Below are 62,605 nucleotides of genomic sequence, written 5' to 3' on the forward strand. Positions count from 1 at the left end.
CCCAGCCAGAACCCTCGCCTCTTATTATTAATAGATTAGGACTCTAACCATTTAATAAATAAAAATAATAGCAACAATGCTTATATTTATTGTCTCATTACTAGATGCTAATTGCTGCTAAGTAATTTATATCATTATTATCAGTGAATTCCAACACCAAACTCATGAGGTAGATGTTGTATAATACCCATGTATTATAACTAAGAAAACAGAATCTTGGGGGAATAAGGATGGTTAATGGTCACTCAGCTAGAAAGAGGTAGAACCAGAACCTTAGGGCTTTTTTTGCTTATTTGCTTTTTATTTTAAACACTGTGCTTTAAAGCATGGTGCTACGCAGCTTTTTCTTATTACAGCTGCTTTCAGGCCTTTTCACAGGGACCCCAGCCTTCCTGTAACTTCCACCTTAGGGGTCAAGGTAAACTCTTGGACCGACTCTGCTGTGGGGTGATAAGCATCCTGGAAGGTCTGTAGAACACTCTCATGTCAAAGGAGCCTTCTGAAACCGAAATGTGCTGTTAAACCTAAAAGAAGTGAGTCTGTTTATGGGATCCAAGAAACAGCATGGCATCAGGAAACCTAGTTCCCATCTTAAGGTAGGCACTAAATAGCTATGTTACGCCGGCTCAGTGATGGAGCCTCCCTGGGTCCCAGGTACCACATCTTTTACAGATAGCGCCTGCTCTGTCCACCTCAGTGTGGAGCGATAATGCATGCAAACATGCTCTGTGATTCATGAAATATATGTAAGCATTCTAAGGTTCAGTGGTTTCTCTTCTACCTTGTGCATAAGAGCGTGGATGGATCTCCTCTATACGGGGGGTAATTTGGAACTATCAGGAGCCTCAAAAAATATTGATTACTCTTTTATCTTGAATTCAAGTTTTAGGAAACAATATCGAAGCTGGGCTGAAAAATTCAGAATCAACCTAAATGTCCAATAATTGGTGATGAGATGAACAAATTATACTATTTCCATGAAATGGAATTTGATATAGTTATTTTCAATGTTTTGGAGAATATTTAATCACACAAAACAGTGTCCACAACAAATTAAGGTGTATCAAAGATAAAATAATATTTACGGTAAGTTCCAGGTTTTTGTGAATGAAAGTATACGTGTGTGGCACGTAAATGCTCCAGCAGTGTGGCAATTATAATTATTGCTGTTATTGTTGTTACAAATAGAAGAATGATGTTAATCGTAATGTTGCTGTAAGTTACCTTCGGACTGTAGGATTATGGCTTTAAATTATTTTCATCTTTTGATTATTGACACTCAATATTTTTACAATAAGAGAAACCAGAGAAACAAAAATCATTAGAAAAGTGATTCTGTGGTTTTTAAGCCTATTTTTTGTTTGCCTGCTGTTTCTCCATCTCTCCACCCTCCAAGTGACCTGCCTGCTCAAAACTAAGTGTCCTCACATCACTGAGACCCTATAGGGGAAAATCTGCTTCATGCCAAGTGGTTAGAAACTCCTTATGTTCTTTCCCACAGAGAGGAGCAATCCCCAAGCCTTTCAGAGGAATACCAGGCACTGAGACAGGACTTTCTTGTGGAAGAAGAGGGTCTTCCTGGTGGCCCTGTGAACAGTAACCCCTGGGGGTTCCTTCCTTTGGTCAAAGTGAGAATGGGAATGCGCCACACCAGGCACACTCTCCTGACGGAGGCCGGCAGAACTGGAATCTGCCAGCAGGTGGCATTATCTGACCACTTGCAGCTTTCCCAGAGGGCAACCCCGAGATCTGGAACATTTCTCCTCTGAAATCAGAGAAACTACAGCGCAGATAAAGTCTGGAATCCCAGTCCATTGTTCTGCCCATATCTCCACACCATATTGTCTCTCTTACAAACACTTTAGAAGGGCCACTCTATGTAGGAAGGGGCTTGGAACAGCACCAAAAAGATGAAGTCATCTTAGCGTGTTTCCGTCCCACATTTGCCTCCTTCAGGCTTTGTGTCCACCAGCCAGTGAGGTTATGTGACCTATGTTTACTTGCTATTCCACGGCCCCTGGATGTTTACGTTGTTCCTTTCTGTGGTTAAAAATACCGTGTGGGACCTAAAGAGCTTTCTCTGTATTTCAAATTATTTGCTTAGGGCTGATTCCCAGAAATGAGATGATCAGTCAAAGAAAACGAGCAGTCTATTAGCCTTTCTTCTGCAGCTCAGGGAATAAGGGCCTGGGCTCAGCAGTCAAGGGGACCAGGCTTTTAATCCTGCCTCAGTCGTCAGGGCTGACTGTGGGCAAATGCCATATTTTCTCTGAACTTCAGTCATCTTTACTGCAAATGAAGGATACTAGCAGCCCCTACACTTGTACATTAGATCCCGTTCTCTCTCCAAATATCGCTTCCCTCTCTCTTCATTTCTTCACTCTATCTGATCATTCCCATCAGCTCACAAATATGCTGTGATGTCACCAATCCTAAACAAATAAACCAACCAAAATCCTCCTCTTGATCCCCACCCCCTGCCAAGGATGCCCCATTTTCTTTGCTGGCCTTTGCAGCAAAACTCTTTTTTTTTTTTTTTTAAAGATTTTATTTATTTATTTGACAGAGAGAGACACAGTGAGAGAGGGAACACAAGCAGGGGGAGTGGGAGAGGGAGAAGCAGGTTTCCTGCAGAGCAGGGAGCCTGATGCGGGGCTCAATCCCAGGACCCTGGGATCATGACCTGAGCCAAAGGCAGACGCTTAATGACTGAGCCACCCAGGCGCCCCAGCAAAACTCTTGAAATAAGTAGCTGGTACTTGTTATCCTAAGCCCGTTCCTATAAGGCCGTTGCCCCCAACAGTCCACTGAGACTCCTCTTCATGGGAAATGTTGACCTTCATATTGCTAAACACAATGATGGATTCTTGGATCTTGTCCTACGGGACCTAAGAGCAGCATTGGCACAAATGACCACTCCTTCCTCCTTCAAACACTTTTTTCCACTTGGTTTCCAAAACACCACACTCGGGTTTCCTTGCACCTCACTGCAAGTTCTTTCCCAGTCGCCTGTGCTGGGTTCTTCTCCTCTTTCTGATTCTTTTTCCTTTTTTTAAGTTTTTTATTTATTTAAGTAATTTTTACACCCAACATGGGGCTCAAACTCATCACCCCAAGGTCAAGAGTCGCATGCTCTTCCAACTGAATCAGCCCGGGCACCACTTTTCTCTCTGATTCTTTTTTTTTTTTTTTTAAAGTAGGCTCCTTGCCCAGCACAGAACCCAACGTGGGGCTTGAACTCATGACCCTGAGATCAAGACCTGAGCTGAGACCAAGAGTCGGATGCCTAACTGACTGAGCCACACAGGTGCCCCCTTTCTGATTCTTAATGTAGGAGTGACCCTTGGTTCTCTTCTCCTTTGATGAGCTCATAGCTTTCTTTGGCCTTGAACAGTAGTTCTATGCGTGTGACTTTCAAATCTGTATCCCTAGCCCTGATCTCTTTCTTGAATGCCAGATTTGTCTATACAACTGCCTCTTTAACCTCTCCTCTTGGATATCTAATAGAAATCTTAAACAAACTGATCAAAAACAGAAGTCAGGGGCGCCTGGGTGTCTCAGTTGGTTAAGCGACTGCCTTCGCCTCAGGTCATGATCCTGGAGTCCCGGGATGGAGTCCCGCATCAGGCTCCCTGCTCAGCGAGGAGCCTGCTTCTCCCTCTGACCCTCCCCCCTCTCATGTACTCTCTCTCATTCTCGCTCTCTCAAATAAATAAATAAATCTTTAAAAAAAAAAAAAAAACAGAAGTCAGTTTTTTCCCACTTTCACTCCCCAAATTTGTCCTCCTGCAATTTTGTTCATTGCAGTTCATAGTAACTCCATCCTTCTAGTGGGTCAGGCCAAGATCCTTGAAGTCATTCTTGGCTCCCCTCTCTGTCTCTCATCTTATATCCAATCCTTCCAGAAATCATGTTAATTTTACCTTGAAGTATATCCAGTCTCTAACCACTTCTCACTGACTCCATTTATGCCACTCTGGCTGAGCCACCAGCATCTCTCACCCAGATTACTCCAAAAGCCTCCTACCAGATCTCCAGCTCCTATGCTTGCCCCCCCGTTAGTATTCAGTATTCTTTACACAGAAATATATCATCTCCACAATATATAAAGAGCTCTTACAACTCAACAACAAAAGGACAACCCAATTTAAAGATGAGCACAGGAAAAAAAAAACTACAATGCATAAAGGACTTGAATAACTTGAATGGGTGAAGGACATTTCTTCAGAGAGGATGTATGTACAAATGGCCAATAAGCACATGGAAAGGTGTTCAACATCATTAGTCATTAGAGGAATGCAAATCAAAATCAGGAGATACCAAAAGAAAAGAAAAGATTCAGCTACACTTCAATTATAAAAACAGAACACAAAATCACAAGATAACATTTCACACTGACTAGGATGGCATTAAAAACAAAAAATAAAAAACGGAAAATAACAAGTGTTGGCAAGGACATGGAGAACCCTGTGCATTGCTGGTGGAAACAGCTCAGCAGTTCCTCAAACAGTTAAATATAGAATTACCATACAGACTAGCAATTCCACTCTTAGTAAATATGGAAGAGAATTGAAAACAAGTTCTCGGGGCACCTGGGTGGCTCAGTCGTTAAGCGTCTGCCTTCGGCTCAGGTCATGATCCCAGGGTCCTGGGATCGAGCCCCGCATCAGGCTCTCTGCTCGGCCGAGAGCCTGCTTCTCCCTCTCCCACTCCCCCTGCTTGTGATCCCTCTCTCGCTGTCTCTCTCTCTCTGTGTCAAATAAATAAAATAAAATCTTTAAAAAAAAAAAGTTCTCACACCAGTATTTGTAACAAATGTTGATAGCAGCACTGTTCACAATGGCCAAAAAGAGGAAACAACCTAAATGTCCATCAGCTGATGAATGGATAAGCAAAAGGTGATATATATGTACAATAAAATATTATTCAGCCATAAAAAGAATAAACTACGGACATATGTGTCAACACAGAGGAACTTCAAGACCATTGTCATGATGGTTAATCTTACATGTCATCTTGACTGGGCTAAGGGATGCCCAGAGAGCTGATAAAACATCCTGTCTGGGTGTGTCCATGATGGTTAGCATTTGATTCACTGAGAGATTAGCATTGGGGTCCAGTAGACTAAGGAACTGCCCTCATCAATGTGGTCAGGCATCATGCAATCCATCGAGAGCCAAATGGAACAAATGGCAAAGAAAGGGTGAATTCAGCTCTCTCTCTTCTTGAGCTGGGATGTATATCTTCCTGCCCTCACACCCCCACCTCCCCTATTCTCGGGCCTGCAGATTCCAGCAGAATCACACCACTGGCCCTCCTCGTTCTCCAATTTGCAGACAGCAGATTATGGGACTTCTCAGCCTCCATAAACTGCCTGAGCCAATTCCTATAATAAATCTCCTCCTATATCTATTTCTATATACCCTGTTGGTTTTGTTTCTCTGGAGAACCCTAATACAACTATGTGAAGTGAAAGGAGCCAGACACGAAAGGCCACACATAGTACCATTTCATTTGTATGACACGTTCAGAATAGACAAATCCATGAAGGCAGAAAGCAAATTGGTGGTTTCCAGGGGCTGGGGGAGGGGAGAATGGAGAGTAATTGCTTAACGTGTTCAGGTTTTCTTTTAGGGGAATGAAACCGGTTTGGAACTATGCAGAGGTGGTGGTTAGATAAGAATGTGAATGTACTAAATGTCACAAAATTGTTCACTTTAAAATGGTTAATTTTATGTTGCATGAATTTTACTCCCAAAGAAAGAAGAAAATAAATGTCATGTCCCCCCTCTACTCAGCACTCTGCAACAGCTCCCCAGATGCCTCAGAGTAAAAGACTAAGTCCTTACAAGGACCCACAAGCCCCCTCCCCCACCCCCATTTGATTTGGTCCCTTCTTATCTCTGTTCTCCCTGTACTCTCCCTCCCCCTCACTCCACTCCAGCCACACTGGCCTCCTTGCTGTTCCTGGAACATTCCAGGCCTACTCCTGCCTCCAAGCATTTGCTCCAGCTGTTTCCTCTGGCTGAGAGACTCTTCCTACAGCTCGGCTACCTTCCTTACCTCTTCCACGTTGTTGTTCAAATCTCCCCCTCTCATTGAGCAAGGGGTCTTACCCTGCAAATTATCTCATCTTTCTCTGGAGGGCCCCAATGGCAGATTCACTGGCACTGATTGAAAAATTCCTGATTGACCGGTTAAGACTACATTTCTGGGGGAGGTTGAAACAGATTAGGTATTAATCCCCAGGCCACGGTTTGTGAATTCAGTCTCAATGACACTGTTTTGGGCCAGCGGTTTTATTTTGAACAGATCTCATCATAAGGTAATTATGTTAATTTTTTCTTAGCCTCCTGCTAGATTCCATTCATCCTTCTGGTCACAACTTAACATCACTCTCATTTAGATGCCCAGGTTGGGCTGGGTTCATCTGCTGTGGGCTAGCTTTGCACTTTATAGTTTATAGATTACCACTCTCCAAACTTTATTGTAACAATGACCTAACCATCTGTCTTCTGTGAGAGTGAATGCTCCATGTGGGTAGGTCAGGGCCCCACTTCCTATGTGTTCACTTCAGTCTCCCAGCTCAGTGCCTGGCATGCAGCCAGGACTCAATACATTTTGTTGGGGGAATGAATATGTTGGGGAGGAAAAAATTCCTCAGCCCTTCAAGATCCTTCTAGCTGGATTAAGAATCAAATTGATATGAAACAGATTAACAGGAGAAAATCAAATTTAGTTTCATATGTAAGGGGAATCCATACAGACATGGAAATTCTAGACGTTGAGGCAACATGACACTTATATGAGCTAGGGAGGTGGGTAGGGATCTGAGGAAGACCATTAGCAGGAAGGTGAGAGATGTCTGGAAAATAAAGTTTGCCCTGTTATGAAGATAAGTTTCATAGGTAAATTGGAATGTCTTGTTAAAAGTTCTCTTCTTGGGTGCCTGGGTGGCTCAGTTGGTTGAGCACCCAACTCTTTTTTTTTAAAAAAAATTTTTATTTATTTGACAGAGAGAGAGAGAGAGCACAAGCAGGGGGACCGGCAGAGGGAGAGGGAGAAGCAGGCTCCCCACTGAGGAGGGAGCCCGATGAGGGGCTTGATCCCAGGACCCTGGGTCACGACCTGAGCTGAAGGCAGACACTTAACTGACTGAGCCACCCAGGTGCTTCTGAGCATTCAACTCTTGATTTTGGCTCAAATCATGATCTTGGGGTCCTGGGATTGGCCCCCTGTTGGTCTCCACCTCAGTGGGGGGGGTCTGCTCAAGGATTCTCTCCCTCTCCCTCTGCTCTTCCTCCCACTCTGCAAGCACGCACTCTCTCTCTCTCTCTCTCAAACAAATAAATCTTTTAAAAGGAGTTCTCTTCTTGGTACAGGCTCTTTCCTATGTAAATTTAGGCAGTTGAGGGGGAGGTAAAGAGCTCTTCCTGAATCTGGTTTTAACTCAAAATAATCTTCATGTCAAAGTGGTCTATCTTGGAGCAGCCTGCCTTGGCCCCTACAAATAGATGAAAGGACATACTTTCCAACCAGGTCTCCTTATGGGATGCTTAGAGGACTCTGAACTAGTGACGGATTGAGGACAACCCTTGGAAAAAGCTTTGATTATCGCTATCTTTTGAATGAGCAAGTTGATAATCAAAGCAGTTAAGTGTCTTGCCCATGTAAACTAAGCAGGTGAATGGCAGCCCAGGGCTGCCATAGGTCTATCTTTTCACCAAAGCAGAACTTCTAAGGCAGTGTAGGGGATGGGAGATACTACCCACCTTTGCTGCAGGACTACCTCCTCCAGGAAGTCTTAACAAATACCCTGGGGGACAATCATTCTGTTTCCTCTGGATTCCCAAATAGTTTATCATTTTCTGTGTTCTAGCATTTTCCACACAGCCCTAGATTTTAACTGCTGGTCTCTTTGCCTTTCCTCTGAACTATGCACTCCCCAGAGCCAAGCTCGAATAAGCATCCCTTTGGAGTCACTAGACCAGGTTCGAATCCCAGCTCCACAACTTACTAGCTGTGCCACATTGGTCAAATAACTGGACATCTCTGGGCTCTCCTGCTCCGCAAAGTGGGTGAGTAATGTCACCAGCCTGGTGGGGCTATTGAGGAATGTAATCTGATCAGGCAGATAAAGTGGTTGGCCTCAATTTTGTCAAGCCTCAATGTTCTGTTTCTCAACAAAGCTTCGGCGAGTGGTAGGAATTTGGGGGGAAATGTCCAGATCAGGGACTCAGAAGCCCTGACTTCTGGCTCTGAGTGGCCATGTGTCCTTGGCCAAATCCCCCTGCCTTCTTTAGGTCCCGGCCGGGGTCTGAGCACTGACGTAGGTTCTCCTGGCGGGGCCCTTCTCGGCCGGTGACATTCTAAGATTCCAGGAGCGAATGAACTTGGGGGGTGGGGATGGAGGAGGGAAGGCGGGGCGAGCCCGATTGGCCTCTGCGCGCCACGTGTCCGGCCCCGGAGCCGCCAGCTGTCCTCCAGGTCCGCCCCGCGCTGCGACGGCTGCTTCTGCTCGGCTAACGGGCTCCCACCCCGCGAGCTCCGCGTCCGCGCGTGCGTCTGCCTGGTCGCGACAGGAAGCCTCCGCCGCGCGGTGAGTGCGTTGCGGCCGGAGGGGGGATCGCATCAGCCCCCCCCCCCCCCCGAGGGCTGCAGGGATGCGGGGACGAGCGATAAATGCCCAGTCATCGCTGACCCGTGCCTCCCGCGGGGCTCCGGGGCGGGGCGCGGGCAGGTGGGGGGCCGCGGGGGCGGGAACCCGAGAGGGTCGCGGGCTGAATGTGTCTGAGGGAGCGCAGTGGAACAAATCTAGGGTGGCGGGCGCAGAAGCGAAGGCTGGGGGATGGGAGGGGAACAGGGGAGGGGAGGGGGGCCGGACTCTGCGGCGGGGGTAGTCTAGGGGCCGGGGGCTCTCGGGCGGAGGCAGCGCAGGATGCTGGCGGTGCTTTGGGAGGGGTCGGGGGCTGGAGAGACTGAGAAGACCTGGGGTTGGGGGCAGCAGGACGGGGGTCTAAGGACCCGCAGGGAAGGGTGTGGCTGAGGCCAAAGACTGAGGCTGCAGGAAGAGGCAGACCCTCCAGCCGCCTGTGAAGTGGTTTGTGTGTGTTGTTGCGGGGGAGGGCTCTCGGTGTGCAGACCCGTGGGGAACTGGCAGGTTCACACCCGAGGGACCCTCCCGTCCCCTTTGGACCACCGCTGGCCTGAAGGAGACTTGAAAGCAGCTGGGCCCTAAGGGCAGACGCCCCACCCTTCTTCCTGCTCTCCGGAAGCCCAGTTTAGGCCTTCCCAAAACTTAGGTCTTCAGATAACTCCCAGAATACCAGCATGGGACTGAAATACCCTGAATCCAATCCCAGCTCCACCATCGACTTGCAGTGTGACCTTGAATCAGTAGCTTTCCCTCTCCGAGTCTCAGCTTACTCTTCCAAGTCCAGAGCTGATAAACCCAGCCCCTCTCCGTGGAAATGATGGCTGCCCTTAAAATTGATTTATTTGTCAGCTGCAAGGAATCATTTCAAGTTTGGGAAGTCTTGATTGCAGGCTTGGGAAGCCTGGGCTACCCTTGTAGGCCCTGTGAGGGGAGGGGAGGGGTCCTTTGGGAAGAGAATCCTGCCTTTGCTTTCTTCCTACCCCTCCCTTTCTCTAAACCCTGGCGGGTCTTTCTGACAATCCCAAATTTGGACATATGGCTCCGGGGTTGGTGAAAGGATTCTGGTTTCCTCAGTCTGCCCTTTTCACTCACTTCCCCCTCCTGCCACACCCAAAGCACACCTGAAATTGCTGGCCCCACCGACCCTGAAGGGATATCCTGTCCTGCTTTGCCCTTCCAGGTGAATGACCGTTCCAGCTGCAGCTCCCATAAAAACCCTGCCCTTCTGGCTGGCAGGCCCTGTGCCAGGCAGAGGGCACTGGCCTGGGAGTCTGTGGAAAGCAGGGTTACCGTTCCAGGTCCTGGAGGGGTCCTGGGGCAAGGTCCTTCCCTGCCTGGACCTTCATTAACCATCAGTAGCAAAGGCTGCTAAACCAGCTGCCACTTCCAGCGTTGGTATTCTAGGATTCAACTGTTCAAAAGACTTAGGATTCTGAGAGTTGGGTGGGGCTGGGGAGGGAGGCCCAGGCCTGCATCCCCCTCTGCAGCTGTGACAGTCACTCATCCATCTTCCTTTGCCTTCCACCCTTTGTTCCCAAGGTACTGGCTGCTTGGATTCAGAAAATATTTGCGGTTTCTGGGTTAGGGCCATAGCTCTTGCTGGGGCAGAATGTGGATACCAGTGTGCAGAGAGGGGGCTGTCCTTGGGAAGTGCAGGACCTTGCCTATCGGAGCTGACCCCGGGAAGGGGTGGGGGACGCTCTGCAGTGTTGGGGCGCTGCCAGCGTCTGGAGCATCTGCACTGCAGCACCCAGGAGGAGCCTTGGGCCACCAGGCTCCAGCCCTGGCCCCAGGCTCTGCCCTGCCTCTGAGCAGCCAGGGCCCCTGGGCACACCTACCCCTCTAGGCCTTAGTTCCTTCCTCCCTAGAGGGGCAAGAGATGTGCCCAGGGCACCCAGCTGGTAAAGTGGGTTGGGGCTCCATGACTGTTGATATTGCATTATTCTAGGATTTTCTGGGGAGGCCCAGGGGTATCACTTAGCCTCACCCCACCCAGCTTCACCAAGATACTTCCTGGGTAGGGACAAAGTGCAGGATGTGGTCTGTACCCTGATTTCTGAGTATGCAAGTCCGGGTCTTATCTGCACCCCTGCCGCCCCCGCAACAGAGGAGAGGAAGTCTTGTGGGGGGGGGGATCCTTTATGCTTATAAACTTCTTGGCTTGGAATCCTGGCCACACTGCATTTCCTTTCTTCCTGGAATTGAGAAGCTCCCACAGAGACTGGCTAAGGAGGAAGGACTGTCTTCGGGTTCTTTGAGCCTCAGACTGCGCACCTGTCAAAGGAAGACGAGGCTGGTACTTGTGCACAGAGAGGCCGGTGCTGCTGCTGTAATCGTGGAAAGGGTGTCGTGCCCTGAGCCTCACGTTCCTCATCTGTAAAACGGGTGTCCTGGTACCTCTTAAATAATAATTAAATCATAACCTCCGTTACTTACCGAACCTTCCAACTTGCCAGGCCCTGGCTGAACCCTTGGTAGATTGGATGCTGCTACCATGCCCATTTTGCAGATGTGGAAAGTCAGCCCTTAAAAGTTTAGGGGAGAAATACTATTAAATGCCCATGTGTTTCCTGTGTGTCAAAGCCACGTCTAAGCTCTAGGTGTGTCTTCTTTTCATCCTCACCACGACTCCTCTGAGATAGGCGCTATTTTTATCCTGTTTTACATATGAGGTTAAGTACTTGCCCAAGGCCACACAGCTCCTAAAGAGCAGGTCAGGCTTCAGTCCCAGGCAGGGTGGCTGCAGCCTCTGTCCTGTTAGACACGACCCTTGTCTGCCTCACAAAAGTGACCTGAGCTGGGATTCAAACCCCAGGCCCATCCAGTTCCAAGCCTGGGGCAGCCTGATGATCTCCTGGGGCCTTGCCCAGCCCAGAGATCAATGGTTCTGGGTCAGGAGAGGGAAAGACACTGCTCTCTAAGAAACCCGAGTGTCTGGAGCTGGGGGGAGGGGGGGGTGTGCCCAGGCACAGGGCCAGGAATGGCATTTACCTGGGCTAGCTCCTGGAGGACGGTGGGGCTGGTCCTGGTGTCTTCCTGCGGGCTGGGGGCGGGGAAGGATCATGACCTTATAGGCCAGGGGCCTCTGAAGTCCGGTGCACACATCCTGGGAGGCACTAAGATGATTTTCTGGAAGAAACTATTAGGCCTCTTATTACATATGCTTTTAATCTCATGCTTATAAAATATATTTTTATCATGATGAATACTCAATTTTTTTTCCTTGGTTACTGGTGGTACATAGGATCAAAGCAATGACAGATTACGGCAGTAGATTGCCAGCTTTGTGTGGGTGGGAGACTCGTCTGTCTCATTTTTTATTCCTCCCCTATCTCCTACCAACGGACATGCTCAGTAAATACTTTTTTGAAAAATGAGCTCCTGTTTAATCACTAATTTTCTTTATCACATTGGACAAATTATACTTAACCCCTCAAGTTATTTCCTCTCCTGGCTATATAATGAGGAATAAAACACACTTTGAAGACTCCTAGGCTGGATGTTCTTTTATTATGTGATTTCCCCCCCTCCAGGGGGGGTCACTAAAAAGGCATTAAAACAACTCAGTGCGTTTCACCCAATAATCCTTATAAGCCACCCTGTGGTCATGGGAGCAGCAAAGAAGCAGACACAGTAATTTTTAAGAAAGACAGTAAAGTTATGATTCAAAAGATAGAAAAATGATCATGTGCCAAAGATTTGATTCTACTCACCTACTGATGACTGGACAGGCAGATGTTATGGCCAGCTTGAAAGAGAATAAGTAGACACTTTTATTAAAAGGAATGTACAAATGGAGGCAGACTGGTTTTTCTGGTCAAAGGTGAGGGAGATTAATTGGGCTGTCACCAAATAGAACAGTATGAGCATGTCTGTAAGAATTATTTTACATTACCACCATTTACCTACAAATTACTGAGCTGTAAAATTGCTCAGACAGACTGGAATCATAACCTGGAGAGTTGGAAGTAGAGATTTTTTTTTTCCTAGAATACCTGGAGGCAGGCAGCCTCCATCTACTCGAGGAATGGTAAATCCGCAATGGTTGAATCCAAGCCAGTCAAATGTAAGGTGGTTTCTGAGTACTGTGGGGCTTCAGAGGAGAGAGAAATCCCTTTTGGCTTCCTGGAAGAGTTGGGAGAATCACCTAGAAAAATTTTTAAAAATTACCAAAGCTCAGGCCTCACCCCAGAACTGATGAATCAGAATCTCGGACGGTTGATCTTACGCTTCGGTAAATTGGAAAAACTCCCCACGTGGGATTAATGAAGCCAGAATCAAAAAGCACTGGTTTTGATGCTTGAAGGCTGGATAGAAAATGGTGGTGGAAGAGGTTCTTGGCTTGGGGGTGGGGGTGAAGAGGAAAGAGGGGAAGGCAGATAAATCAGGAAGGATGTCGTGGGCCTTGAAAGCTGAGCTGCAAGGGCCTACATTGAAGGGGGTCACTGGGATCACGTGGGCAAGCAGTGACTCAGCTCAAGTTAGAGTCCCCTGGGCTCTCCTGCAGCACAGAGGTCTGGGTGAATTTTTGCATGACCTTCCACGTTATTTTTTTATTTTTCTCCAATTGCCTTCCCCACACATATCTGGTTTCACCCCCTTACACTCAGCATCTCCTCCCACCCTAAAAGCACGCTCTATTCCTCCAAAGCATGCAAGATAGCTTTAGAGGACAGAAATGCTTTTTCTTAGGTTGGTGTTTCTGTTGCGTCTGATATCCCCTCTCTCCTCCGTCTGCTTCATTCCGTGATGCCAGACTCCTGATTGTGCTCACCTGTCAGCCTGAACCCCTAACATGTGTCTGTAACTTGATACGCATCACACATGCAACAGAAAAGGAAAAGGTAAAAAAAAAAAAAGTTAGAAAGTTGTAATATTTTTGTTCTGCACCCCGATGGCTCATTGTGCCCAGTACCCCACTAACGGTGGCTGGGATGACAGAAGCCACCACTTATTAGACATTTAATGTTTTCTGGCCATGCTGAGTATTTTACCTGCATTAGCCCATTGAATTTTCACAGAAAACCTTAGGATTAGCAATTCCTAGATGAAGACACTGAGTCAGAGAGAAATGACAGAACTTGCCCTAGGTCACGAACTAGGAATTTTCTGGAATGTCTGAATTTGAACTCAGGCCAGGACTGCAAAGCCTGCATTCTTTATTATGATGCCAGGCTGCCTCCCTTGTAAACGTTTGGGTTTATCATAATAAAAGCTTTCATTTCTTGAGCCTTTACTCCGTAATAGGCACTGGGCTTAGGGCTCTTCATCTGCTGTTTCATTTGTTTATCAGTACTTGGAGATAATTTTTATGTGCATTTTGCAGATGTGGAAATTGAGATTCAGTGACGGTAATTTACCTAAATCACAAACGGGGGTGAGGGGGCAGAGCTGTGACTCACAGCTAGGCCCGACCTCAAAGCCCATGCCTCTTACATGAGTTGGACAAGACCCTTCCCCTGTCCAGTTCTTGGTTTCCCCAACTCTTGCACTTGGTCAGCAGCAAGCCACAAGTGGTGGTTCTCTCCCCCAGAGCATTCCTCCTGGAATCAATCTGGAGGTCCCAGAGGGGAAGGAAGGAAACATGATTGCTTGTGGGCTAAAGAACTAAGGCAGGGGCTGGCCACAGTAGCCCAAAGCCACTAGGAGACTCTACCCTAGAATGGATTTCTGGAATGATCAGCCAGGATGAACCCTCATGGATATCCAGGTCAGAAGAGGTTCAGGGTTCCTTGGAGGAGAGAGGCACAGGTTTAGAGTGGCCACACCTGCCAGTCTTGAGAAACTGTTTCAGCCAGGATGATAAAACTTGCATATTGGATAAGGGGAAGATTTGGGGAAGACCCCTCCTGGGACTGATATTCTGAGATTCTGCTGTGAAAATCCATGGTTGGAATCTATAAAAACCTTTCTCATCCACTCTGGATTTTCCCAAAGAGAGAGTGATATTATCCCCATCTTATAGATGAAGAAACTGAGGTCCAGAGAGGGAACCTGACTTGTCTGAGGTTACAGACAGATTGGGAACCAGACCTAGGTCTTTTTCTTTGGCCTCTTCCTAATCTCCTGTTGCAGCCAGAGTCCATGGTTGTGTGGGGGCTTTTGGGGCTCGGAGGCACAGATACTGTCCATGGTCTGGGCCTTGGCAAGTCACTTATCCTCCCTGAGATGTCTTTACCTCACCCAGAAAATGAGGGGCCTGATGTAGTGGATGGTTAAGAGCCCTCTGGGATTCTGAAACATTGTATATAAAACATTTATTCAGCCAATTTGAGAGGTAGGGTCTGGGTTGCTCTGGGAGGGAGCAGAGACCCTTGCAAAGCCAGGTAAACGGCACTGCTGTGATTACCTCCTGAGCTTCCCTGAGCCCACAGAGGAGGGGCTGTTGGAACTGCAGTCTCCAGATCTAGTTCTGGAAGAAGCTTATGTGTACACGAGACCTGCACTCGCATGAAGCACATGTAAACTGCTCTCTGAACTGAGAATATTTTCCCAAAGACTCAGAGGCCCTTCCTCTAAGCCGTCTCTCCTTGGAAAGAGGCTCTTGTCCAGATGGTCCTGGGCTGCAGCCAGCAGCTGAAGTTTCCAGCAACAAGGCCAAAGGAAAACGCTTCCAGACTGGAGGTGCAGGTGACAGGCCTCAGCCCTCCCTGCCTAGGGGACTTCCTGAGCCTCCTTTGGTCCCTGTTGCTGTGCTCGCCTTGGGGGGGTCCCTCATCCCCAGCCCACACCGTGCCCCAGGCCGGGGAAGCCTGAGCCTGGCCAGCCCCTGGGGTAGATGTGATTCCCCGCCCCCTGCGGGGGGAATTTCCACTTTCTGGGAAGAGTTACACATTTGTACAGAGGGGCCCCTGGTTGTCAGGGAAACAGCAGGGTTTCCTCCAGCTCTGCTGGGGTTGCAGGCAGATCTCTGTCCTCTGCCCTTCACCCCCAGCCCCACCTCCTGTCTGTCTGCTGACTGCAGTTTGGGGGACTCATGATCGGGCGCTGGAGCTACGGGCAAACACTACAAAGCCTGGTCAGAACTTGCCACCAGTACAGTGAATGCCTGGCGTCCTGGGCTCTGCCCTTGACGTATGTTAATGTCTCATCCTCCGACAGCCCTACAAGGCAGGAAAGGGAAAGCCCCAGTTTTGTACTTGAGGTGACCTTGAACTCAGAGATGAGCAATGTGCCCGAGGTCATGGAGCTAATAAGTGACAAAATGTATTTGAATCCAGTTCTGTCCATCTGACTCCACACTTGATCTTAGCCAAAAGGCCGAGAAGCGATTGTCCATCTGACTCCAAAACCTGTTCTCCCCGCTGTGTCGCACCGTCTCCAGCAGGGTTATGGGCTGAGGTCAAGAAGGGCCAATTTCCCCTAAGGTGTTGGTTTTGTTTTTGTTTTTTGGTGGTGGGGTATGTGGAGAACTGGAAAGCACTGAGCTTTCCGCCCTGGTTTCTCCTCTTCTAGTTCAGCTCCTTGTAGTTCTTACTGAATAAGCCAGATAGAGTTTATTATTCTTACTTTTAAAAAAGTAATACATAGACATGGCTTAAAAAGATCAAATGGTACAGCCCTGACTGAAATGGAAAGCACTGGCCCTTCTTTCTCCTCTTGTCCTGGGAAAATTGCTTCACTTCCACCTTTGTCTTCCTGCTCTTCCTGCTGAGAGTGCTCACCGGCCCGCGCCCCTTTCTCTTCCATCTTCCCAAGCCAGTGACGGCCCTTTCTCCATTTCTTTTTAGGTGTAAGACATTTTTGTTGATTTCTTCCCTCTAAACCCTGTCTCCTACACCCTCCTTTGATAAGATCCTCTGTCCTGTTTGTCCTCACAGGGAAGAATCCAGAGCCTTTACCGTGGCCTCAGGCACTGGTCCCCAGCCCCCATTTCCTGCTGCCGCATTAGCCCCCCAAGTCCCTTGACCGCACACCCCTAGGTAGCCACGTGGTTCATGATCCTCTGACCACTTGGCCTGGGCTTCTACTGCTTGTCACTCTCCCCTGATGACCAAGCGTTGTCTTTTCTCCTTACTTTTTGCCATATGCATTTGTTATTCTTCCCCGTTATAGAGTAAGCTGCAGAAAAACAAGAGTTTTAAAAAATCTCTTTTACTGATCGCTATACCCTCAGTGCCTAGAGCAGTGCCTAATCAGAGCAGATGCTCAAGAAATGCTCATTGACTTACATGGGAACGCTAGCCCTTCAGATACTTGCAGCAGGTGGCCCAGAGCCCTTTGAGCATTCTCATCTGCAGAACGTTAAGCCCCGGCTTCTGGAACCATTCTTGGTAACTTAGACGTAGAGCATGCTTGGTGCAGATAGCTTGGACTCTGGAATCTGGACTTTGTTGAATTCCGTTTTAAGCTGTGTGCCTTTGGGTAGATGATGCAACCTCCCTGACTCCCCATCCTCCATTTCCTCCCCTGGGGAAAGGGAGAATCTGATGATGGGAAAGATTGCCATGAGGATTCAGTGGGACATGTGGGAAAGTGCCCTGGACGGCCTGGAGGAGTTGTATGGTCAGTGATCATGCCCTGTCTCCCTCTCAGTTCCAGGTCCCTCTCCCGTCCTGGTGTGAGTGGACCCAGGCCAGTCTATCCATTGTCTTCTTTTTTTTTTTTTTTTAAAGATTTTATTTATTTATTTGAGAGAGACAGAACACATGAAAGGGGATAGGGTCAGAGGACCAAGCAGACTCCCCGGCGAGCAGGGAGCCCGATGCGGGACTCGATCCCGGGACTCCAGGATCATGACCTGAGCCGAAGGCAGTCGCCCAACCGACTGAGCCACCCAGGCGCCCCTATCCATTGTCTTCTGAAAATGCGTCTGGCCCTGAGGCAGGTCTGGGTGTAATTTAACCTAAAAGGCTGGGGGCAGCTGGAAAGCAGCAGGGGGAGCATACCTTCCCTTGGGAGGCAAGGAGGGTGAGGAAATTGGGGGAAAGCATGGAAGGGACCGGATCTCATGGGTCTGTCTTCTCCACAGTGTTACCTGCTGCAGAACCTGAGACCATGGCCAAACCAGCACAGGTAAGGAGCCTCTCCCCTCCTGAAGACTGTGCTCTGCCTTACATGGGCTCCTAGAGTCACTAGGCCCACTCTGCTCTTCATCTAGAAGGGAGCAGTAGAGGTTCTCAGGCTTTGCTTGCTCCCGTTACAAGTCACGACCTTTTCCGTTGCACGTGCCCAGTGACAGCACACAACCTTCTAAGCAGAAAAGATGTGTATTGGCTTACGTGACTGAACAGCCCAGAGCTTCAGGTTTGGCTCGTTCCAGGGACCCAGATGGTATTGTCAGGATTCTGCCTCTGTGAGTTGAACTTCCTCTGGGTGGCTTCCTTCGTGGGCAGTTCTTCCCTCATTTGGCACTCTAGCCACCAGCTGCCCCAGGCTTCCATTCTGCTTCCTGGGCAGCCTGGAGGACACAATATACTTTATTCCCGGTGATTCCAGGGCAAGTCCTAGGTTTGGTTCTCATTGGCTGAGCCAATGGTGACTTGGATTCAGGCGGTAGAGTTGGTCCTACCTGAACTGCATGGTCCAGAAGTGGTTCCCCAAGGAGAAGGCTGCCGGACAGGCAAAAGCATGAGAGGATTCTCTCTGCTCTGGACATGGAAGTGTCCCTTGTCACATGCATCTGGGATTAAATTTCCCTGCTTAGGAGACCTCTGTCTTTCATGCTGCAGGACTGTTTGGCTGGGCAGTAGAAATTGAGGTGTGGTGGAGCTTTTTTACTCCTGGGTGTGGTCAGGATCGGGTTCTGTCCTTGGGCAGAGCTAGGTGTCCTTCTCTGCCAGGCTTCACCGGAGACTGACCCCTGTTGGCTAGCATTAGAAAAGGAGATACGGCCACTGCAGTGATAGGATGGGGAAGGGAGAATGAAACCAAGGGACGTCTGACTAGTCCCCTTTTGCTCCTCACTTCAGTCACAGAGCTACTGGCCACAGACATAATATAAATGCTGTGTGATCTTGGGAGAGTTCTTTACCCTCTCTGGGCCTCAGATTTCACAACTTGCCGGTGAACAAGGGCCTTAAGGATATCTATTCACAATTTTTGAAGAGCACAGTGTCTCACATGATATAGGATCAGCCCTCAAAAGAGTCCCAGCTGTGGTCTTCCTATCAGCCTCTGAGGATCGTACTTTGCACAAGTGGCCTCTCTGACCAGGAGGAAAAAGTGCTAGTGGTTATGGGCAAAGGCCAAAGGCAGAACTTGCTGTTCCCCATTTTCTATATGTAGTCATACCGCAGCTACTTCTTGGGAGGCATTCAAATTGCAGGGTTCTACATGACCTGAGTGGACAGAGCAGATCCTGGGAGGTCAGAGCGGCCAGGATTCAGGGCACGGATCTTTGGAATCCTGCTCCAGTGCTCCCGGCCATGCTTCTGCCTGGTTGACCCATGGTTTCTTGTTGCCATGGATGGACCAGGGGCCAGGAGACAGTCTGCAAGCAAGAGTCCCAGAGTGGCAGAGCCTTAGGGGTCCCTCATCCCATGAGATGAGCTGGAACCCCCCCCCCACACACACACGGCACTCATGCTCTGGCGGAGGCAATAAAGGAGCTTTGTGGGCACACAGGTTAAGGAAGCTGGGAAAGGTGCCTGGAGAGAAATACCGGAGGAGAGGAAGGGGACTGATGTGCTCCAGGGGCAGGGGATGCTGGAACAGAAGGCCAGAGAGGAGATGGCGCGGTGTGTGAGGGGCAGCAAAGGTTAATTTGGCATGCTTGGTGGGCAAGGGTTTGGGTAAGGGAGGAGGTTGCAGAAGACAAAATGGGGGAGTTTGAGCAAAGTCTTTCTTCCTTTCTTGAGCTGAAGTTTGTATCTGTTGCTTCCAATTATTAACCCCCAATTCTGCATCTTGTGCACCCCCTTCTCAACCCACACATACCCCCCCACACACATGCACAGAACAAGTCACTCACTCTTTTCTCCGGCGCAGATCACCCCCAGTTATTTCTGCTGTGTTAATTGTGCTGTTCTCCCTGGCTTTCCTTCTAGAAGAGGGGAACTTGGGGCCCAGAGATGTGAAGAAATAGTGTGGTGTCAGAAAGGTCCCAGACGCATGGCTCTGTGGCGTTCAGTTCACAGGGATGTTCTGGATTGGAACTTGCCAACTTGGGGCGTCTGCACTGAGCCCTGAAGCATCTGAGCTGCCTCCCCAAATGTTCTCGCTTGCCCTTGCCTCCAGGACTTGACCGTCTGTTTCCTGTGTGAAGCCTTCCCCATCTCTGCTTTTCTGTCCCCTGCCCCCAGCCCTTGGGGCCCTGCTGTCTCTCATCCTTTAGCACTCAGCGTAGAATTCCCCTCCAGGAAGTCATCTTTGTTCTGCTCAGAATATATTCAGTCATTCATCCATCCATGTGCCTATCCATCCAGGAAACAGATATTCAGTGGGTGCTTGGTTGTGCCAGGCTCTGCTGGGTGCAGGGGTGCGTCGGTGAGAAAGACCAACACTCCTAGGGCTTTCTAAAGCGACTGTCTCTTTCTTTTTTTTTTTTTAGATTTTATTTATTTGACAGAGAGAGACACAGCGAGAGAGGGAACACAAGCAGGGGGAGGGGGAGAGGGAGAAGCAGGCCTCCCGCGGAGCAGGGAGCCTGATGCGGGGCTCGATCCCAGGACCCTGAGATTACGACCTGAGCCGAAGGCAGACGCTTAACGACTGAGCCACCCAGGCGCCCCGGGACTGTCTCTTTCTGGTCTGGGTATTTGACATGTGTTTCTCCTGCTCTGCCCAGGGGTGTGATCAGGTTGCAGGGGACTCACGGATGGCGGGAAGAGGGCCGTGTCCCTTTCTGGTCACCCGCCATGTCAGAACTTTAAATAGCAGCCCTGCACCCACGCATGCATACCTCAGAGGAATAGCAACTGCAAACATAAACCAAGGAGTCAGCCACACGTCTGGCCAGGTCCTTCAGTGTGGGCAGCGGGGGACACAGGAGATGGTTGGAGGCTCATTTTTGCGTTTGCTTCTCACTCCTTTAAGGCACCGTGTATGTGGGCCACCCCCAATCCGTGCACAGAGCCTTTCCTGGTTCCCTCCCCTCGCTGGAATTGGCCTCCCCTGTTTTCCCAAATTACTCTGCCTCTGTCTTAGGGTATTTATGGTGAGTTCTATGCTAATTTGTGTGCTTGTCTCTCTCCTCTGGGTCCGAAGCTCAGGAAAGACAGGGTCAGGTCTTCTTTCTCCCTGAATCTTCAGCCCTTAGCATTGGGCCTGGCCTAGGCTAAGTGCCCTCTCACCATGCTGTGGGCTCAGTGCTTGGGCTCCCGCATCCCCAGCCCTCCCAGCTCTCGGCCACTCTCCTGGCCCCATACTTCTCTGGGGCCACGTAGCTGACCCACATCTGACTTCTCTGTGAACCAGCCCATTGTGCACTCAGATTCAGTGTCTGGGATCCTCTGGCTCTGCCTCTCTTCCCTTTCAGCCTGAGGACCCAGCCAGCTTGTCCTCAGATGCCAGCTGCTAGCTCAGTTTACTGGGCCCAAAGGGCAGCATCTTGTCTTGGCACTGAGTCTGAGGGTGGCTCCGGGCTTCCCTTGGGCCACAACCTCACCCTCAGAAGCTGGCAGCTGCAAGGTTTCTGGAGCTGGAGAGCAGAGGGGAACAGGCCAGAGATCTGCGCTCTGTGGGACCCTCGGCAAGAGGCTTTTCTTCTTTGGGCTCAGTTTCTTTGTTTCTGTGATACAGATCATCTTAAGTGCTTCTGCAAGTTGGAATCACATTAATGGAGGCAAAAGGGCTTTGTAAACTGTAAAGTGCCATAAAGGTATGAGGAGCTCTTGTTACTCTTGCAGGGATCATTTCTACCCCTTGCACTCAGCCTGGCTTTTTCCTCTCTCCCAGGTCCTAGGAAGGTTGTGCAGTGCTGTGGGCTGGACAGAGCCACTGTCCCGCAGGGAAAGGGCACAGTCCTTGGGGCAGGCCGTGGCAGGAAGTACAGGGAGAGTCGTCCCTACCCTTGCCTGGGCTTTCTTTTTCTTTTTTTTTTTTTTTTAAGATTTTATTTATTTATTTGAGACAGAGAGAATGAGAGAGAGAGAGAGCACATGAGAGGGGGGAGGGTCAGAGAGAGAAGCAGACTCCCTGCCGAGCAGGGAGCCCGATGCGGGACTCGATCCTGGGACTCCAGGATCAAGACCTGAGCCGAAGGCAGTCACTTAACCAACTGAGCCACCCAGGCACCCTGCCTGGGCTTTCTGTAGTCAGGGCTTAATTTTCGGGGAAGGGAACGCAGCCTAGACTCTGCCTATGGCCAGGGTTGAGAGTGTGATCTGGGGTTGGGGCTGGGAGCCCCGTTTAAGGCTAAGGTCAGCAGCTTACCTTCTGCTTTGTCTCTCCACAGGGTGCCAAGTACCGTGGCTCCATTCATGACTTCCCAGGCTTTGACCCCAGCCAGGATGCCGAGGCCCTGTATACCGCCATGAAGGGCTTTGGTGGGTGCTCGGCCACCGGCAGTGAGGCCCTAGGAAAGGGAGGAGGACTCACTGGAGCTGGGGGGTGTTCCCACGTGTGGGCTCAGCCCAGAGCCCTTCTGGGGGTGAGGGTGGGGGTGAAGTGTTGAGATGTGCTCATTCATTCTTTTGTCACCTCTTTTTATTATTTTTCATCATTTTATAATGAAATATTCCAGACCAGCCCAAAGGTCTAGGGAATAATAGAAGCTTCCCCCACAGACCTGCCACCCAACTTGAGAAATAGCACTTGCTTCCTCATAGAGTTGAAACCTCCTTGGTGGGTCCCCTCCTGAAGCATCAGGCCCGGCTTTCCTCTTGGGAGTAACCACTACCCCGAACTTGGTGCTGATTATTCTCTTTTATTTTCTTGTTGTTGAAAGAACCCTGACTTGGGTGTTAGGATACCTGGGTTTTTCTAAGCCAGGTCTCATTGTGAAAGCTTGGATGAGTCCTTGCTCCTCTCTGGGCCTCAGTTTCCTTATGTGTCTGATGAGGGGCTGGGTTACAGGCCCTCTGAGCGCAAATACTGTGGATGCTATGATCCTTCTCAGTAGGGGCTTGACAGGTCCCCATAGATCCTCCGCCACCGACACCGCCGCCTGATGAACAGAAGGCTGGTGCTGAGGTCTGCGGGGAGCAGCCCTGGTGGGCTTCCTGGAGGCAGGTTGGGGGGGTCACCGGTGCCCTCCCGTCTTCCAGGCAGTGACAAGGAGGCCATACTGGAGCTCATCACTTCTCGGAGCAACAGGCAGAGGCAGGAGATCTGCCAGAGTTACAAGTCCCTCTACGGAAAGGTAACCGTGGCAACCACAGGGCGGGTGGGCTGGTGCTGGGGGCTGGTCTCACTGGCCTGTGTGTTCGTTGTATTCCAGCTCAGCCTCCGTGCTGACAATCCTGCGCTCCTTCTGCTCTGCTCTTTAGTCAGGCCCCATTCCGCCACAGATAATTCTACAGCACTTGCTCTGTGCTTGGGCGCTGGGCTAGGTGTTGGCGCACGCAGTTGACGAGACCTGTGAGGCGTCAGCGCTGTGGACTCACGACAGTGGGAGAGACACCCAGTAAACAAGCGAACAAACGGTGCTGGGGGAGAGGCACGGTGCCATGGGCTTGGATCCTGCACCGCCATTTGCTCGCTGCGTGACTTTGGGCAAGTCACCTGACGTCTCTACACCCGTTTCTTAGGGTTGATGAGAGCCCATACCTCCCAGAGTGACAGTTCCAGGGGCTTACTTAGCCTGGTGCCTTACAGAGTAGGTGCTCATTAAATGCAGTTCTTATAAGCACTCCTCCCCTCCCTCCTCCATCTCCTCCCTCCCTCCCTCCCCCCCGACCCCTGACCTAGGACCTCCTTGCTGACTTGAAGTATGAGCTGACAGGAAAGTTTGAACGACTGATTGTGGGTCTCATGAGGCCACTTTCCTATTGCGATGCCAAAGAAATTAAAGACGCCATCTCGGTAAGAAGCGTGGATCTGTGTGTGTGTTGGGAGTGGGGATGTGATGAATGGGAAGATTCTGGTCTCTGCAGCAAGTACTCACTGAGCCCTGCGCCCGCCAGCAACGTGCCCTGATGTAAGAGGCAGCTTGCTCAAACCCTGTCCCAGAGGGGTGCCACAGTCTCCAGATGGCCAGATGTGGGACAGATGTTGGTGTGAGACAGACCTCATAAAGGGGGCCCTTGGCCTAGACTCCACCACGGCAGCCTACAGCCCTGAGGAAGCAGGATACAGGGCCATAAAGACAAACTGTGCCCGACACCCCAAGGCCAAGGGCATACTAAAGGAGGGCAGGAGGGTGGCTTAAGAGGGTGTCACAGAAGATGAGAGATCAGGTTGGGCCCAGAAGCTCCAGGGAGGACTTGGTTGATCAGAGTCGGAAGGTCATTCCAGGCTGAGTAAGAGGTCAGGAGAGGTGGTTGAGGTGTGTCCGGACAGAAGTGCGGCTCGGTCTGGTTGAAGGAGAGGGTGGCTCCCTAGCAGGCAGGGAGGGATCAAAGCCCTCAAGTGTACCTGCACTTTACAATGTGTAAAGTGCTGTGAACTTTGCCTCAGATGAGCTATTCAGCATGGATTTACTTGACATATTGGTAAGTTTCGCGATGTGAGAGGTTGCCTTCTCCATGTCCTTGTGAGTTGGGCAGAGCCACCGGCAGCCTTTCCATTTTACAGATGAGAAAACGGGGGCCCAGAAAGACAACGTGTCTTAGTGAGAGGTCACAAAACAAGCTGCTGGCAGAGGCAGGACTAGAACCTATGTCTTTTGATTCTCAGGGCAGTGGCTCCGGTCAGCTGCCTGCAAGCTGTGGTAGGAGCACCCTGAGTGTTGGGGGTGTCATAGCTCTGGCCACTCCAGGAACCCAGCCCATGGCTGGCGGTGGCCTCCCAGCCCAGCCTGACTCCGACGTCTCTTCTGTTCCCTCAGGGCATCGGCACTGATGAGAAGTGTCTCATTGAGATCTTGGCTTCTCGGACCAATGAGCAGATCCACCAGCTCGTGGCAGCATACAAAGATGGTGAGATGGGCAGGGGGTGCCACTCAGGACTTAGATATGAAATGAGGGTAATTGCAAGGGTGGGGACCCTAAGATTATCCATCCACCTTCTTTCCTCTTGTCCTCTGATCTGTCCATCGTTTCTCCATGTCAGAAATAGCAGCTCTGTGCAGCAATGTGCTAGTTTCTCAGGATATGGTGGTGGGCAGAACCCATGTAGTCCCTGCCTCCTAGAACTTACAGATTAATGAGGTAACAAGGGATACAGACGACACACAGGTAAACACGACGATGACACATTGTTATACGATAAAGTAACAAGAATCAGACTTTAATTCGGATGGACCTGCTCCAGACAAGTGGTCAGAGAAAGCGTGTCTTGGGAGGGAATGAGAAGGAGCCAGTTGTGTAAGGAGTGGCGAGAAGATCCTGGCAGCGGGAATGGCAAGCCCAAATGCCCTGGGGCGGAAATGAGCCTGGGAGCTAGTGTGAGGCCAGAGTGGTAGAGGGCAGGGCAGGGTCACACAGGGCCCTGCAGGCCAAGAGAAAGAGGCGATGTTTGATTCCAAGGCCAGCGGGAAGCCAGGGAGCCTGTGATCAGGGAGGGCATTAAGAGTCACCCTTGTTGCTGTGGATTGGAGAGGGAGGGGAGCAGAAGCAGGGGAAACAGTTAGAAGGCTGTAGCCACCATCCAGGTTGTCGACCACGGTATCTGGAGTAGGATGGCACAAGTGGGGATAGAGGAAGTGGACAGATTGCATCTCAGTGTGTCAGGGGTCCATGCAGAAACCTGTGGAGGTACCCCCTGGGTCTTTCCATGACCAGCCCAGAGACTGGGTGCTGGGATCATATAGGGGGCAGCAGGGACCTTTATCCTGGGTCCCCGAGGTCTCACGGGGATGGGACTAGAACTTCTGTTCCTTCCCTGCAGCCTATGAGCGAGACCTGGAGGCTGACATCATTGGCGACACCTCTGGCCACTTCCAGAAGATGCTCGTGGTCCTGCTCCAGGTTGGTCCACGTTGGGGCCCTCCCAGAAGCTCTCTACCAGAGCGCGGGCAGAGGGCTGGAGGCCCCTTCTTCCTCTTGCCGCAGACAGCGTAGCCTGTGAGGGGTTACCTGGTGGCTCCTCAGGTATAAAGTCCCCATAAGCCGTGGCCACTCCCCAACTGCCCATTTATCCTCGAACCTGAGATGGTTTCTCTCTCTCACCTGGGTGTAGAATCCGAGCACCCAGGGGTCTGCTGGGCCGCCCCTGGTTTGCACAGGCAGGTGACCCGCATTTCCCTTTGCACACATCCCTCCACTTTTGTTCCCCGGGGAAATCCCCGCCTGTGACCTCCGTCCTCTCTTCACCCCCACCGCTCCCCCTGCTCTCCAGGCCTCCCTCCTGCCTTTGCTTCCCCAGCCGGCATGGCCCACGAGTCACCAGCAGGGATGTGGCATTTCTGGGGCTTCCTGCGCTGCATCTCCTACAGCCAAGCCCCGCCGCTCCTCCCTCCCACGCGCAGAGACATGAAAAAGGACCATGAAGAGGCTGCAGACTGGCTTCCGTCTGCCAAGCTGGTTTTTTTCCCCCTTGGTTTTCTACACAATGTGTTTTTTAAAAAATACTCTGAGTTAGTTGCTAACATTTAAAAATAGGGAGTTTTTGCTCGAAAGCCAGATTTCTAGGTGCTTTAGAACCATGGGAAGTTCTGGCACTGGCAGGCCTGCATTTTGAATGGCTGCAGGGGGCTGGAAAACGTCGTTTCCCCGCACCCCTGCAGCTTCCCCTTCACCTGCCTGGCTCCCCGGAAATCTCTGGCATTGACCTCAGGCATCGAGCAGTTTCAAGCTGACACTTGTCAGAAGCTTTATATAGAAATTAAGCCACTTCTTTGTTTCTTTCACTTGCTCCCCTCCCATACACAGTGTACCCCAGCTGCTCCCAGGTCTTTTTCTCCATTGCCATAGCAGTCCATATCCCATATTAAGCAGCTGGGGAATTACCAGAAACATCAGGAATGGGAAAGTGTGACCTTTGCCCCCAAGTGCAAAGCTGTTTGTTCTGGAGAGTTCCAGCTCCTTCTCAACATCTAACACCAGATGGGCAGTGCCGCACTATAAATGTGCAGGCTCTGTCTTCTGAAGTTCAGTCCTCAGGAGAACCAGGGGCTCTGAGATCCTGAGATGCCCAGTCCAGGGGCAGGAGGAGAGAAGCATACCCGTGCCCACAGAAGCACGATGCCCGCTAGGGCTGGCCCCGTCCCCTACGAGTTCTGTTCTTTGTCAGATGGGGCACAGGGCCTGGGTGGGGCAGCAGAAATACCAGTAGGATTTGGTGCTTTCAGTGCTTGTGAGCTCGGATCTCAGGGCCCAAGTCTCAGATCCTCCCTGGTGAGTTCTCTAGGTTAAGGTCTGGGAACCCCCAGTAGAACGCAAATGTGCAGACTTTTTAGCCCTGCGGTAATCATTGTTGGCGGGCATCGTGAGCCATACGGGGACTTGTGCGGGGTCCTGTTCTCAGTACAGGCTCTGGCTTGCTCTGGGATGGGGCTCCTGGAGGGACCTTGGTCATTCCCAGGACTCCCCTCTTTGGTCCCAACTCTGAGGATGAAGGGAAAAGCCAATGAGAGGGACCCTATGATTCCCCGCAAAATAGATGCTTCGGTCTTGATGCAGTGGCAGCTGAAGTCACTGCTCCAGGATACGTCTGGGCCACCACGCTTTCTCTACCTTCACAGTCTCCACCCCTGGTATCCAGGCCTCTCCCCCGCCCCTCGCCCCTCCCGCCCGGCTCTGGTTTGAACCCTGTGTCCCTGTGTCTCTGCCCAGGGAACCAGGGAGGAGGACGATGTGGTGAGCGAGGACTTGGTACAACAGGATGTCCAGGTAAACCAGCACTGACCATGGGCTCTTGGGGCACAGCAAGGGAGCCCCGAGAGCGGGGAGCTTGGGGATCCAGGGAAGGGCTGGGTGCTGGGGAAGGGCTGGGTGCCGAGTAATTTGCATCAAATACCAGAAATAACTGACTCATGGCCAGCATTTTATACAGTGCTTTGTTGAAGAAGGACTTAAATTGTTTTTCAAAGGTACACAACATATATAAAGTTGGTGAGCTATACTTTGGAGCTTTTGTCATTTGTTCCTTTATTCATTCAGTTAATTAATATGTACTGAATACCTACTATGTGCTGGGCACTCTGCCAAGCACTGGGGAATCACTAATGAACAAAATCAGACAGTACTGGGAGAGATAGGCATAGATTCATCATACACACCTTCTCTGGGATATATCATTACATTCCAGGTGTTTTGAGCCCCACTTTGTGCCCGTGATACTGCAGGGGTAGATACAGAGAAGGCTAAGACAGAGTCCCTGTCTTTGAGGAGCCCATGCCGTAGTGGGGAGCCAGGCACATAAAGTCATTATAATATACAGTGGAGCAAGCAATAAAGAAGCAAAAAACTATAGGAGCCTAGAAGAGGGAAGGAGGAGAAGAAAGCGAACTCTGCTTTGGGGATATCAAGAAGTACTTCAAGAACAAATGGGACATTTAATCTGGGCCTTGAAGGTTGAGTAGGAGTTTCCCCAGAAAGAAAGGAAGGTATACAGGTGTATGCAAAGGTCCTGAGGCTACCAGTTACTTGTATGTTCAGGGATCCAGCAGCAGTTGATTAGCTTGGCCAGCAAGTTCTGTCTCCTTTCAATGAAGTCCTTTCTCTTCCCCTTCAGGACCTGTACGAGGCAGGGGAACTGAAATGGGGAACAGATGAAGCTCAGTTCATTTACATTTTGGGAAATCGCAGCAAACAGCATCTTCGGTTGGGTAAGTTCCAGAGAAGAAAGACCTACAGCTGCTCCCTTAGGGGTTGTGCCAAGAATTCCATTCTTTCTTCCTTTTCTACTAATAGAGCAGGATAGTTACTTCCTCTACAATGCAAGTACTAGTCCTGATTTTATTAGATGGTAGTTTGTGTAGTCCCTCAGCAAAGTCATTGACAGGATGCTCTACCTTCCCATCTGAGTACCAGTCCTCTCTTCCTGTTGGAGTGTAAGGTACACAGAGTCCCTCACATCATACCCGGCTTGAGTGCACGGTGGCTGGTGGTGTGCATGACCTCCCTGCCAGCTAGCTCCCCAAAGATCGGCCCTACCTTCATGCTGGGTGCCCTGGTCCTGGCCTCCTCTTCTGAGGTCCTGGTTTCTCCTGCATTCTGGGACACCCTCAACATCCCTGTCTTTCTGACTCAGTGTTTGATGAGTATCTGAAGACCACGGGGAAGCCGATCGAAGCCAGCATCCGAGGGGAGCTGTCCGGGGACTTTGAGAAGCTGATGCTGGCTGTGGGTACGTCCTGACCTTGCATTCCCAGGGGCATTGGAGGGATTCTGGGATTATGGCCCAGGAACAAGAGGCCAAGAATGGGAAAGGGGGACTATATGATCTGGCAACAGGAGGCAGTGAATTCTGCAGGTTGGTCAGGGGGGCAGAGTGGAGGCTCAGGTACTGACTTCCCACCACTTCCTCCCCAGGTGTATGTGGTAGGGCGAGGTAGAGCTGTGAGCCCGAGCTCGGGGAAAGAACCAGAAGGAGAGCAGGCTTGTGTAGAACACGTACCGTGTGCTGGGTGCTGCGCGGGGTGTTTAATCTTTAAAAAAGCCCTGAGCGGGGTGGGCATGATCTCCATTTCACAGATGAGGAAACCACATCTCACAGAGGCTGCGTCACTTGCCAAGGGGTAGTTCTGTCATGACTTGGGGGTGTCCCGGGCACGGGGCTTGCCAGGAGCTGACTAGCCAGTGGTGGAGTCAAGATGCAAACTCAGGGCTTCTCCCAAATCCGCTGTTGACTTGGAGCAAGTCCCCTGTCCTCACTGGGCTTCAGCTCCCTCATCTGATAAATGGGGGCAGGGGTGAGGGACTGCCTGACCCCAAGGCCTTTAGAAGCTGGACATTGCAAGAATCAGTGTGTCTGAGTCTGGGCTGGGTTGTATGTGTGTTCTGTGGGGGAGAGCTGTATCCTCAGCCTCATCCTCCTGCCCAGAGCTGTCCTGCTCCCAACTCTGTTTCAAGCAGTCAGCTTATGGCTTGCTCTGCCAGCAGGATCCAGAGTGCTGTAGCTGCCAGTACTTTCTGCTGCAGCAGGATCTAAAGAAGCACCTCTCCCAGCTCCGCCCCAGACGCTACCCCCCACCCGGCCCCATTCCGCAAACCCCCCAGAGGACTAGAAAGGTGAAGTGGGTCTTTAAGATGCACAACCCACATTTCAGCAGCCCGGTTCCTGATTTCTTTATGCTCTGGGTTTGTGTTAAAAGGGGGTGGGGCCTCGGGTTATCAGGAGCCTGGGTTCTTCCTTGGTTTGCACTTGGTGGTCCCCAAGAGGTAAAGATAAAGAAGGGGTCAGGCCACCCCAACCCATTCTGAGGCAGCCAGAATAACTCTACCTCTTTTTCCTTCTTCTCAGTAAAGTGTATCCGGAGCACCCCAGAGTATTTTGCGGAAAGGCTCTTCAAAGCCATGAAGGTGTGTGGTAGGGTCAGTGGGAATGAGCTTGTGGGAGGGGGTCTCTGCCTATCCCCACGGGACTGTAGAGACGCTCTGACAAGTCTGTAGGGCCCACTCACTGGCCAAAGAGAGCCCTTGGGATTGGCCGCAGGAGAGAGGGATGGCCCTTTTCCCAGGTGAGCTCCCGAGCCTGGGATGCTTTCTGGTCACACACCTGCCCCCCCCAAATACCTGCTCCAACCTCAGGATTGATCACCAAGTGTTATGACAGCCTGTGCTTGATTCATCCAGCCAGATGGGCTGGAAACCCACACATTTCAAAAATATTAATTGACCAGAATGTTTCTGTGCAGTGTATGTAGATTACACCACTTTGGAAGATACTTGTCATTGTCTACTAAGGCTCGTGATGTTTATCCCTGTGACCCGGCGATTCTACTCTGGATGTATACTTGAGAACAGTGATTCCCACTCTTTTGCACACAGGACACATGGAAACTGATGATAGTTCCATACATCTGCATTCATGATAGTGCATGAATGCAGAGGCCACAGACCCAAGGCCCGGGAGCTCAGGCCTTCCTGGCCCTGGTTGCCCATCCCACAAGGGCAAGGGAACTATGGCCAATTCACTGTCTTCCAGAGTGAGGTCAGGCAGCTCAGCCCGGGAGAGAAGGTTCCTGTGTGCATGCGTTCCTAAGAATGTGGCAGTGTTATCTGTGTTAGGAAAAATTTAGAAACAACGCAATGTCCATCCGGAGTAGCAGGAGAAATAAATGCAAAGTGGAGTGTTCACAGCATTCCAAGATATACAGACGTAAACAATCTATGCTTAGAGTTACAAAGTTATGATAAAATTACAAGGGAAACCAAGGATGGGCTGATGTATGAGGGGAGGAAGGAAATCAAAGCAAGAGGGACACATGGGGAGCTTCTGGGGGAATGACAATGTTGTGTTTCTTTTGTTCTTAAATTTAATGTTTTATCACAAAAATTGTATTTCCAACTCAGCTGGGGGCTGTTAGCACTCTGGCCTCCTCTCAAGCTCCTGTCCCCCTAACCCACTTGTCTTCCAGGGCCTGGGGACTCGGGACAACACCCTGATCCGCATCATGGTCTCCCGTAGTGAGCTGGACATGCTTGACATTCGGGAGATATTCCGGACCAAGTATGAGAAGTCCCTGTATAGCATGATCAAGGTGAGCGGAGCTAACAGGGTACAGAGAGGAGCAGAGGGCTTGGGAACCTCTCTCAGAGGAAAAGAACTGTCCCGGAAAGCTGGGAGTCTCTTGGGAATTCCAGGAGCCCCTGTCTCATGGCACATTCAGGGAATGTGAGACAATTCAATGGAGAAGTAAGTGTCTGGCGGCGCTTGTGAGTCACGAAGCTCAAAAGGAAGGCCGGCCTGGGTCAGGAAGGGCATGCAGGCTGAATTAAGGGTGAGGACTCCATCCCAAGGGCAGTTGGGGTAGAACTCTTGGCCCCGGGCCAGGTGACTTGTGATGACTGGGGTGTCCAGCCCATGACACTTGGCCAAGAGACAGAGAGTCGGGTTTTTTCTTTTTGGGGTGGGTGAGGTAAAGCTTTATGAGTTCCAGCTATGTCCCCTGAACTATGTTTCCAAAGAGGAATTTTATAGGTATTACATGCAAAAATGGTTCATGGGAAATGTTTCGAAAAAACTAGTATAAGTAAAGACAAGCCAGTTTGTTAACTTCAGAACTTCTCACAGCCTTTATTTATTTATTTTTTTTTTAAAGATTTTATTTATTTATTTGAGAGAGAGAATGAGATAGAGAGAGCATGAGAGGGGGGAGGGTCAGAGGGAGAAGCAGACTCCCTGCCGAGCAGGGAGCCCGATGCGGGACTTGATCCCGGGACTCCAGGATCATGACCTGAGCCGAAGGCAGTCGCTTAACCAACTGAGCCACCCAGGCGCCCAGAACTTCTCACAGCCTTTAATATGTTAAATCCTTCATGAAGCTCAAACAGGGGTATAAAATACGCTACATCCATTTGTTTGGGTTTGGCATTTCCCGGTGTTTTTGCTCGTGGAGCCCTATTTTCATGGACTGTTTCACTTGGGAGGGCCGGGCTGGGGATTATCCGGGGGTAATGGTGTGCTGGGCCCGGCTCACACTGGCTCCACATTAGTGAAATCATTTTGGTAGCTTGAAAGTATCCCTGGTTGGATGTATTCACACCACAGAGATTGCCAAATGTTACAAATCGGGGCTTTTTTACTTTTTTTCCCCCAAGAGCCGGTTGTTAAATACTTGCCAGCACACCGTTGTTTGGCGGTCTCAGCCACCCCCAGACCAGAGGAGAGTCAGGGCAGCTACGAGAAAGTGTTCAGCCTTCCCCATCTTGGGCTCTGCAGAACGTCCCCTCCTTGTCTGAGGGGAGCCCAGGGGTGAGTGAGGTCACCTTTCTCTCTCTCTTTCTCCCCAGAATGACACGTCTGGTGATTACAAGAAGGCTCTGCTGAAACTCTGTGGGGGTGATGATGAGTAAGTGGCCCCCGGGGCCCCAGGCTGGAGGGAGTGGCCTCTGGGGGTGGCAGGCCTGGGCTCCCCTGGCCCTCATCCTGATGGATGGATGCATTGGATGAAGTTGGGGATTCCTCGGTGCCAGGAGCGACGCGCAGGTGAACGTGTGTGTACGTGTGTGTACGTGTGTGTACGTGTGTGTGTGTGTGTGGCGCGGGAATGTGCTCTCCCAGACAGGGAGGTGTCTGCTCCCGTGCACTTGGAAAGGCAGTCTGGGGGTGTGGACTGGGAATTAGGGGGGTCCAGACCCTGCTACCTCATAGCTACTTCTCCGTTCATCATCTGTTTGATGGAAGAAGTACTGAGTACATTCCGTGAGCAGGCCCTGTGGGGAAGGGCTGGTCAAGCCCCCAGCCCGGTGAGGCAAATGGACCAGGACCTGCACGTGGGGCCGTCCTGGGATGGGGAAAGTATCTGTGCCTGGGAACGCACAGATCGGGGCATTATCCCAGACTGGGGGAGGCTCCTGGGGGTCAAGAAGCAGAGGCCTGAGGAGGAGGAGGTGAAGATAGGGTCTGAAGGAGAGTGGGCGGAGGAAAGGCCTAGAGATGTGCAGGTTCAGCCTTGTTCATTTCTGTAAACTGATGCTGCACTTTTGCAGCAGGCTGGGGAAGAGAGGAGGCTGAGAGGTGGGCAGAGCCTGGGGGCCTCCTGGCAGACGAACCTCTCCTAGGGGAAGTGGGGAGCTGTGGAAGAGATTACACTGGACACAACTTGACCAGATTTGTGCCCTAGGAGGGGAGCGATGGGTCCTCTGATTTTCCCTCCCAGAGCTTATAAGGATCCAGTTAAGTAAGGGATATGATAACCTCCTGTTAACCTTTGACAAGTGCCTTGGGGGCTGATTTCAGTTCTTCAGACGTTTACTCAGCATGTGGTACACCCAGATGCTTTGCAGGAGGAGATATCGAGGTGACGTGGCCGTAAGGTGGTCACTGACTTGTTTGAGAGGGGAGACGTGGATAGAAATCACTCAGATCATGAGGAAGAAAGGGGAAGTCAGAGGATTCGAGAACTCCTGTCCTGCTTGGAACTTGGAACCAAGAAGGCTGCTGGGGAGAGCCAGCATTGCAGGGGGTCTCAAGAGAAGATAGAAGGTTCTCAGAAATGGAGGGGAGGGCTCTGAATGGATGAGGCTTGAGAGAAGGTGAAGCCAAACGGATTCACTTAAAGTGTGTGTGTGTGTGTGCGCGCACGTGGCTGTGTGTGCATGTGTGTGTGCACACGTGGCTGTGTGTGTCCGTGCACGTGCGTACATGTGGCTGTGTGTCCGAGCGCGTGCCGACACGTGGCCGTGTGTGTCCGAGCGCATGCGCACATGTGGCTGTGTGTGTGCGTGTGTGTCCGTGCGCGTGCGCACACGTGGCTGTATTGTATGTGTGGAGTGTTGCCCACGATGACGGGCCCTCCTATCCTCTCCCCAACCCCCTCCCTTCCAGTGCCGCTGGCCAGTTCTTCCCGGAGGCAGCGCAGGTGGCCTATCAGATGTGGGAGCTTAGTGCAGTGGCCCAAGTAGAGGTCAGACCCTCCCCTCCTCCTGCTTGACCTCTTGACCACAAGCTTCCAGTCTTCTGCTCGCACCTTCCTGCTGCTCTGGTTGGCACCCAGCTGCCCCCTGGCTGCCAACCTGAGACACTGGTTCTCACATCTGAAGCTTCCTTGTCTTCTAGGAGGGAGGAGCTGGTGGGCGGGCACTCGGGTGTGGGCGTCTGATTCCTGCTGCAACTTCTAACGTGCCGGGAAGCATTCTGGCCCCCTGACTACTAACAGGGCTTGCTGAATGGAGGCATGTCTGGTTCTGTGGAGGGGCCTGTGTCATCCTGGGTCGGACAGTTGGCCTTTGGAGGCATGACAACGAACAGAGGGCCACCGCTCGGTGCACTGGATGATTCAAGGTTGTTCTGACCATCCTGAGACCCAGGGTCCACAGACGGACTTGGGGCAAACCATTCCCGGGACTAGTAGCACTTGGTCCACATGAAAATATTTGGAACCTTGCCTTCTCTCTGTGACTCACGGAGCCATTTTTGGCAGGTCCCTACCCTTTCTGGGCCTCTGTCTCCATCTTCAGAATGAGGTGTTAGACACGGCAAGCCCAGTGTCTTCCGAGGGCTCTTGAGCTCTGATGTTCCAGAACAGCATTTCCCAAATGACAAGGCAAGAACTGTCATTGCAGATGACCTTAAATTATGTAAGAAATGAATCCTTTTGGGTGAGGGGAGCCTCCATGGTATTCAGTAACACGGAACCTCACATAGTGAGGGAGCGACTCCTTTTCGATTGCGTCCACCTTCCTCATTCTGTCAGAGTCTGGTTTGGTGCTACACTCACTAGCTTTCCTTTTTCACAAACAGAGCTGAGAGAGCTAGCTTTAAGTGCAGAGCTTTTGACGAGCAACAACGTCTCGTTAAATTTGGTGATATTTGACAACACGGTTTTTTCTCTTTATTACATTTATTGTCATGGGTTATCATCTGTTGATGGCACATAATACCAGTTTTCTCTTTATGATAGTGATATAAAATTATTTTCATTCATTAATCCATTTAACAAATATTTCTTGAGTGCTTACTTCTGTTGTAGGCACTTGGGATCTATCCAAGAACAAAATGAACAAAACCTCTTGCCCTTTAGGAGTATTTAAATACTTAAACACTTAAAAATGAATGCATTTAAGTAAAACAGAACAGATGTTGAATTAAGTAAAAATATTAAGAAATAGCACAGGGTGTATGCAAATAGGGAAACACTGAGAACCCCACTTAAGGAGTGACTGAAATTTGGGAGATTCTGCTCTGGTGTTTCAGACGTTTTGGTTGCCTTTTCAAGGGGAGGGGCTCTTGAAGAGGCAGGAGGGCCTTGGAGACAGGGCAGGATTCTGAGGGACTGGGGAGGCCCCAGTGCAGCTGGGCCAGAGCCGACTCCTGCGGCAGGAAGCTGGCTTGACCAGCACTTGCCACGCTTCCAGGCCTGGGTCTGTCTCTCCCCCTCTCCTTTCTCAGCTCTAGGGCAGGGGTCTGTCTGCTGTGCCTTCACCCCCGCCTCTTTCCCCTCAAGCTGCTTGGTTTGGAGCTCGTGGGGAAGCTTCCCCTCCCTTGCATGCTCCTCTCTTGGCCTGGCCCCCAGGGGGGCCTCCAGACACCTGCTGAGTCTCTTTCTGCTTCTCCCAGCTGAGGGGAACTGTGCGTCCAGTCGACAACTTCAACCCTGACGCTGACGCCAAAGCACTGCGGAAGGCCATGAAAGGACTCGGTAAGGGGACAGGAAAGGGGCGGGTTGGCCTCTGGGGTAGCAGATGTGGGAGCTGAGGCCTCAAACTAGGGTCCACAGAACGAGGAGGGTCCTGGCTCCCTGAGTCTGGGGAGGAGGGGAGTGAGGGAGTTTGTAAGGAACTGGGCACAAGCCCTTCCCTGAGACCACGATGTCCCCAGCCTGTCAGGACCAGTGTCCTGGTGTAGAAGAAAGTACTAGGGCTTAAGGCCTGGGTTCTCCCCCTGGCTTTGCCTGAGACTCACCGTGTGACTTTGGGCAGGTCCTTCAGTGCCTCTAAGCGTCCATTTCCCCAAGTGTAGAAGAGATACAGACCCAATTCTGGGACAGCCCCCTGCTGGCTCCCCCTTCAGGGCCTCCATTTGGAACTAGTGGGAAGAACTACTCTATGGGTGGATGCCCTGTTCTCAGAAAGGCCAGCGGGGACGGAGCGTCCAGGTTTGGCCTCCGTCACTCCCCCTCCCTCGCCCCTGCCCATCTAACAGCACCTCCCAGAGGCCTTGGCTTAAATCCTCCCCCTCTGGGCCTCATCTTCATTTGTCTCTTGGGAATGATAATATCCGGGCATATGTAGGACTGTGAGAATACAGGCGTACTGGAAAGGTAGAGTCCTGTGCCGGGTCTGAGGTCGAAGGCATTAATCCGAGAGGCGGGCAGTGGCATCCTGATGTCTTCCAGAGTTGACCTGCACCGGTTAGGACTTGGGCTCCAGCTCCCGGGGAGTTGAAGAGAAAGGACCCGGGGTCCCCATGGGGTTTAGAATGCCAGGTTGGAAGGATCCCTTAGTAGCCACTCGGGCACTTCGTGGCGTAGGTGTGGGAATTGAGCCCCAGACAGGGGCCAGGCCTTGCTCCACCATGGCCAGAAGCAGGGCTGGACCAGAGGCCCTGACTCACCGCAGGCAGGGCTCTCTGCTCCTCTGGGGGTCTTCTCAGCAGTGACCCCACAGAAGGCAGTGCAGGGAGGAGCCTGGCCTAAGTCAGCGGTGTGGGCCAGAGGCAGGGCTCCTGCAGGCGCTTGGAGCTCTAGCCAGGCTTCTGCCCTGACAAAGATCAGTGCAGCCATGGGCAGGGGGATGTGGGGAAGCTGGGCCATGGCCTCCCTCTGAGCCACGCGGCTTGGGTGATTCAGGAACTGACGAGGACACCATCATCGACATCATCACGCACCGCAGCAACGCCCAGCGGCAGCAGATCCGCCAGATCTTCAAGTCCCACTTCGGCCGGGTGAGGCCTCAGCCGGGGCCCTACACCACCCCCACCCCCCACCCCCAGCCCCGGGGCTTGGCCTGTGACAGCCAGCTCCGTGCACCTGGGCGCCTGGGTCTTCACGGTCACCTGTTCTTGGAATACCACCCTCATTGGTTTTGGGCTGCCTGCAGCACATTCTGTCCATCCCCCAGTTCCTTGGGATCAACGCCTGTGGGAATGGTTCAGCGCAGGGCTGAGATGAGGGACGTGAGTTGCTTTCACACAGCATTTTCTGGATCTCGAAGTTCCAGAGGCTTCAAGGCTGAGCGTCAGTGATTACCGTGCCTTCGTGGGGAGCTGGCGAGTCGCCCCCAGGGTGGGAATGATGGCCTCCAGCCCTGCCCCCTTTCCTGTCCTGTCTCCTTGCCACCAAGGAGAGTGGATCTTCCCGCTGCTTGGGTTTTTTCCCCTGCCCTCTTTGCTGTCCTCTAAGGAGTAAGCATCAGCAGAGACAGACGCGGGCTCCCGCCATCCCCTGCATTCACACGGAGCCCCTGTTTCCTCGTTCCGCATCTCCCTGTCCTGGGTCACACGGGAGCATGTGCTGACGTTGGCATGACCTCAGCCCTGCCCTTTGTAGGACTTGATGGCTGACCTGAAGTCTGAGATCTCTGGAGACCTGGCGAGGCTGATTCTAGGGCTCATGATGCCACCGGCCCATTACGATGCCAAGCAATTGAAGAAGGCCATGGAGGTATGGTGGGGACACCAAAGGGATGGGATCCAGTCTGCAGGTGTTGGGGCGACACAGGTGCTCCCCACGAGCCCAGGTGTGGGTTGGCTGTAGCTCCTTGGCAGAGCCCTTCCCACGCCCAATTCAAACTGGCATGAACACCAAAGGGGACGTTGGTTCCTGTAACTGAAAGATACAGGACTCCGTCTGGTTTTAGACGTGGCTGAATCCAGGGACTCGAATAATGTTATAGGGACTCTTGTTTCTCCCCTACCTTGGTTGGCTCTCTCCTGTGGTGGCCTCACTCTCAGAGAGCCTTTCTCCTTGTGGTTGTATGTTCTACCAGCGAGCACCTCTGTTCCTTCTCCCCAGGAGTTCCACCAATCTTGGCTTCTACTCTGGTTGATTCAAGTGAGGTCACATGCCCAGTAATCAGTGGTGTCAGGGGGATCTCAAGGAGCAGCTGGAGGAAGCAGGATGGGTCTGGAAGGGAAAACACCAGCAGTCGGAGTCTGTATTCTAGTCCAGGCCTGCCACTAACTCACTCTGTGATGTTGGGCCCCTTACACTTTCTAAACTTCCATGCCTTCGGCAATCATCCCTGCCCTTCAAGCATTGGAGTGGGTCAAGCAAGGTCATGGGTGTGAAGGGCACTGTTAACTCTGACGACTGATTAGCAAGAAAGGACGTGGTGTCCCGGCCCAGCTCTTGCTGCAGCTGCTTTGCTTCCCAAGGCACCAGCTGTCCGGGGCTCCTCTCAGTCGTTAGAGCATACAGAGACCCGTCCTGAGCCCAGCTCCTTGTCTCATCAACCCACAAGGCAAGGCTATCGTTTTGTCCCCATTTCACAGATGAGGAAAGTCAGGCTCAGCCTCAATCACTTGATCAAAGTCACAGCATTACGAGGTTTAACAGCCGGGGTTCAGACCCAATCTGTCGGACTCTGGAGCCTGACTTGACAACCACATGACACCATTAGGGCTTTGGGCCCCTGGAGGATTCAGGGAAGAACAGACATTTCCCTGGGCAAAGCAAATTGAGGTTCTCGTCCTTTTAAAATGCCTAGACAAAAAAACAAAGGATTTGAAAACATGGAGTTTAGGCGTTGAAGGGACTAGTGAGCTAAACTGACCCAACCCTTTCCATTCCCACAGTTGGGACTGGCCGCCCCACAGGCACTGACCTCTAAGGGCAGTGAATGTGCTTCCTTGCCTTTTTTTTATAGTTGTGGCCGCAGCGGCTTGTGCAGTGACGGGCACATTGCAGGTGTTCAACAGATACTTGAATCTCTCGATCCGTCCGTCTCGTTCGCCTCCCTCCCCTCCCCCAAAGTGGGGACCTTTGAGCAGCTGTTTCCCAGAGCTGTCTCAGTCTAGAGGACCTAATGTGTCGGTCCCTAGATCACTCCTCAAATGCAAATATCAACAGACACAGCATGTTTTTCCCTTAAAGCACAAAACCTTTTTTTCTTCTGACAAAATAATATGTGAGAAAGTCTACACAGAGCAAAAAAGAAGAAATGAGAAATCGCCTGTGATCCTTCGCCCACCCAGAGACCACAATCACTGTTAACTATAATGCATGATCTCTATTCTTGTTATATACTTAAACATAAATATTTCTATTCAGATACATATGTGTGTATGCCTTTTAATATACACATGCCTATAGACCATATATTCTTTCCTTTTTAATTTTTGGTCCAAAGCAATTCTCATGGGAGGTTCTGGAAATCTTGACAAGCTGGCATGTTCCGCCCTGATTGTGCTGTCTCTGGTCTGGGGGTGAGGAGAAAATCCAGGAAGGCTTGGTGGTCTGAGCATTTGCCTCCTGGGTGGTTTCTTGAACAGGGGCCTTCTCGGCCAGGGCTCCTCGGGTCTCTGCATGGGGGTCAGGGCTGTGGTTCAAGTCTTCTTGGTCTTGACATTCTAGGGGGCTGGCACCGATGAAAAGGCTCTCATTGAAATCCTCGCTACTCGGACCAATGCAGAAATCCGGGCCATCTGTGAGGCCTATAAGGAAGGTGAGTGTGGGAGGCCTTGGGCCCAGCACCACTGGGAGGAGGTGGCAAAAGAGCCGGCTCACCCCACAGCACTGCCCACCTCCCTTCTCTCAGGCATGAGGCTTTGATAAGCCCCTGGGGATGCCCAGCCCTGTGCCTGAGAAAAGGGCACCCCATGCAGAGAGTCCCGGCTGGAGGGGAGGAGTGAGAGGAGAGCGTGTCCAGGCTGCTGGGGAGCCGGAGGGCGGCCTCCTGGGTGGGCAGCCTATGCAGTCGCTCCAGGCCCTCGTTCAGAAGGCCTGTGCTCGGTCAGAATATTATTTTGAAGGATCTTAAGTACCAGTCAGAAATGTTTAAACTTTTCCCCTGGTAAGCAGCTTTAAAAGGGGAGAAATTTTGAGTGGGGGAGTGACCTGGCCAGAACTGTGGGCAGAGCTTATGGGTCCGGCGCCTGTCCTACGGGAGGGAAGGTAGGCGAGGGAGGACAGGGTGGCTGTGAAGCAGGAGAGGCAGGATTCCAGGAGCCCTCAGCTGGGACGGGGAGGGAGGCGATGGACTGAGGCGTCAGTGTGTCAAGATCCGCGGTGGCATGGCAGGTTGCTGCCAAGAACCAGCTTCTAGAAGCACCCCCCATCCTTAGCCAGCAGCTGCCCGCACCCCCTTTCTCTGTTTCAGACTATCACAAGTCCCTAGAGGATGCTCTGAGCTCAGACACGTCCGGCCACTTCAAGAGGATCCTTATCTCTCTGGCCACGGTGAGTTCGTGGCCCCAATGCCTGCCTGGCTGGGAGAGGGGCAGGGAGCTAGGAGCCCAGTCCTAATGAAGAAAGGGTGTCCTCCCCACTTGCCTTCTCGGTCCCACTGCTGAGGCCATGACTGGCTCGTGTAAGGCCTTCTTCCTCTGTTTACTTTTCAAAGCTGGCCACTTCTCCGGGCAGCCCTCCCTGATGGCCCTCAGCCTGGGTTTTTGGGCTCCCAGCTGACAGGACAAGGCCATGTGCGTGACCCGCATGTTACCTGCAGGTTTCCTTCGCCATCACTTGTATTCCTGCAGCCCAGACACTAGGCTCTGATGCACAGTATTGAAGATCCTTGTGTCTGAGTCACCTTGGGCTGAGTGTCTTCAAATGTAATGTTCACCACAGGCTCCCCCATGAGGGCAGGATCATTGTCCCCCTGTTATAGCTCAGGAAGAGGGTTCAGAGAGGCAGAATGGCTGAGCCAAGGTCCTGTGGCTGCTGAGGGACAAAGAGGGTGGATGTTTGGGGACTGACCTTTCTCGCTGGTCCTGTTGCAGGGGAACCGTGAGGAGGCAGGAGAAGACCGGGACCAGGCCCGGGAAGATGCCCAGGTGAGAACCGCCCCCTCCAAGTGGCTCCAGCTCATGTCTGTCCATGCCAGGCCCTGGCTGTCCGGGAGTGGGGAAGGTTCCTGACAGGGACATGGCTGATTTAATTGGTGAACCCTTAGACTTGTGGACCCCTTGCACCTCTCTACCCTTAGAAGCGAGACTGAGTATTTTCACAACTTTCAGAAAGATTCTCATGAGGGCGGTGCTGGTCTTACCGGCATTTCCTATGTGGAAAGTAGGCTGAGAGCCCCCAGACCTTCAGACCTGGAAGGGACTTACAGATCAGCCAGGTCAAACTCCTTATATTACAGTGGGAAAATGGAGGCCCAGAGAGGGAGGAATAACTTCTGAAGGTTACACAGCAAATCAGTGGCCCAGGTAGAATTGAGCCAGAGGGAGCAGGTCTGGGAGCCTGCTAGGAAGGGGGCCTAGGTGCTAATGGTCTCAGTTTATTAGCTATGAAATGGGACCAAGGTTGAAGGAAGTATTCTGAGAGAGCCTAAAAGTGAGTTCATCAAGGGCTGGGATCTTTGTTTTGCTCACTGATGCATCCCAGGTGGTCACATGGTCAGAACTCAGTAAATATTTGTTATTAAATGAATAAGGGAGTCAGGGGTTCTCTTGGGTCACTTGGCTGGTCTGTTTCTGCCATGCCCCCTAGGCTGAGGAGCTTGAGGTCTGGAGATGGTTTCTCATGGAGGCTGGACAACCCCACATCCCCTAAGGGTCCTTATGGTTGGGCAGTCCCTCTTAAGGCCCCGTGCACTGTCCCCACTCTCCTGTGCCTTGCTCCCCGCACCCTCTGGCCTGGCCCAGGTCCAGGTGTTGGGCACAGACATCACCAACTGCAGATCCGGCCCCCTCCCTTGACAGTTGCTGGGTTGAAAAGAGCCCTGTTGGATCGGGAGTGGAGGCACCAGCTCTGTGCCCTGCTCCACTTATAGAAAAGTATGGAGTGTTATAGCAGCATCTGAGCTGGAAGAATCCTTAGCTATAAACCCGACAGTTACAAAACTATAAAATGCGTACTAAGTACTGAGCATGATGCTAAAAGACTATTTTATACTTTATTATGCCCCCTTTTTTACTGGAGGAAAATGAAACTCCCATCCAAGGGTATGGTTTCTAAGTAGCTGTGGTATGATTTGAACCCAGGCCCGCCTGACTCCAAAGCCTAGGTTACTACTATTTGATACCCTCCAGGACCCAGTACAGCAATTTCCCTACAGCCTCTGGACCAGGTAGCTGCTGATCTCCAGTTACGCAGCCCCCGGTTTGGAACGCAGCTGTCTGAAGCTGCAGGGCTGCATTTAAATGTGGTTTTCCAGCTGCATGTGTGTGTTTATGAGGGCTCACTTGGGAACCCAGCCCCTAGGGTGGTCTGTTGAGGCCACATTTCATTCACTTACTCAACATGTATGTATTAAGTACTACTACAAATACACTTTGTAGTAGTCTCATTGCGCCCTTGAAGGTCTTTGATCCTGGCTTCCTCCCTAGAGCTCACCCCAAAGCCATCCTCTACCCTGAAATTCACCCTCTAGGGAATGCTTCCACCTGGGTGCTATGCTGGGGGGGTGTGCTTCCAGTTGTTGCCAGCAGGGGGCAGTGGTGGGCTGCATTGGCAAACACTTTGCAGACGAGAAGGGGTGAGAGAGAACCTGGGGGTGCAGAAACAAGGGAGCCCTGCCCAACTCAGCTGCCTGTCCAGATTCACAGACGCTGGACCCTGATTAGTCTTAGTGGGGACTCATTTTCTTAGAGCCAGAATATTCGGTTTCTAAAGTAAGACCTATCCTTTTGTAGAAACTCTAGAAAATAGAGACAAGCCTAAATAAATAAACAGACCAATCAGTCAATCAATCCATAACCTACTAGTGACAGCCATTGTTAATATTTTGGAATATATCACTCTAGTTGTCTTTTTATGCGTATACATATAAGTGGATCCCTGATTTAGAACAGTTAGAAAGTAATATGCCATGAATGAGGTTCATACTATTTTTAAAACGTCACCTAATGGCCATGTCCTATTCCACTTAAGAAGCTACTACCAAGCTTTATTTGAACAGCCCTCTTCCTGGTCACCAACTCTTCCCTCATATGCAGGAGTGTTTTCCTTAGATAGGTTTTCTGGAGGCGAAATGTGAATGCCAGAGGAGGATGTGCACAGAAATGGAAGGCGTTCGATCTGCAGGGCCAGGTTCCTCCTAGGAAGATGATGCACAGGGGGACTTGGCACAGTCTGTGTCACGCCTCCTCCTTCCCACACTCTACCCTGGGCGTCCAGCACACCCCTGAGCTCTTGGAGGTCCGGGTCTGCGACCACGGTGCATACGAGTGTGCGATGTTCACCCATGGTCCCACAGGGATTGCTGACCACTTCCCTTTCTCCGTGTTCCAGTTTGAGCAACAAATAACATAGGCAGTCTAATCCAGAGGGAAGTGAAGACCTGTGGCCAGTTCAGGATGATTCAATCCCCAGGCTGTTTTGTAATACAACAGTTTTGTTGAAATTGAACCCAGACACCATGCTATCAGCCCATTGAAAGCAAACACTTCAGTGGCTTGTAGCGTCCTCACAGACGTGTGCAACCATCACCACAAGTCAATTTTAGAACGTCTCATCACCCCCAAAGAAACCCTGTACTCGCTCCTCATTTCCTCCCCGCCCTTCGTAACCACTAATCTACTTTCTGTCTCTTTAGGCTCACCTATTTCATATAAATGGGGTCATACAGTATGTGGCCCTTTGTGACTGGTCTCTTTCACTTACTATTTCCAACATTTGTATTTAGGTTGTATCGCTACTTCATTCCTTTCTGCTGCCAAATAATATTTCATTGCATGGCCATATCACCTTTTGGTATGCATTCAGCAGCTCCTTGACATTTGAGGTACTTCTCAAGAATAATGCTGCTTGCTGTAAACATGTGTGTACATGTTTTGTGTGTATGTATATTTTCATGTCTCCCAGGTAGACAGGAGTGGAATTTCCGGGACATGACATAGGATAACTCTTATGTTCAGGCTTTGGAGGAACTTCCCAGGTTAATTTTAGCGTGAAGTAGCTAGGCTAATAAGGAAAAGCCTTTATGTTGAGTATTTGGATATTTGTTTTAGTAGCTTACTGCATTTCTCATATTACACGTATTATTGTCTTAAAGATGCTCGGACAAAACAAATATGTCTGGGGTTCTCTGACCCAAATAAATGAAGAATGGCACGTTAGATTCTTTTTTGTTTGATATATATATATATATATATTTTTTTTTTTAGAGGGGGAGAGAGAGAGAGAGGAAAAAAAGGGAGGGGAGGGGCAGAGGGAGAGAGAGAATCTTTTTTTTTTTTTTTTAAGATTTTATTTATTTATTTGACAGAGAGAGACACAGCGAGAGAGGGAACACAAGCAGAGGGAGTGGGAGAGGGAGAAGCAGGCTCCCCGCGGAGCAGGGAGCCCGATGTGGGACTCGATCCCAGGACCCTGGGATCATGACCTGAGCCGAAGGCAGTCGCTTAATCGACTGAGCCACCCAGGCGCCCCGGGAGAGAGAGAATCTTAAGCAGACTCCACGCCCAGTGTGGAGCCCTACGCAGGGCTCGATCTCACGACCTGAGCCGAAATCAAGAGTCAGACACTTAGGGGTGCCTGGGTGGCTCAGTTGGTTGAGCGACTGCCTTCGGCTCAGGTCATGATCCTGGAGTCCCGGGATCGAGTCCCACATCGGGCTCCCTGCTCAGCGGGGAGTCTGCTTCTCCCTCTGACCCTCCCCCCTCTCATGTGCTCTCTCTCTCTCTCATTCTCTCTCTCAAATAAATAAATAAAATCTTTAAAAAAATAAAAAAATAAAAAAAAAGAGTCAGACACTTAACCGAATCAGCCACCCAGGTGCCCCTTTTGCTTGATTTTTAAAATTGCTCCCTCTCTAAAAAAAAAACACAGGTATTTTTTTAGCATCGCTTTTTAAAAATTGTGGTAAAATGCACATAATACATAATAAAGCATGACACATAGTAAAATTTGCCATCTCAACCATTTTTAAGTGTAAAGTTTAGTGACGTCAATCAAGTACATCCACATTGTTGTGCAACCATCACCACCATCCATCTCCAGAACTCTCTTTATCTTGTAAAACTGAAACTGTGTTGTTCTCATTAAACAGTAACTGCCCCTCCCCCTCCCCCAGCTCCTGGCAACCACCAATTCTACCTTCTGTCTCCGAATCTGACTATGCTAGGGACCGTGTGTAATTGCAGTCCTACAGTATCTACCCGTTTATAACTGGCCTATTTTCACTTACCATAATGTCCTCAAATTTCAACTAGGTTTTTAATACAGAAAGGGATGAATAAAAACCAGAGGTATCCCATGATCCCAGTGGCCCTGATAATTCCTACTTGACATTAAAATAAAACATCAAAAGAACATACTTGCATGTTGAGAAAATGTAAACATTTCAGGAAAAATCAAATGCAAAAGCTTTCCCAGTCCTTCTCAAAGGTAACACCACTGCCCATGGCATCTTGACCATGCCTTTAGCATGACTTCCCACCAAATATGTAAGAGTGACATTTGTCTTTTCAAGAGTGCATTTATCTTTTCTTATCTAGATAAAAGGAACACTGTTGTAAACAATATGCTATACTTTACTTTTTTGCTTAATTTAAGGGGAAACTCTCCTTTTGGGCACTGTAGACTCATTCTTTTTAATACTGCGTGGATTTCCATTATTGAATAACCATAGTCTGTTTAACAGATCATCTATTGGTAGTTTCCAGTTTTTCTCTATTACGAAGAATGCTGCAGTGAGCACCCTTGCATGATATCTTGAAAGGCTTTCCTAGCAACGTAATTGCTTGATCAAATGTCACGTGCATTTAAAATTTTGAAAGACATTGCTAGTGTATATAATGAAAAGAGCTTTTTAAAGCATAAGGCTATTGTGAAGTTTACAAGAAGGATGGTTTGGGTCTGCCCAATAGAATCAAGTGGTCAGTAGAGTTGTAGGGAGACAGGCAAGGGCAAAACCCAATCTGGGGCACACGGGGCTGCCTAGATTTTGTTCCCAGGCACTCCAAGGCACTGCTACTTACCTAACAGAATCGCGTCCTAAGGACTCAGCATAATGCAGTGATCAAGTCACCCTTGTAAAATGACTGGAGAGCTGGCATTTTCCCACCGGATTTTGGCTGTGTGCCCCCCCACAAGTCCCCTCCCCTTCCAGCCTCAGCTTCCCTGTCTCTCCTGCCCATAACATAAAGGGGTAAAATGGCAGGTCTCAGACCCCTTGCGGTAAAGGGTGTGGGGGATTCAGCACTTCTCTTGTTCTCACTTCTGGGCGGCTCTGTGGAGACCAGCAGGCTGAGGGTGGAGTCGCCCTGGGTGGCCGGGAGTGACAGGTAGAGTGCCCTGTTCTGTGTCCTCCCCGAACCCTCAGGCGAACACTTTAAAATTAATTCCCAGGCCTATCGCCATTTGGGGCTCCAGCCCAAAGATCAGGGAAAGGTGTTTTCCCTCCTTCCTGCCCCCCCCCCCCCACACCAGACCCCTGCCCCTGCCCCTCTCCCAGCCTCCTCGGTCTCCTCTGACTCAAGCCTTCCCTCTCTTCCTCCTCTCTCTCCTCCCTGCTCTCAGGTGGCTGCTGAGATCTTGGTGAGTGTCCTGTTCTTCAAGGGGATTTTCATGGCTTCTCCGAGTGAGGGCTAAGTGGCTGTGCCTCTGGGCGGGACGAGCGGCCAGGCAGGCAGTGGTTGGGGGGCTTGCCCGTAGGTTCTCTCTCTCCCTTTCATGACTTTTTAGGAGCCCCACTGGGTAAAAAATGGGCCAGGCAAGTGTTTCCCAAATTTCAGCCACTTACCTCCCACATAATTTGTGCTACATACCACCAGCTGTGGGTATTTTTCTTTAAATGGATCCTTTTTAATCTGAAATGAATTCTTCTGAAGGGAAGTTTAGTGTCCATATGAATGGAGCTAGTAACTGGCTGGAGGATGCTTGTGGGAACATATATATGCGGTGTGTTACAGTATGTTTGCCTGTCTGCCACACTGGGGGAAACACTTAGCTCAGCCATTTTCCTTGCAATGACAGACCTGCGTCCCCAGAGGACCTCTCAGAAGGGCTTGAGAACAGGAGAACTCCGAGTCCCCGTGCCCAGTGCCTGTTTGCCCTCCCTTGGGCCCCAGTCTTGAGGTCCTGAGGCCAGAGTGGAAGTGCCCTGTGCTAAGCCCCACCCCGTGTCAGTCCAGAGGGTTCCTGGAAACTGGAGGAGGGGATGCAGAGGCTGAGGAAGGAAGGGGCCAATGTCAGCCTCCTTAGGTGGGTTGGCCCAGCTTCTGACCACCCTCAGCCTCGTCAAAGACATGAAAGTGCATAGTAACCAAGGCTTTCTGGTGTTTTCCCTCCCAAATCCTTGCCCCCACCTGGGATCCGCAGGAAATAGCAGACACACCCAGTGGAGACAAAACTTCCCTGGAGACCCGTTTCATGACGATCCTGTGCACACGTAGCTATCCGCACCTCCGGAGAGGTGAGGTCTCAACCCCTCCCCTTCCCGATGCAGCAGGAAGGTCCCCAGATCTGATGGCAGCCTCTCAGCTCTCTATGACAAGAGGAGCCAGGTGTCCCCCCACCCATTCCTTACCCCAGCAACGGAAGATTGTGGCTGGTGGGGAGTCTGGTCCTGGCTCTAACACTCAGCCTGGGGCCAACTCCCTTCACCTCCTTAGGGAAGCAGGTGGGATGCCTGGGATACAGACGGCAGGTGGGTGCCACCTCCAAGGCCACTCCAGTAGATTGGTGGTGGCTGCCTCCAGTGCTGCGCTGAGGATTCAAAGGTTCAGTGTCATGGCCCTTTGGCGGTGTCTGCCAGGAACAAGGCCATGAGGTGTGTTGATGGCACCAGGACCACCTACACGTCTTGAAGCCCCAGGCAGCCACATGCACAGGGCGCACCTGACATTAGGTGCTCATGAAGTGCCCTGGTCACTAGGACGTTTATATTTTAACATGGATTTGCCTGGCACTGTTCAGTAAAATACTTAAGGTGCTTTAGCATAATGGCCGGAAGAATGGACTTGGGAGCCGGATTGCCTTGATTTGAATCGCCCCCTTACCAGCCGTGTGACCTTGGGCAAGTTAGCGAATATCTGTGCCTTAATTCCCTTACCTGTCAATTGGGATTTTAGTTCTACCTCATGTGATTGTTCTAAAGATACAAAAAATATAATGCATGAAAAGCACTTAGCATAATGCCTGGCGCATGGTAACTTCCTCAGTGTCCTCGTTATGATTACTTACATTAATCTCTATCCCAACTTGACACAGGAGGAAGGGGAGGCCCAGAAGCGGGGAGGGGTTCTCCCAAGGTCATTCAATGAGCTCAGGGCAGAGCCTTTACCAGGACCCAAGCTCCTTTTGCTACCCCAGCTGAGGTTCCTAGAACGCGTCTAAGGCTCTGGGGCAGCATCTGACTTGACACAGATTTGGCTCTGAGATCAAGGCAGCCTTGAGGTCAGAATTTCCCTCCCACCACGATCCTGCCTTAGGCCTGGGCTGCGACCATACCTGCTGTCCCTTTTCCCTTTCCTGGGGCACGGCCTGCGAGGGGAGCTGGGTGGGCAGGGAAATGGTGATCTCTCCCCTCCCTCTGAATTGAAGTTCACCCCCCACCTGTGGGGCTTCTCTTGGGGCCAGTCTTCCAGGAGTTTGTCAAGATGACCAACTACGACGTAGAGCACACCATCAAGAAGGAGATGTCCGGGGACGTCAGGGACGTGTTTGTGGCCATCGGTAACTGATGGGACCAAGGGACGGGGATGGATGTCCTGGGAAAGGGCTGGGGGTGCTGGGAACGTGGCCAGATTCACTGGACAAGTGTGGCCTTGGCAGCTTCCTGAGCTCCTAGTATTAGAGAATAAACCCCAGCACTGGGGGGGGGGGGGGGTCCTGCCAGCATGTGGTTGGGGGCAGGGGGTTATTGTGAAGACTTGTTCCAGGTTGCGGGGCAGGATGACGGAACAGCTCTCCCCAGGAGAGGTCACGGGGAAGGTGGCAGCAAGGCGGGGAGGGGCCCAGTGTTCTGCAGGACTAGGGTGTGCATGCGCGTGCATACACACACACACACACACACACGCATACTATACATGAGGAGCTGGGAAGGTTGGTGTACGATGTGAGCTTTCCCGTGGGTTCCTGAGCCCGTGCATGACACATAGCCCGAGTGACTGTGCCCTTGGAGTGTGTAACCCCAGCCTCTTGCCCCTTGCCCTCCTCACAGAGATACTTTTATACCCAGAGTCATTCTGGATTTCTGATACAGGTGTCTGATTCCTGCTCCTTAAGCTGCCTGAGACATCCCTGTGTGGGCCCTGGAGCCTTGAAATTCAGCAGCTGCCGAAGGCTGGAGCCCCCCCCCCAGGCCTTGAGAAGGGGCTGGGACTGGTAGAGCCAGGCAGCATTATGTGGGGTGGGGGTACATGAGGAGCTGGGGCTGCCAATGCAGCTAGAGTGGGCAGGCTCTGGGGCAACACTCAGCCCCAGGGATGGGCACAGTGCCTTAAATTACACCTACAGACAGTCATTCTCTGGCCTAGTCTTCCTCTACATCAGTCGCTCTCCAACATGAGGCTGCACCAGAGTAGGGAGACAACCATTCTGGTCTGTACTAGAACCAGGGATGTCCCTGGCGGAGTGGGACAGTTCGGCCACCTCCTTTCAGAGTTGCAGTCTGAGCACATCTGGGATGGGCCATGAGAATTTGCATTTCTACCAGGTTCCCAGATGCTGCTGCTGGAGCCGTCCAGGAACCACGCTTTGCGAACCACTTCACAAAATATTTCTTGGATCTGAATCTGTGGGGTGGCACCTAAAACCCAAGTTTTAATCAATTTCTCCAGTGATTCTGAGGCGCTTCGAAGTTTGAGGCCCTGTGCCTGGGGTTAATGAGGAGTTTCTTCCCTTTGAGTCCTCGACTGACCTTGGTTAGCTGCAAGCCCCTTAGCAGGAAGTGAGTTGCAACCCAGTGAGAGCCAAGTCGAAGGATGAGCCAGAGGAGGTGGCATCGGGAAGGAGGAGTGAAGGTCTCGGGCCCTGAGTATGAGCCTGGGGTTGGCCATGACCTGCAGCCCAGGCTGGAGGGAGAGGAGGTGGGAGAAGACAGCCCAGCCCATAGTCTGGGCACACCGCCTCTGACCAAGTTTCCTGCATCTCTCTCTTCCTCCCAGTTCAAAGTGTCAAGAACAAGCCTCTCTTCTTTGCCGACAAACTTTACAAGTCCATGAAGGTAAACAAACTGTTTGTTCCTTTCCCTTCCAGCCCTTCTGCCCACCCACAAACACAGATGTGTGCAGTCACCTAGGTCAGGACTGGTGGCCACTGTTTCTTCCCCTTTGATGTTTATCAGCATCTGCCCCGTATTTGGCTCTAGGATAGTGATTTTGTCCCCTGGCGAACATTTGGCCATGTTCAGACTCATTTTGGTCGCCACTACTTGGGGAGTGTTGCTGCTGGCATCTGGTAGGACGAGAGCAGGGGTGCTGTTAAATCCTACAATGCACAGGACGGATCCCCAAAGCAAAGAATGACATGGCCCCAGAGGCCAAGGTTGAGAAACTTGCTCCGGGGACACAGGGCTGAGTAGGGCTCAGTTTCTGCCCTCTTGGAGCTCACAGTCGAGCAGGTGACACAGTGTCTCCCGTGACAGATGATCACAAAGGTAGCCAGTGCTGGACACCGGGACTAGCCCTGGCTTCCTGAAAACCCAGGTCGCTCTGGCCACCCTCTCAGCCCAGTGAGTGGAGACTCAGCTGCTGACAGAGCCTGGGCAGGCTGTTTGGTGGGAGCGAGCCTGAGACTCCTCTCCGCCTACAGTCCCCAAACATGACGGCCATTTATTGAGCACTCGCCTTTGCCAGCTTTGGCTCCTAAGATGGTGTTGCTGAGCCCCCTCGGAGCAGAAGGGCCCACACATTTCATGTCCTGTGGCTGCTCCTTGGGCCCCCTATTCATTTCCCAGGGTTGCTTTAACAAATTACCACAGACTGAGTGATGATGGAAATTTTACTTTCTCGTGGTTCAAGAGGCCAGATGTCAAAAATGAAGGTGTTAGGTTCCTTCTGGAGGCTCTGAGGGGAGAACTCTCCCGTGCGTCTCTCCTAGCTCCTGGTGGTTGCCGGGAATCCTGGTGTTTCCTGGCTTGTGGATGCATCCCTCAGGCTCTGCCTTTATTTTCACATGACCTTCTCTGTGTGTATACCCATGTGTCCTCCTTTTTTTTTTTTTTTTTAAAGATTTTATTTATTTATTTGAGAGAGAGAGAATGAGAGACAGACAGCACGAGAGGGAAGAGGGCAGAGGGAGAAGCAGACTCCCTGCCGAGCAGGGAGCCCGATGCGGGACTCGATCCCGGGACTCCAGGATCATGACCTGAGCCGAAGGCAGTCGCTTAACCAACTGAGCCACCCAGGCGCCCCCATGTGTCCTCTTCTTATAAGGACACTGGTTGTTGGATTTGGGGCCTACCCTAATCCAGTGTGCCCTCAACTCATTACATATGCAAAGACCCTATTTGCAAATGAGGTCATGTTGTAAGGTTCCAGGTGGACAGAATTTTGGGGGCACACCATTCAACTCTTACAACTCTTGTGTCTGGCCAGTCCTAGGCACAGGGGAATCTGGGTGACTATTTGTGGAAGACTGAGGCAGAATATCTCACCTGGTTTGGGAGGGAAAAGGAAGACAAGCAGATGGACACCCACGAGTTCTTGCCTGACCTGACCCTATTTCCCCTCCTGCCCTGTGTCTCCCTCTCCCCTGGCTCCACCAGGGTGCTGGCACAGATGAGAAGGCCCTCACTAGGATCATGGTCTCCCGGAGTGAAATCGACCTGCTCAACATCCGGCGGGAGTTCATTGAGAAATACGACAAGTCTCTCCACCAAGCCATTGAAGTAAGGGGGAAGGGCTAGAGATCAGTGGGGAAGGGCGTGAGCGTCACATCCCTGACCATGGGATTATGAGTCCTTTCTATTTCCAGTCTTTTTTTTTTTTTAAAGATTTTATTTATTTATTTGAGAGAGAGAGAATGAGAGAGAGCACATGAGAGGGGGGAGGGTCAGAGGGAGAAGCAGACTCCCTGCCGAGCAGGGAGCCCGATGCAGGACTCGATCCAGGGACTCCAGGATCATGACCTGAGCCGAAGGCAGTCGCTTAACCAACTGAGCCACCCAGGCACCCTCCAGTCTTTTTCTCTATGAGTTCTCTCTGACAACAGAGATGTTGATAAATGAAAGACCTACTTCACTGTGTATACAAAAATAAATTCCAGATGGCTCAGAGGTTTATAATGAAGGACTTCTAAATAAAATAGCCCATTTTGGGGGGGCTTTTTAAAGACAATTTCATGGAAGCATAATTTATATACCATGAAGTGCACCTATTTTAAGGTGCATTTAATATTTTTTAGTAAGTCGAAGGAGTCATGCCTCATCGCCACAATGCAGTTTTAAAACATTTCCATCACCACACTAAGATCCCTTGTCCCTGCTTACTTATTTCCATGCCTGCTGGTAAGCACCCATCAAGTGACTTTCTATCTCTGTAGGGTTGCCTTTTCTGGGTATTTCGTAGAAATAGAGTCACGTGATATGTGATCTTTTGGGTCTGACTTCTCTCACTCACAGAGCGCATTTTTTTTGTCTTAGAGGTTGGCCAAGATCTTAAAGTTTGATACTGTGCTTGGTAGATAGCCTGTGGGAAATCTCACAGCGGCTTCACCCAGACTTGGTGGGGATGTACAGTGGTAGCACATCTTTGAAGGGTAATTTGGCAGATTTCAGAAATTTAAACACATACACTTTGAACTTGGTGATTCTGCATATGGGAATTGATCCTACAGACATAGCTTACAAACCAGCAGTCTGGATACCGAGGTTCAGATTTGCATCCGCACGCACGTGCTTTCCAGCTTCTGGCCAATCTCCTTCCCTCCCTGAGTCTCTACTTTTCTTATCTACAAAATGAGAGAGTTAGGCAAAAGGATGTTGACTTTCTCTTTTAACATTGACATTGTGGGATGTGCCCCCAAATCATCCCCTTTCCACTTCCCTCCTTCCATAGCTACACATGTTCCCAAAGATGTGGAGAATTTATGAATTTATGCCAGCATTGTTTACAGGAGCAAAAGACTAAAAGCCTTCATACAGAACTGGTTAGAGAAAGTGTGGTACACCCATAGGATAGGATACGATACAACCATGAAAAAGTGCGCGGGGGCTCTATCTGCTGATTTGGGATCTTCTCTAAGTCAAAAATGTATGTCCCAGAAGAGTGTGAATGCTGTGTGTCCATGTGTGTAGAAAAGGGACATTCTACACCTATACCTGTTAGTATATGCACAGACTGTTGCTGGAAACCCAGACAAGAAAATAGTCACCGTGCCTCTCTCTTGATTTGGGGAAAAAGGGGTCAGGGATGGGAGATTTTTATCGTATAATCTTTCCTTTGACTTACATTGTTTATAATAATGATTTTTTAAATCAAATACCAAAAATTAGAAAAGAAAAACAGCATATATCATAAAAATGACAGGAGCCACTGTAAAGGAGGGGGAGTCTGGCCTCCCATCGCTCTACTGTAGGCCAGACATTATGATGTGTCATAAAGACAGTGAGGTTCCCATAAATTCCTGCAAGGGCCTGGTACTCGGTAAGTGTTCCATAGTGTTTGTTCAAATGAGGAGTCTGGTTCATACATGTGTTAATGGCTGTGGGAGGAGGAAGGCAAGAATCGAGGGCAGGAACACTTCGCGGAGGAGGGGGCATCAGAGGGCAGGCAGGATTTGGGGGCGGTGCAGAGGGCGTGCTGGTCAGAGGCGTGGTAGGTATTAAAGTAGGAAGATGAAGCAAGATGCTCCCAGAAGGGAGGGGGGAGGTGAAGCCAGACCACAAAAGGCCTTGAAGCCAAGCTGAGAGCTTGGCCATTTTCCTGAGGGTAGTGGGGAGCCACAGAAGGACGCAGTCACATTTGTGTGTTTGGGAGACATTACGCTGACAGCAGCTGGGAGGAAGGGGCATTGAGGCCATCAGGATTGTTTTCACTCACTGCTCTCCCTCTGTTCCTGCCAGGGTGACACCTCTGGAGACTTCCTGAAGGCCCTGCTGGCTATCTGTGGAGGCAAGGACTAGGGCCACCGGCGTTGGTCAGGAGCACCAGCCACCATGACTGAGCCTGATTGCTCCAGCTGTTGAGACTAAGGAAGGGACGGGTGGGGGGGGGGGGGGGGGGGGGGGCTCTTGTCTTCAACTGGGGTTTAGGGAAGGCTTCCGCTCCCACAGGCCACCGAAGGCCCAGCACGGTCACCCTGCTCCCGTGAGAGCAGCTGAAGAACCGTAGCCACAGATCCCATCCACCTCCACTCCCCGTCTTCCTCCTCAGCCCTTCTCGGCTTCCGTCCCTCGCTGCAGCCACTGCCCTGGTTTGGGCTTTGTCAAATCCAGAAACATACTGAGCCTCTGTCTGTGAAACGAGTGGAGTGTGTGCTTTGAATGGGTGGGGTGGGGTGTGGTGGCTGATACCAGCTGAGTGTTCAAGGGGAGGGGAGGGACGGTCAGTGTCTTCCCGCCAATTGCCAGGCCTCCCACTGTTTCACTACCCGCCCCATGCAGGTTTTTGCGCGAGAGATGGAACCAGGAGTCTGGATACCGAGGTTCAGATTTGCATCCGCACACACATGCTTTCCAGCTTCTGGCCAATCTCCTTCCCTCCCTGAGTCTCTACTTTTCTTATCTACAAAATGAGAGAGTTGGGCAAAAGGATGTTGACTTTCTCTTTTAACATTGACATTGTAGGATGTGCCCCCAAATCATCCCCTTTCCACTTCCCTCTTGAAATAAAAACAGACCTACAGACTCACAAACACATTTCCAGGGGGGATCTGTGTTTTTGACTTAGACCTGCAGCCTGAGGTATTCACCCACCAGGGAGTAAGTCCTCGCCTCCTCCTGTCGCCTGAGAATCCCGAGTGAGAGCGTGAGCTAAAGCTGGCCCAGCCCCCTCCAGGTCTCGGCTTCCCTCTCATCCCCCTGCTGCCTGGATGTTTCTCTGTGTTCTTCATCCATTACAACCCAACCCAAACTTCCTCTTTTGAGCTCTTCAAGGGCACCAGATGCGATCGTGATCTGGGGAGGTCTGTGGAAAGTTTTCTCCTTTGTGAAGATCACTGATAAGCAGCAGGCTCAACTGCAACTTCTCGGTCTGCCTTCCGTGAGCTGTGTTTCTGCTCTGACACTTGGGTGTGAAGCTGTCCCCTGAGTGCCGTGAGGGTGCGGGCTGGCTGGAGGACCCTTCTCCCTGGCCTGACTGGCCTCATCTCTGCTGGCAACTCAGAGCGCGTCTACGGTAGTAGCTGCCCAGGGAACGGGGTTTGGGCCAGCCGCTGTCCTCCCTGGGCATCTGGACAGCGGGGGTGGGCCCACCAGTTTTAAAGAGGCCCATCTTCATCTCTGCCATAATGAGGCTGAAAGCAAGAAGGTTACCTTGTTCTTCCCTCCACCAGGCTGTGAGCCCGGACACCAGGAGGGTCCGCTGAGAGCTTTTTGGGGGGATTTACCCAACTTCACACAACTGTTACCAAAAGATAGAATTAACAAAGTGGTTAAGAGCTGTGGAGTCAGATCTTTGCCACCAAATGACCGTGAGCATGGCATTTCTGAGCCTCCAGTTACACCCATCCCCTAGCCTTTAGAGGAGGAAATGAGGTGACACCTGCAAGCGCTCAGCAGGGGGCTGCCCTGCCTGGATTTGGCTGTCAGCACCACCAGCCTGGGGGCAGGCCCCACTGTAGGAGCTGGTAAGTGGATCCCGAGATGATTTCTGAGCTCTCTTGTCCAGAAGTCAGCTGCACATCACAGAGACATCCAAAGACAAGCACGAAGTGCCTTAAAAATTTGTGCCAAGAGGAAAATAGCTCTGCAGTCGAAAGAGTGATGGAATCTGAGGGAAGAGAATTGGGAGGCCCCCTGAGGCCAAGGGGAACACACAAGCAGAGCAGGAATTTCTAGAATTCCCAGAAACCAGGAATGAGCTCAAACGGAGCGCTTGCAATGTACAAGACCGCTCTAATTCCTCACCGGGCAGTTTTCACTTACTTTTCAGTTATGGTGGGCTGCAGTCTGGGATTGGTCTCTGGTAGGAGGGAGACCCTCAGGGTTTGTCGGGCAAGGCAGATGAGATTGGAAATGGGAGTTTGCTCCCTCCACTTACAGAGGCCGTCAGGGTTTTTTCTTAGAACGCAGGGGGAGCCTTCGGAGGTTCTTGAGAGGGAAAGTATGTGGCTAGCCACCCACTTGAGAAAAACGTGTGAAGGAGGGCTGGCCAGTTGGGAGGCTGTTGTAACAGTCCCACTTGGGGTAAGACCCAGGTGCCTGCAGAACAAGCCACATTTTCCCTCTTGGAGCTGTGGCAGAGGGCAGAGTGGCCGCTATTCCGAATCCCGGGCACCTCCATCGGTCATTCATGCAGGCAGCGTATACTGACCGAATGCCCCGCCTGATGCTAAAGCTGCAACACGGGAGACTGTTGTGTCCTGATCCCCAAGAGCTGACACACGAGCGTCCCTCCCACCCAGCCTTCTCCAAAACGCGGTGTTGAGTGACACCAGAGATCGTTTCTGTGGCCAAAGTTCAACGGAGACAAGTGGCAGGGACTAAATTAAAACTAAAAGGAAAGAGAAAGCAGAAGCCCAGACCGCTGCTGTCTCAAAGAGGGAGAAAAGGAGGATGGTGATGTTCTCAGTGTGGAAGGGGCCCTCGGAAAGTCTCACCTCCTTCTCGCACTTACAGACAACTGTCACTTCCACAGAGGAAGCGACTGGCCCCGGGGCACTTGGCATTTCAGCGGACGACCGAGCTGGAGCCCTGCAGTCCTGCCCGGCCCGAACTCCCACTGCCTTCCCTCTTGCCCTGGACCCCGGCTTCTCCCTCCCGCAGCCCCGCCCCGCCCCGCCTCTAGCTCCTCGCCCCGCCCCCTGCCTCCACTCCTGCCTCCACTCCTGCATTGTCCCTAACGAGGGAGCAATTCTCAGAAGTTCTAGACCGGGGTGCTCCGACCTCGGTCTTCGGGGCCACAAGGAAATATCCCAAGTGACCGGCTGGGAGCAGGTTGCCGGGAACCGCCGTGGCCACATTTCCAGCCGTTGGAGAGCAGCGTGGGGACAGCTGGCTGTCCGAAACCCCCTGACTGTCCGGTGCCCCGGTTTTGCTGAGCAGCCAGTAATCCCGTAATCCCGCGGGAGGAGCTTCTCCTCCGCAGCCGAGACTTCAGTTGCGGTAGTGCCGGGTGATCCCCTTATTCTCCTGATGAGGAATCCAAGGGACCAAGCAGTGAAGCAAACTGCCTGAAGGTACAGGCGACACATCATGGATGGAGCCGGAAATGGGCCGAGAGCTCATCCAAACCAACGCCTCTTGTTTCACGAGTTTGAAAATCAAGGCCCCGTGACCATGGTATTGCTAAAGGCTGGATCTGGGGTCAGCACCCCGGTCTCCTGATTCCTGCTGTGCTCACTACTGACATGTCCCCTTCCTCCTCCTCTTGATTAAGGGAAGCCAGACCGCGCTGAGGATGGGAGGGAGAAGTGTCAAGTTGCCCAACCCCAATTTCAGAACCCCAAAGCAGCAAATCGGTGTTTCTAGCAGGCCTCTGAGACCTCAGGTTTCCCCAGGCAGACTTCCCCACTTTACAGCTGAGTTAGGCAACCAGGAAATTCTAGTTCCTAACAGAGCCCTCTACTCAGCAGTTAATCTATGGAGGCAGGCAGGCTGGCTGGATTGGAAACTCAGCCAACCATTTAGAAGTAGCTAAGTCACTTGGCCTCTCTATGCCTTGATTTTCCCATCTGTAGAATGGGAATCACAAAAGTTTCTATTTCACAAGGTTTCATGAAGATTAAATACAGCAACGCATGGATACCTCTGAGCACACTATCTGGGACATAATAAGGGCCCCATATTGGGTCTTTGGTATTAATACATAGGCTGGATTCCATGTCCTAGAGAAAGACTCAGAGGGGGAGTCTCTATCAACAACCTCTGATGACCACTGAGTCCCTACACTGTGCCCCCTAACCCCTCAAGAGCTAAGTGGGGAAAGAAGAGAAAAATACAACCAAGACACAGAGCAAGGGGTACCTCGTGCAGAGGCCACAGATAACCACAGAAGGACTGACACAGGATCCTTGGAAAAGGGGCATGTGCGAGGCACCTCAAAAGGTGAGGAGAGATGCCTTCAACACTAAAGGATATTGAAGGAGAAAGGGAGTTCCAGGCAGAGGCAACAGTGGGAGCAAAGGCCCAGAGGTGGGAAGTGGAGGCCATGGGAAGTGCCCTTGGGGGCCTTGGACCCCACATCCAGGGCGTGAGGACTCGGTCTGAGAGGGTCACAGAGAGTCCAGGCTAGAGTGTGGACCTTACCCTCCAGGCCCCAGCCAGCCCCGAAGGTGCCAGGGACAGGGGTAGCGTGAGTAGAGCTGTCCTTTAGAAAGAGGTCTCTGTGGCCAGTGTGGAGAAGGAAACTGGCCGGGAGACCAGTGGACAGGCTTGCAGTATTTCTCAGAAATGGAGGGATGGGGACATGAGCCAGGGTGGAAGAAGCAGACATGGAGAAAAGAGAAGAAAGACGTGGCGGTGTGAGAAACCAAGGAAGCTGCCCTATCTGCTGTGGGGAATTAGAGAGGGAAGCAGATATACAAAGCCAGATGTCATTACCTGGGAACCCAGAGGCAGGAAGTGCTTTTAAAAAGCAAGATGTGATGCCAGAGGCCGCCGGTGCCTGCTTCTCAGGTAAGGACTGAAGAAGTCCTAAACCAGAGCCAAACCCTTCCCCCTGAGGCCCAGCTGTTGTAGCAGTTTCCAGAACATTCATTTCCTTCTGTGGGATGGTCTCACCCCTCCCAGCTACCACCATCTGCCTATTGTGCCGCCAACTGCAGTCAGAACCACCTAGCGGCCACCCCATTACCATCACCATGGACCTTGACCTGGAGATAGCCATGGGTGGGGACAGGATGGCCTGACAGGCGGAGCTGGGAGGGTGGGGAACGGACCTAGAGATCCCACGCCTGTGCTGGGCCAGTAATTTCTGTTCTCCCACACAGCTGGTATCCACTCAAAGCCCATAAATACTATCACACACGCAGAATTCCAAATCACTGCCAGTCATACCCACAGGGACACACCGTGTGTATCCAGAATCAGGAAGAAGCACACTGCTGGTAACACACACACAGAAACACACACTGCAGACCACGTGGGGAAAAATACAATGATTGCGCCCACAAACACACTGCTCAGAAGTACAGATATTGTCGTCCATACATGTACTACGGGCCGTACAGGAATCTCTTCGCACAGCTACCTAGACTTGCCTCTCACACACTTGCCTTTCACACGCACTCACCAGGGCATGTATGCACTCGTACTTTGCTCGGCACACAGCCTTCGTGTCTAGCACACAACTCCAGACATCAGTGACCTGCCTGCTCTCTTACGTACGTTCTTCCACAGGAGAGCCAACCACCGGACTCTATGGAGGGCAGACTTTGCACCCAACTGCTCTGACTTGAGCCCTGTTCCTACTTGCAGCCCTGCTCAGAGGAGGCAGGAGCAGCTCCTCGGAGAACCAGGCTGCAAGTGGGGTCAGCGTTCGGAAGGAACAAAATCCCCAGGGAGGTCTTCCTGGAGTAGTGAGGCTCAACGTGAGTGAGATGGCAAGAGACAGGAGGGAGAGGTTTTTCCTTCAAAAGCCCCCATCCCATTCTGTTCCCTTTTCTAGGAATGTTCTAGAAGCTGGCAGTGAAAGGGTTAACAGTGCCGGGGCCACACACCCCACCCGTGGGCTTTGGAAAACCTGAGTGCAGGGATTTGCCCAAGGGAGGTCAGGGTCAACTATCTCCCCATCTGCGTTTTAGCTGTCCACAGGATAAAACTCCCCAGGTGAGTGAGATGGAAACCCAAAATGAAACTTTGCTGCAGTTCTCTGACTCTAGCCTTGTCACTGTCACTCTGGTCAGCAGCAGCAGCGGCAGCTCCAAATCCACCCTCCTCGTGGCTCTCCTAGGCCGGCTCTCTCCTCGGGGTGGTACTGCGTTCTCTTGGGCAAATGTACCCTCCCCTCACTGGGCCTCAGGCTCCCAGCTCTCCTGGGCTGGGAGGCTGTTGCAGGAACGAAATGAGATGCAGTATACGAGGAGCCTGGCACAGGGCTCTGTGATCAGGCTCTATCGCTTGCCTTCCCCATTTCCCTGTCTCCCGGGCCTCTCTCCCCAGGCCCCTCTCCCATCCTGGGGTCCAGGTTAATTGGACTGCATTATTTGCATAGACATGAGACCTCACCCCCGGGGAAATTCCCCTTGGTGACCAGGCTTCCTTTCTGAGGTCAGGCCACATCATCAGACGCAGCGCCTTCCTTTCCAGCTTGCCCCAGCCTCCCACTGCCTTTGGCCCCTATTATCTGGCAGGTGGAGATCCAGGTTCACAGATTTAGTCCCGCCATGTGACCTGGGGGTGCTGTCCAAGAGAATGTGAGCGTAGAGGCTGGGCTGGGGGCCGGAGCAAAGTCAGAAATGATAGATACTGGAGGCCTAGAGGAAAGACTGTAGGCAGGAGGCCGTTGAGAAGCCTAGTAATACTAGCTCTGTCAGCAACGCCCTACCTGACCTTAGGCACATGCCTTCGCCTTCCCAGGCCTTAGTTTCCCTTTCTGTCCAGCCAAGGGAGTGGTCAAGATAATCTCTACGTTTGTTCCAGATCCAATGAGCTAAAAAGCCACTTCCTTTAGCAGCACAGTCTTGCAACATTTGTCCTTGGATCTTCTTCCTTCGACAAGAACCTTGCAACATAGTGCCTTGAATCCATTTCCTTTCCTCTCCTTGGAAAGCACAATTTTGCAAAATGCATTCCTGAATCCCATTTTTTTTCAGATGCTGCCAGAATTACATGTACCTCCTCTCCTCGTAGTGACTTGGTTTGAGGTTGAATATTTCCTTTCAAATCCACTATGTATAATGTCCTGTGGCCCACAAAACATGGAATAGAGCTCTCTTCTCTCCAGATTCTAAGATCTGTTGTCCTCTTAGTCTCTGATGCTGGTACTGAGAAGGCACATTCCCTGGAACAAAAAGGGGAACAGTGAGGTCCTGGGACCACCTGTATCAAAAACAACTGTTAGAAAGGCAGCTTTGAGAGCAGGAGTCACAACTTTGAATCACCTGGGGAGCTTTTAATGCCAACCCCAGGCCACACACCCCACCCCCCCCAGATCCTGATATAATTCGTCTGGGGTGGGGCCTGAGCATCTGTATTTTTATAAAGCTCCTCGGGTGATTCTAACATGCAGTCAGGATTGAGAACCTCTGATCTCAGGCCCCACCCCAGACTAAATGGGTCAGATGATTCTGGCAGACTCTCACACTGATGACTGCCTGACCTATGATATTCTTTATGAAATGATCTCAACGGGCACTTCTATGCACACAGGTATTCCCAGGATTATAGATGGGCAAGGAGAATCGCGACCCCCTTTCACAGATGAGGAAGGTGAGGGACAGAGAGAGGAATTGCTGCTCATGTCACACAGAGAGGTAGTAACAGTAGTGGGCCTGGCCCCTAGTGGAAACTTGTAGACTTGAAGCATTTTTGCAAAAGTCATGGATTTGATGCATGGGTGACCCAGAGAAGTACCAGGACGCATGGTATCTCCCACTGGTCCATGACAGTGAATTCCTGGCTGCCTTTATATGAGCAGTTAATGCTTACTTTGGAGCTGGAAGACCCAGTAAGGGAGCTTGGGCCTCTCAAACTACTAAGTACTATGATAACCCCTGGGAGCTTACTAAAAATGCTGCCTCTAGGGCTCTACTCCCCAGAAAGTATGATTTCTTAGGTCTATGGTGGGTTCCAGAAATCTGCCCAGAGTCCTGGACTAGGTCCCTGTGGCATAAGGAATTCCCACCCTTGGGGAGCATTCAGCAGACTTGGTGAATCAGAACACCCATGGAATCAAATCCATTCATTTGCTAAATAAATATTGATTGACTATGATGAGACTGGCCCAGTTCTGTTCTCACAACATCAGCGAGACCAGAGATGTCAGGGTGGGAGCGGTGGGGCTGGGCAATTAGGTATCAAAGGAGTGGGCCTGTGAGAGGTTCCCTGTGTGTATCCAAATTTCAGCCATCTTTTGAGGTCCAGCATGGATCATGTCTCCCCCAAGGTGAGTTCTGCTGACATGACCTGAGTTTGAACTCCAGCTGTGCTATGTACTAGGTGTGACTTAAGCCACGTCATCCATAAAGTAGGGGCACCTATGTCCTAGAGTTCTGATGAGGAAAGCATGAAACAGTTTAAGAGCCCTTAGTATCATGCCCAGTAC

General features: G+C 51.3%; 1 protein-coding gene across 1 annotated transcript; it reads left to right on the forward strand.

Moving 5' to 3' along the window:
* The first annotated feature begins 8,495 nt into the window (after positions 1–8,495).
* On the forward strand, positions 8,496–55,196 carry ANXA6 (annexin A6). The gene is made up of 26 exons (XM_021697159.2): positions 8,496–8,599; positions 17,628–17,671; positions 21,993–22,083; positions 22,804–22,898; positions 23,447–23,560; positions 24,525–24,615; positions 25,526–25,605; positions 27,412–27,468; positions 28,313–28,406; positions 28,832–28,927; positions 30,044–30,102; positions 31,161–31,283; positions 32,536–32,594; positions 34,073–34,151; positions 35,804–35,885; positions 37,035–37,129; positions 37,734–37,847; positions 39,759–39,849; positions 40,504–40,583; positions 41,126–41,179; positions 46,815–46,832; positions 47,616–47,709; positions 48,876–48,971; positions 50,405–50,463; positions 52,006–52,128; positions 54,304–55,196. The coding sequence occupies exons 2-26, from the start codon at positions 17,654–17,656 to the stop codon at positions 54,361–54,363; spliced, it is 2,022 nt and encodes a 673-aa protein (XP_021552834.1). The 5' UTR covers positions 8,496–8,599; positions 17,628–17,653; the 3' UTR covers positions 54,364–55,196.
* Positions 55,197–62,605: the final 7,409 nt, after the last annotated feature.

This window comes from Neomonachus schauinslandi, chromosome 7, assembly GCF_002201575.2.
Source record: "Neomonachus schauinslandi chromosome 7, ASM220157v2, whole genome shotgun sequence".
NCBI lineage: Eukaryota > Metazoa > Chordata > Mammalia > Carnivora > Phocidae > Neomonachus > Neomonachus schauinslandi.

What these genes read in the sequence shown, in the direction of transcription:
- ANXA6 (XM_021697159.2), top strand. An exon ending in TCAAGTCCCACTTCGGCCGG is followed by an intron (nt 37,130 to 37,733) that starts GTGAGGCCTCAG and finishes TGCCCTTTGTAG; the next exon opens with GACTTGATGGCTGACCTGAA. An exon ending in CTGTGAGGCCTATAAGGAAG is followed by an intron (nt 39,850 to 40,503) that starts GTGAGTGTGGGA and finishes TCTCTGTTTCAG; the next exon opens with ACTATCACAAGTCCCTAGAG.